Genomic DNA, 72,089 nt, shown 5'->3' on the forward strand with positions numbered 1-72,089 from the left:
ACGAGGGTTGGTAATGTTAAGGTGATTGGATGAATCTATAACAGCGAGGGTTGTCTTAAGTTATGTTTTACTCACAGAAAATGGATGGAAGTCGCAGCCAAGGATACAGTTAGAAGCAGATACATTGGAGACATTTCGGAGACTTGCATTGGGGCATGAACCTTTTAAATGATGATCTTCTGTGGGAGATTATTATGAAAACCGTCATCTCCAAGTAAGAAGATGAATGAATACAAATTTAGAAAAAAGGTATTTACAGCAGAATTGGGTAGGATCAATAGAGAGTAGTCTGTGAACAGATGTTATTGGTTAAGTCGATGTATGACATGTGAGTCACATAAAGTCCAGCTGATGAGAATTCAGGATTTCCCTGTCCTTTGAGCAAGGTAGAGAAGGAAGGGGACATTCAGGAACATAGCGTGATGACAGAAAATGTATTCTGTTAAGAGTAAGAGGTGTGATACTTAAGATTTAGGAAGATGAAATCGGAAAGGGCATTGGAGGGATATGGGAAGCAAGTGACAAATCACACTGTGAATCAGGAGATTGAACTTTGATCAGAAAATGTCTTCAGTGAGGTATCAATGAGAATCACAAGTGATATTTTACAGATACTAAAAAACAACTGTATACTTACTAGGCAGAGGACAGGGCCACTCGAGGACAAAGAAAGGAGTTTCGGCATGCGGCCAACGTTGGCATGTGAAGTAGAAATTGAAAAGTCTGAATTCATTGGTGTTCATTCAGAGAAGGACATGGAGAAAGTGAGATCAGGAAGCGATTATGATGATATATCCAGATGTGTTGATTGTAAGGTGGAGGTGGTGGGGTCTCTCAAAGCACAATAGGTGTGTAAATCCTCTGGGGGATTTAGTCTGTTGGGTGAGACACATCACAAGCTGGGTTATTTAAACTGCCGGCACCGTTCTGTAAGCACACACATCTTATCAACATGTAGCGCCGAGCTGCAAGGTGAAGGGGGATGTCTACCTCCATTATAAACGCGGACGGCCTATGTAAATGTAGAGGAACAGTCAGTAGTTGACTACATGGACGGTGAAATTTACAATATCTAGAGTTTTGCCACTAGGACTCAGACCCATAAAACTCTCAACTGTACAGTGAGCACATTGACCTGTACACAAACAGCATTGTTCAACCCCAGCAGGTCAAGGACAGAGATCTGTACAAAAATGACACTGGATGTACAAGTGGGTATTGGGTGTTTTGCTTGGCAGGTCATTTAGAGTGTGGGAGGTTAAAGAACGGTCATCATAATTTGCGGTTGATAATAGGACCGCTCGCATCCACGATAGGGTTATTAAGGTAATATTGTTTATTCTGAAGATTAATAATATTTTGATAATTTTGCGCTCCATTTGCATTGTTTTGCCGATGTTGGGCCTCTGTGGAAATAGGGATGTAATACAGCCTGTGTTGTAACGCTTGTACAAAAGGTGTTATAGGTAATGGAAGATTTTATTTTAACTTGTGTTTTAAATTTTCGTTTTATAACTCAAAATGTGAGGTTCTATCTCTAAAACATAGTGTGGATTAAAATCATCGTACTCTGTAAATATGTTCACTCTCTATGTTTCCTGTGTTTAAGTACATGGCTGGACGTAACAGCGACTTGGAAAGCATATATCAAGTTTTTGCTGGTGAATGCAAGTGTTGTGCGGCTGGTTATGACTGGGGCGCTTCCAGGGGTGTTCTATTGACAATGTATTGTGCTTTAAAAAACTCTTATTTGTAATATGGTTGTGTCATTTATGGAGAGACAGCTCGTTCGGTTAAATATTGGTTGGTCGTTCTGCAGGCCAGTTTCCTGGAAGCTGTTGTGGAACACTCTGGAATTACTAAATCACCACCATTGTTGGTTTTATAAAGGGAGATCGATAAATGACTGGGAAACGATTTTCAGAAAGGTTTTCACAGTGAAAGAATCAGCAGTTTTTAAACGTTGAAAAACTTTATCATATCTGAAAGAGGGAGGGGAATTTTATTGAATTCAGTAAACATTGTATTGGTGGTATGCTTTACAACTGGGTATTGAGTTATTTTGATTGGCCGATCATTTAGAGTGAGGGAGGGTAAAGAAGTGCCATCAGAGTGTGCAGTGGATAATGGAACCCCTCACAGCCAAGATAGCATTATTAGACCAATGATGTTCAATCTGAAGATTAATGATATTTTGATAATGTTTGTGTGGATTCCGTTTGTCTTACAGCCTTCCTGGTAAAGTGGGTGCAAACACTGTTATCAGCAAAGGAAGAATAGTCTTTTGACTTGGGTTTGACATTATCTGTTTCTAAATCAAAATGTGTGGTTTATACTCTGAAACATTGTGTGGTTGAATTTGCCCTTACACTGCCTGGGTGTTAATTGTCTATGGCTCCTGTGTTTAAGTATTCGGAGTTATGGCTAGATCCAAGGCTAACTTGGAGAACACGTAGAAAGTTTTCGTAGCAAAAATGTACGCAGGTCAACACATTTCTTCATTGTGTGGCTGGGTATGACTGGGGCACTTCAAGGGGTATTCTATTGACATTCATTGTGCTTTAATACACTCTTCTCTGGAATATGGTTGCATAATTTATCGAGAAGCAGCTCGTTCAGTTTCATATCGGTTAGATTTTCCACAGGCCAGAGCACTTCGAATCTGCAGTGGAACACTCCGCGCCACAGCTAGAGACACACTGGAGTTTAATCAAGGTGAGATTCTGCCTGACCTGCGGAGAGAAAAACTGAGCCTTGTAAACTTTACTGTTTAAAGGGGTGATGGTGTCACTTTTGATGTATTTGTTGTAAAGGATTTTGGAATATGCTTGCAGATTTGACAAATGGATAATTTGAGAATATGTGTGGGAGTATGGTCTTGGAGGTTTGTGGACAATTGACCTGGCCAGGAGTTTCATTGTGGAAATTTCCAGATGTGCGAATGGATTTGAGATTGCCGGAGGATAGAGAAATTATTGTAGGTAGTGAAAGGGTGTTTGGTGATTTACCGCAGCAGTATTTACCCTTTTTGCCTATCTTTACAGATGGTTCTAAGAACCAGTTTAGTAACTGCCGTGGGCTCAGGGGTACTTATCACTAGGTTTAACCCTGAGGTTGGAAACGGCTGACTAATGGTTTATCTGTCTATGCAGCAGAAATTATGGCTCTTATCAGTAGTCTGCAATTGGTTGAACCGGTTATGCCAAACAGAGAAGTGATCTGCTCAGACTCTGCCTCGGTACTGCAGATACTGGAATGAAAGAGTTCAAGGAGACCTGATCTATAGTTGCAAGGTATTATAATCTATATGTTCTGGAGTGTGTGGGAATAGCTATAGAGATTTCCAGGGCACCTGCACTGGTAGATATTATTGAGGTATATATTGAGGTAGATATTATAGTTTATATGCGAATGTACGGTGCCAAATGTTGCGTTTGCTTGCCTGGAATGAGGAAATGTCAGATTGTGAATAAGTATTGAACAGGGAGTTGGCATTGCAATTTGTTTCCATCAGTCCAGGGTTTGCACCTTTTGGGAGGGAAGATGTATGGTTTATGAGAGCCAGGTATTATTTGGAATGTGGGAAGCTGTTTCCGTAATTAATGGGCAGATTTGGGTCCCTAGCTTGCAGAACACTCTGGCGCCTGAGGCACGGACGGTTACGTCGTGTAGGGCCCCAGTGAGCTTTTTAATTGAAATACATATTTATCTAATATCTGAAGCCTGTCAAGCGTCCCTTAATAATCCATTACGGTAGGTTGTGGCAATGCACCTTCCTGAGAGGTACGAGCCAACTTTAGCACAAATGAAGAAGAGCTGATTCGATTGTAGAGTAAGGAATAACTTCAAAAAGGGGTGGAAATGAGGTTTCCCATCCGGGAAGGGCAGAAATGACTGAACTGAAGTGGGGTCAGTCTGTACTTGCTGTACTATTGAAGAATGAGAGGTGATGTAATGGCCTGCTTCTGTGATTTGAAGGCTGATGTGAAGGGGTGAAGAAGCGGCCGAGTGGATCAATGAGCTGCTCCTTAGTCTCCATTATTACCATGCTTCTGTGGAGTGGTCTGGTGAAGTCTGCTCAGCCGGACTGCTCCCCCACTGTTGGGATCTGCCTCTTCTCTTCCAGCCTGCCACCCCGGTAACAGGGAGTGTCTGAATCTGCTATGTTCCAGAGAATAAAGTCCTCGTCTACGCAACCTCTCCTTGTAACCCAGACACCCAAGTCCAGGTATCATCCTGGTACATCTTTTCTACACGTTTTCTAGTTTAAGAAGAAGTTTGCTAAACTAGGTCAATCAAAACTCTATACAATACTCCAAATCAGCCCTCTCCAAGGACTTGTATTGTCATGGTCCGGTCCGAAGTCCACATTCCTGTTCAATGTCCAGTCCGCGAAATCCGGAATGCGGGTCCTCGGTCTGCCCTTTGTTTCTGTTGGAATTAACCATAAGCTCCTAATGCTCTACTAGTCGCCTGGGAATATAAGTGGCCCTGGGATTGATTGTGGCCGGGGGGTGGGGTCGTCTTGTCAAGTTTCCCTTGGAGCAAACGGCTGGTGCAATGTTAGAACAGGCACTTGCCATCTTTAGGCCGCGTTGGAGAACCACTGCTTCTTGGAACTTTGCTGTCAGTAGTCGGGGCTGTCATTGCTGTATGGATTCGGCCTTTTCCAGGGCCAGCTGGGTGGCCGTCGGCGGCTCCGAGCTAGGTAGGGATGCGGTTGTTTCCGTAGCCAGCCAAAGTTGCTGGCCGTAACTGCGACTCGGAACAGCCCCGATGCAGAGATGTAACAGTCTGTTGTTCTTTTGTGTTTGCCTCTTCCTGTCCTCGCCCCGTGGTGTAAGTCAAGTGGATCTGCCGTTGCCCTGCGGGATGATCTGTCTTGTCAAGTCCTCGCCTCCGTGGAGTAAGTCAGGCCGTTCAGCCGTTGTCCTGCCTTGGGAATCTGTGTTGTCTTGTCTATGCCTCCGTCGAGTAAGTCAGGCCGTTCTGCTTTTATCCGACGATTGGTCCTGCCCCACCTTGGTGTGGAGTGAAAGTTGAGTCCCGGCTAGTCGAAGGGTAAGTCCCAGCTCTATGTCTATGTTCTGTCCAGTCTCATGTTCGTGTCTTGTTAAAGAGGAGTCCCGGCTTGTCGACTGATTCTCCCGGCTCGATGTTGATGTCAGCTCCTAGTCTGCCTCAAAGCACCAGCCTCCGAGTTATGCTAGCCTCGAGCTCCAAGAAACCAAGGAAACCTCCAGCCTCGAGCTCCAAGACCCCAACGAAGCCTACAGACTCTAGCTCCAAGAACCCAAGCCTCCAGCCTCGAGCTCCCAAGGCCCCAAGACTCATGCCTCGAGTTCAAAATACCCAGCCCTCGTCACGTCTTCGGCTGGTTTGGGGTCCGTGCCCGAGTCTAGTCCTAGGTTCTGGGTTCTGGCTCGGAGTCAACCCCAGGCTCCTTGTTCCCAGTAGCTCGTCCTGGTTCTGTTTCCCTAGCCTGGTCTGCGACCTGTCCCGTCTTTTAGTTTTGTTCCGTACTGTTCCTGGTAGTTCAGCGTCTGTGCCTGCATTTCGATGCATTCCCAGCACCCCCCTTATGACATGTATGTCTGCAACATATCTTCTCAACTCTTATACTCTGTAACACGAATGATGAAGTCCCCAGGTCAAACTGCACTTTCACCAGTGGATCTGCCTGAGATGTCTCTGTCAGTGAACCATGCATTAATAGTCCCCAGTCCCCCAAAGGCCCGACCCGTCACTGGATCATTCCTATTCTGGTGTGATCTCCCAAACTGTATTGAATGACATTTTCCAATCTTTAGGCCTATCTGATGAAGTTCTCGCAAGTTTCTCTTGACTCTCTACACTATCCACAGCAAATCTGTTTTAGTATCTTTTGTACTCTTACTAACTATGCTTTCTGCACTCACAAACAAATTGTTTAAATAAATTGCAGATACCCCACATTGAAGCGCCAACTCCAGTGGGGCACCGCTTGACACAGACGCCCATTCTGGGACAGAACCCTCAACATTCACCCTCTGTTCCTGTCACTGTAACAAATATGAAACCAAGCAGCTATCTCCCCTGGCTAACATCTTCCCGATCTAACATTCCAGACGAGTGTCAAAGACCTTTCTAATGCCCATAGACAACTTCGACAATCCCAGCCTCATCTGCGCTCTTGTGAACCTCCTCGAAGAGCTACAAGACATCACTTCCCTTACATGACGCTGCGCTGACTGTCCTGAATCGGATCAAATGTTGGTATATGTTTGTATATGTTGGTCCGTCAGAGACCCCTCGAGCAATTTACCCAACGACGATATCAGACTATCCGGGCTATAGTTACATGACTAGTTTTCACGACCTTTGTTAAACAATTGTACTGCAATAGAGAACAAGACAGAAGAGCAGAATGAAACCATCGTCCAAATGAGTATACTCTACTGTGCCATCGCGGTTGATTCATTAACACTGTCAAACGCATTTTCTTATCTTACTCTTCCTCTGTTACCAATAAAAAAATCTTTTACCCTCCGATTTAAAAATACCCAATGAGTTAACACCCACAGCCATATATGGCAATGAATTCCAAAGATTCACCACACTCTCGCTAAAGAAATTCCTCACCTGATCTCAAGGGATATCCCCTTATATTCTGAGGCTAAGCTCTCTGCTCCTGAACTCCCTCAGTATAGGAAATAACGTCTCATGTTCACTCTATCTGGGCCTTTCAATATTCATAGGTTTCAGTTAGATCGCCACCCCGCCCCGCCTGCCCACCCCACTTATTACTATAGACTTCAGCGATTAAAGGCCAAGGCCAAGGTCCTAAAATATTAACCCTTTCAGTCATGTGATAACTCTTTTGAACCTATTCTGGACTCTCTTCAAATCCAACATGTCCCTTCATAGGAAAGGGCTCCACACTGTTCACAATACTCCAAATAAGGAATGACCAATGCCTTTTAAATCCAGAGCATTATATCCTTGCTTTGATACTATGTTCTCTTGAAAAGAATGCTAACTTTGAATTTGTCTTCCTTACGGCCAACTCATCCTGCTGATTACCGTTTAGGGAATGTTGAATTAGGACACAAAGTGTCCTTGAACCTCTGAGTTCTCTTTAGGCTCATTGCTTACAAATATAGTCCCTATGAGAAGTATTTCTTCCCCTCATTTTTCAGGTTTTCATGTTTTATTGTTTTACAGCATTGAATCATAGTGGATTTAAGTTGTCTTGTTTGACACTGATCAAAAGAAAAGGAATAATTTGTGTCAAAGTGAACAACAGAGAGACAAGGGCCTGAAATATTTAGGAATCTTGGCAAAATGTTCAGAAGTTAGAAAACCGATTTGGTGCTCTCAGGATTTCTTCCACTATCACGTGCTTCTGGGATAAGAGATCGTAAGGTAGTAGAGTTAAATGTGTGGCTAGCAATCTGATGCAGAAGGGAGGGCATCAGGTACATAGATCATTGGGCCGTCCTCCAGGATAGATGGGACTGTTCCAACGAGGTTGGGTTACGCCTGCGTTGAAGGCAAACGTGCATTTTCAAGGGTAAGGAGGGATTGGTATAAGGAGGGTGAGGGAACAAATATTTTCACAGCGAGGTTTGCGGGAGCTACTCAGGTAGAGGTTTAACATGTGGCAAGCCTGGTGGACTGCTGGGCAGCAGAGCTACGGGTCAGTAGGTATCTTTGAGCAGTAGGATGAAACGAGGTTGAAGAACGCCAAACGAAAGTCAGATGCAACCATGTTAATAAGCCCAGTGACACCGAAGGGCAGAAGTGAATTTCTTTCAGTACAGTGTGTAGAACAGTTAAGGCAGTCGCACGTAGAAGCTGGATGAGAACATGAGAACTCTGTTCGGCCACTGACGTCCAGCACCAGCCTTTTTTCTATACAGATAAAGACATTTCACTGTGAAAACAAGGGCGAACACAGACCATACTCAGCCCGCTGTGTACCCCGGGCACTTGCAACATTGGAAGAGGACAGACCTATGCAAAAGCAGCTCGGGACTGCATGCACATTGTGCAGTATAGGTCAAACATTACACAGTAGCGAGTCGACCAATTACAAACCAAACACAGTAATGCAGACAGACAAACTTCCACAACATAGCATGGTGAGGAAGCAGAGCGTTATCTTTAATACAAACATGCCCTGCACGTGAGACTGCACAGGAACCGTCAGTAGTTGACTACAGGTACAATGAAATTTACAATATCTAGATCTTGACTACCAGGACAAAGACCTACGAAACTCTCGGTAGTATTAAATTGCACATGGATCTGAACACACCTTACGTTTTACCCACGGTTGCCAATAGCACTACCCGAGTGCTTCAACGACTGAGACTTGTACAACTCTGTCATTGGTCTGCAATTCATGGGCACCACAAATCACCTCCTTCCAACTGTGAAGATAAAAGTAACTGAGAGATAATAAAGGGAAACAAGAGTGAATCTGTAGATGCTGGAAATAAATAAAAAAACAGAAAATGCTGGCAGAGCTCAGCAGGCCAGACAGCATCTATGGGAGGAGGTAGTGACGAGGTTTCGGTCCGAAACCCTTCATCAGGAGTGAAGTAGCACTCGTGGGGGGATAAGAAGTGGGCGGAGGGATGAAGTAGAGTGCTGGGAAGTGATAGGCTGTAGGGAAATAGGCTGGAAGAAGGTGGAGAATTATGGGAAATAAAAGAGAAAGAAAGAAAGGTAGGGCTGGCTTGGGAGATTATAGTGAGGGGGGAAAAGGGAAAAACACCAGCGCTCAGTCCTCCAGCAGTGGCGGGATCTCCCTATGGCCACACACTTCAATTCCACAGACCACTCCCACTCCGATATGTCTGCCCATGGCCTCCTCTACCATTAAGATGAGGCCACACGCAGGTCGATGGATCAATACCTTATCTCCAGCCTAGGTAGCCTCCTACCTTCCGGCATGAACATTAAACTTATAGAACTCCGTTGATATCGCTGCCACCCCCCCCCCCCCCCCACTTATCCAATCCCTATCTATAATTTTAGTCTGGTTCTCTCTCTCTCTTTTTTCCCCCTCACTATAATCTTCCCCCAGTCCTACCTTTTTTATTTCCCATAATTCTACACCTTTCCACTTGCCCATTTCCCTCCAGCCTATCACTTCCCAGCTCTCTACTTCAACCCTCACCGACTTGTCATCCCCACTCGACCATTCAATGTTACTTCACTCCTGATGAAGGATTACGGTCCGAAACGTCGTCACTACCTCCTCCCATAGATGCTGTCTGGGCTGCAGACTTCTGCCAGCATTTTGTGTTTTTAACAAAGGGAAATCTGGAGATGTTGTGCTTTTCAATTTGCAAAGAGTTGTGAAGTTCCAGCAGGAGGAAAGGAAACGGAAACGTAGGCAGGTCATAGAAATTGTTGGCATCCTGGAAAGGTCTCTCAGTTTTTAGGCCTATACTATACAAGTTTGTGCAGATAAAGCACGTTGTCCAAAACGTTGAGAAACTGCTACACGGAGCGACTGGCGGCGAAACCAAGTGCTGGACAGGCACAAGGCTATAGGGTTGAGAGGTATTTGCACAGTCGCGAACGTGGAAAAATAACCAGGAGGAATCTTGACACAGAGCTCTGATATAGAATCTTGACAGTGAGACGGGGTTTTCATGAAATAACTTGAAACTAGAGCTGAACTTAGAACTGACAGTTTCAAGCGGCCCTGAAACGAAGTTATCGCAGGGGAATAGACCAATAAACTGCCGACCAGTAGTTGTGACGCCAGGGCTCTTATACTGCAGTCTTTGATGGAAACCGGGTGATCTGTATGAAGTGAACAAACAGCAATCGGGAATCTAACGACTGGATTTCAAACATAATCAAGGATATGGGAGCGAGATGGGATACAACCATGCGTGACCATGTCAGAAACTGGTCTAGATGTACAGTGGAGAATATCCTGACTGGTTCCATCATGATCTTGCATAGCAACACCAATGCCCTTGAATGAAATAGCCAATGAAAAGATATAGATGCAGCCAGTCCATCACAGTTCTTGCCCCACTCAACACTGACCACATCTACAAGGAGCGCTATCACAGAAAAGCAGCATCCATCATTAAGGATCCCCATCCAGGCGATGCTAGCTTCTCAATGCTGCCATCCGGAAGGAGTATGGGACCTCTCCAGTTCCACAGCCCTAGGCTGAGGAATACCTATTAACGTCAACGAGCAGACATTTGACACAGGGTGAATAATTTCACTCGCACTGACAAAGAAGGCAGAATACAACTATGAAATTCGTCTTCTTCTGATTGCCATTAAATGCGGAGAAACGACAATATGAAATTGCTTGAATGAAAATACCTTATCGCCACTCAGTTGTACGAAACAATAAGAAATATAACTCGGAAACCCCAAAACAAGAACGCCACCCTCGCATAAAACTAAAGATCGCCCGCCCAAACACAGCATCTAAAAACCAAACCGCTAATGCCAAACTCCTCCTACACAGAAAACATGAAAAATAACATCAATCCCCCAAACTCATCTCTTGTACATAAAAATCTAACAGATCATTCACACGGGGATACGGCAACAAATATATTAGACCCCAAATCCTAAATCCCCCGGCCAAAAGAAAAATAACATATCACATCAAAGCTAACACAAATAAAAACCTGAAGGAGACCAATATTAACTACAGTCCACACCAATTAACTTGTATTTCTTCGAATTTCGATTTTATCCTCTGTCAGCATCGCGGAGAACGACAGATCGTACTCAGTCCTTCCGTCAGGCCCTCATACGCGGCATTATGACCTTTCCTCGTGGCGGCCTCCCAATTTCCGTTCCAATGCCTCCTCCCATAGGGAGTAACCAAAATTGTCACATGCTTTCCAGTGCATACTTTCATAAACGGACAGCTCACTAACAGAATAAACAACGAGGTTCCACCGAGACTTGAACTCGGATTGCTGGATTCAGAGTCCAGAGTGCTCACCATTACACCATGGAACCAAATGTGTTTACTGCGAACGGCCATAAGAAAATGAATCCCAGGGTAGTATGTGGTGAGATGTGTGAACTTTAGCAAATAATTTATTTTAAACTTTGCACTTCGTAGGGAAAGTCTCACGAGGATAGATTATATAACACAATGCTTTTCTCTTTGGAGAGACGAATGATCGGCAACGAAAAATACAACATCTAAAATAAAACAACTGAAAGAGCCCAATATTTTCTACAGTCGACTCCAGCAATCACGTAGTCTCGGAATTTCAAAAATATCCTCTGTCAGCGTCAAGGAGAGCGACAGCGCCAACTCAGTCCTTCCGTGGTTCCTCCCTCCACCGAGACCCGGCCTCCCGACATTATGCCAATGCGGTGTATTGACTTTCGCCTGCCTTGGGGAGTGATTAAAATTATCACTTACAATGCAGTGCGTGTGTTTACAAATGGACGGCCCAACTGACGGAATAAAGAATGAGGTCTCACCGAGACTCGAACTCGGATTGCTGGATTCAAAGTCCAGAGTGCTCACCTTTACACCATGGGACCACATGCACTCACGGTAAACGATCACCAGAAGAGGAATATTAGGGTAATATTTGGTGACACGTGTAAACTTTGATTGTAAATTTACGTTGAACTTTGAACTTAATAGCGGATGTGTTGTGAGGACAGGTTGAGGAACGGAGCAGTTTTCTCTTTCGAGGGAACCAATATGAGAGGTGATTTGAAAGAGGTATACAAGATGATAGTGGGCATATATCGAGTAGACAGCTAAAACATTTTACCTGGTGTGTAAGTGGCAAAGACGAGGGGCGATAATGTTAAGGTGATTGGTTGAATCTATAACAGTGGGGGTTGTCTTAAGTTATTTTTTACTCACAGAAAATGGATGGAATTCGCAGCCAAGGATACAGTTAGAAGCAGATACAGTGGAGACATTTCGGAGACTTGCATTGGGGCATGAACCTTTTAACTGATGATCTTCTGTGGGAGATTATTTTGAGAACCGTCATCTCCAAGCAAGAAGATAAATGAATAGAAATTTAGAAAAAAAGTATTTACAGCAGAATTGGGTAGGAACAATAGAGAGTAGTCTGTGAACAGATGTTATTGGTTAAGTCGATGTATGATATGTGAGAGTCACCAAAAGTCCAGCTGATGAGAATTCAGGACCTCCCTGTCCTTTGAGCAAGGTAGAGAAGGATGGGGACATTCAGGAACATAACGTGATGACAGGAAATGTATTCAGTTAAGAGTAAGAGGAGTGATAATTAAGATTTAGGAAGATGAAATCGGACAGGGCATTGGAGGAACATGGGAAGCAAGTGACAAATCACATTGCGAATCAGGAGATTGCACTGTGATCAGGAAATGTCTTCAGTGAGGGATCAATGAGAATCACAAGCGATATTATACAGATACTAAAAAAACAGCTGTATACTTACTAGGGAGAGGACAGGGCCACTCGAGGACAAAGAAAGGAGTTTCGGCATGCGGCCAACGTTGGCATGTGAAGTACAAATTGAAACGTCTGGATTCATTGGTGTTCATTCAGAGAAGGACATGGAGAAAGTGAGATCAGGGTGCGATTAGTATGATATATCCAGATGTGTTGATTGTAAGGAGGAGGTGGTTGGGTCTCTTAAAGCACAATAGGTGAGTAAATCCTAAGGGGGATTTAGTCTGTTGGGTGAGACACATCACAAGCTGGGTTATTTAAACTGCCGGCACCATTCTGTAAGCACACACATCTTATCAACATCTGGCGCCGAGCTGCAAGGTGAAGGGGGATGTCTATCTCCATTATAAACGCGGCCGACCTATGGAAATGTAGAGGAACAGTCAGTAGTTGACTACATGGACGGTGAAATTTACAATATCTGGAGTTTTGCCACCACGACTCAGACCCATAAAACTCTCAACACTGTGCAGTGAGCACATTGACCTGTACACAAACAGCATTGCTCTACCCCAGCAGGTCAAGGACAGAGATCTGTACAACAATAACACTGGATGTACAAGTGGGTATTGGGTGTTTTGCTTGGCAGGTCATTTAGAGTGGGGGAGGTTAACGAACAGTCATCATAATTTGCGGTTGATAATAGGACCGCTCGCATCCACGATAGTGTTATTAAGGTAATATAGTTTATTCTGAAGTTTTATAATATTTTGATAATTCTGCATTGTTCCACATGCATTGTTCTGCCGATGTTGGGTCTCTGTGGAAATAGGGTTGTAATACAGCCTGTGTTGTAACGCTTGTGCAAAAGGTGTTATAAGCAATGGAAGATTTTATTTTAACTTGTGTTTTAAATTTTCTGTTTATAACTCAAAATGTGAGGTTCTATCTCTAAAACATAGTGTGGATTAATATCATCGTACTTTGTTATTGTGTTCACTCTCTATGTTTCCTGTGTATAAGTACATGGATGGACGTAAGAGCGACTTTGTGAGCATATATCAAGTTTTTGGTGGTTACTGCAAGCGTTGTGCGGCTGGTTATGACTGGGGCGCTTCCAGGGGTGTTCTATTGACAATGTATTGTGCTTTAAAAAACTCTTATTTGTAATATGGTTGTGTCATTTATGGAGAGACAGCTCGTTCGGTTTAATATTGGTTGGTCGTTCTGCAGGCCAGTTCCCTGGAATCTGTTGTGGAACACTCTGGAATTACCAAATCACTACTACTGTAGGTTTTATAAAGGGAGATCGATATACGACTGGGAAACGATTTTCAGAAAGGTTTTCACAGTGAAAGAATCAGCAGTTTTTGAACGTTGAAAAACGTTATCATATCTGAAAGAGGGAGGGGCATTTTATTAAATTCAGTAAACTTGGTATTGGTGGTATGTTTTACAACTGGGTATTGAGTTATTTTGATTGGCCGATCATTTAGAGTGAGGGAGGGTAAAGACGTGCCATCAAAGTGTGCAGTGGATAAGAGAACCCCTCACAACCAACATAGCATTATTAGTCCAATGATGTTCAATCTGAAGATTAATGATATTTTGATAATGTTTGTGTGGATTCCGTTTGTCTTACAGCCTGCATGGTAAAGTGGGTGCAAACACTGTTATCTGCAAAGGAAGAATAGTCTTTTGACTTGGGTTTGACATTATCTGTTTCTAAATCAAAATGTGTGGTTTATACTCTGAAACATTGTGTGGTTGAATTTGTCCTTACACTGTCTGGGTGTTCATTGACTATGGCTCCTGTGTTTAAGTATTCGGAGTTATGGCTGGATCCAAGGCTAACTTGCAGAACACGTAGAAAGTTTTCGTAGCAAAAATGTACGCAGGTCAACACATTTCTTCATTGTGTGGCTGGGTATGACTTCGGCATTTCAAGGGGTATTCTATTGACAATTCATTGTTCTTTAATACACTCGTCTCTGGAATATGGTTGCATAATTTATCGAGAAGCAGCTCGTTCAGTTTCATATCGGTTAGATTTTCCACAGGCCAGAGCACTTCGAATCTGCAGTGGAACACTCCGCGCCACAGCTAGAGACACACTGGAGTTTAATCAAGGTGAGATTCTGCCTGACCTGCGGAGAGAAAAACTGAGCCTTGTAAACTTTACTGTTTAAAGGGGTGAGGGTGTCACTTTTGATGTATTTGTTGTAAAGGATTTTGGAATATGCTTGCAGATTTGACAAATGGATAATTTGAGAATATGTGTGGGAGTATGGTCTTGGAGGTTTGTGGACAATTGACCTGGCCAGGAGTTTCATTGTGGAAATTTCCAGATGTGCGAATGGATTTGAGATTGCCGGAGGATAGAGAAATTATTGGAGGTAGTGAAAGGGTGTTTGGTGATTTACCGCAGCAGTATTTACCCTTTTTGCCTATCTTTACAGATGGTTCTAAGAACCTGTTTAGTAACTGCGTGGGCTCAGGGGTACTTATCACCAGGTTTAACCCTGAGGTTGGAAACGGCTGACTAATGGTTTATCTTTCTATGCAGCAGAAATTATGGCTCTTATCAGTAGTCTGCAATTGGTTGAACCGGCTAAGCCAAACAGAGAAGTGATCTGCTCAGACTCTGCCTCGGCACTGCAGATACTGGAATGAAATAGTTCAAGGAGACCTGATCTATTGTTGCAAGTTATTATATTCTATATGTTCTGGAGTGTGTGGGAATAGCTATAGAGATTTCCAGGGCACCTGCACTAAGCCTGAGGTAGATATTATAGTTTATATGAGAATGTATGGTGCCAAATGTTGCGTTTGGTTGCCTGGAATGAGGAAATGTCAGATTGTGAATAAGTATTGAACAGGGAGTTGGTAATGCAATTTGTTTCCATCAGTCCAGGGTTTGCACCTTTTGGGAGGGAAGATATATGGTTTATGAGAGCCAGGTATTATTTGGAATGTGGGAAGCTATTTCCGTAATTAGTGGGTAGATCTTGCGTGCCTAGCTTGCAGAACACTCTGGCGCCTGAGGCAGGGACGGTTAAGTCGTGTACGGCCCTGGTGAGCTTTTTAATTGAAATACATATTTATGTAGTATCTGAAGCCTGTCAAGCGTCCCTTCATAATCCATTTCGGTAGGTTGTGGCAATGCACCTTCCTGATAGGTACGAGCCAACTTTAGCACAAATGAAGAAGAGCTGATTCGATTGTAGAGTAAGGAATAACTCTCCGGGAAGGGCAGAAATGACTGAACTGAAGTGAGGTCAGTCTGTACTTGCTGTACTATTGAAGAATGAGAGGTGATGTAATGGGATACTTCTGTGATTTGAAGGCTGATGTGAAGGGATGAAGAAGCTGCCGACTGGATCAATGAGCTGCTCCTTTGTCTCCATTATTACCATGCTTCTGTGGGAGTGGTCCGGTGAAGTCTGGTCAGCCGGACTGCTCCCCCACTGTTGGGATCTGCCTCTTCTCTTCCAGCCTGCCACCCCGGTAACAGGGAGTGTCTGAATCTGCTATGTTCCAGAGTATAAAGTCCTCGTCTGCGCAACCTCTCCTTGTAACCCAGACACCCAAGTCCAGGCGACATCCTGGTACATCTTTCCTACACGTTTTCTAGTTTAAGAATGTTTGCTAAACTAGGTCAATCAAAAGTCTATACAATACTCCAAATCAGCCCTCTCCAAGGACTTGTATTGTCATGGTCCGGTCCGAAGTCCACATTCCTGTTCAAGGTCCAGTCCGCGAAATCCGGAATGCGGGACCTCTGGCTGCGCTTTGTTTCTGTTGGAATTAACCATAAGCACCTGATGCTCTATTTGTCGCCTGGGAATATAAGTGGCCCTGGGATTCAATGTGGCCGGCGGGTGGGGTCGTCTTGTCAAGTTTCCCTGGGAGCAAACGGCTGGTGGAACGTTAGCACAGCCACTTGCCATCTTTAGGCCGCGTTGGAGAACCACTGCTTCTTGGAACTTTGCTGTCAGTAGTCGGGGTTGTCATTGCTGTATGGATTCGGTCGTTTCCAGGGCCAGCTGGGTGGCCGTCAGCCGCTTCGAGCTAGGTAGGGATGCGGTTGTGTCCGTAGCCAGCCAAAGTTGCTGGCCGTAACTGCGACTCGGATCAAACCCGATGCAGAGGTGTAACAGTCTGTTGTTCTTTGGTGTTTGCCTCTTCCTGTCCTCGCTCCGTGGTGTAAGCCAAGTGGATCTGCCGTTGCCCTGCGGGATGATCTGTCTTGACAAGTCCTCGCCTCCCTGGAGTAAGTCAGGCCGTTCAGCCGTTGTCCTGCCTTGGGAATCTGTGTTGTCTTGTCTATGCCTCCGTCGGGTAAGTCAGGCCGTTCTGCCGTTATCCGACGATTGGTCCTTGGTGTGGAGTGAAAGTTGAGTCCCGGCTTGTAGAAGGGTAAGTCCCGCCTCTCTGTCTATGTTCTGTCCAGTCTCATGTTCGTGTCTTCTTAAAGAGGAGTCCCGGCTTGTTGAAGGATAAGTTCCGGCTCTATGTTGATGTACAGCTCCTAGTCTCCCTTAAAGCACCAGCCTCCGAGTTATGCAAGCCTCGACCTCCAAGACCCCAAGCCTCATGCCTCGACCTCCAAGACCCTAGCCTCAATCCTCGAGCTCCAAATACCCAGGCCTCGTCTTGTCTTCGCCTATTTTGGGGTCTGAGCCCGAGTCATGACTCAGGTTCTAAGTCCTTGTCCAGTCTCGGGCTCGGAGTCCACCACGGGATCCTTGTTTCCAGTACCTCGTCCTGGTCCTGCTTTCCTTGACTAGTCTGCGACCTGTCCCGACATTAAGTTATGTCCCGTCCTGTTCCTAGTACTCAGCGTCTGTGTCCTGCATTTAGATGCATTCCCAACGCCCCCCTTATGACATGAATCTCTGCAACTAATCTTCTCAACTCTTATACTCTGTGCCATGAATGATGAAGGCCAGCAGGTCAGACTGCATCTTCAACAACGGATCTGCCTGAGATGTCACTGTTAGTGAACCATGCATTTATAGTCCCCAGTCCCCCCAAAGCCCGACCGGTCACTGGATCATTCCTATTCTGGTGTGATATACCAAACGGGTTTGAATGACATTTTCCAATCTTTAGGCCTACCTGATGAGGATTTCGCAAGTTTCTCTTGACCCTCTACAGCAAATCAGTTTTAGTATCTTTTACACTCTTACTAACTATGCTTTGTATACTCACAACCAAATTGTTTAAATAAATTACAAACACCTCACATCCCAGAGCCAACTAGAGTGGGGAATCACTAGACACAGACGCTCATTCTAAGACAGAACCCTCAACTTTCACGCTCTCATCCTGTCACTGTAACAAATATGAAACCAAGCAGCTATCTCCCCTGGATTACATCTTCCTGATCTAACACTCCAGACGAGTGTCAAAGTCCTTTCTAATGCCCATAGACAACATCGACAATCCCAGCCTCATCTACGCTCTTGTGAACCACCTCGAAGAGCTACAATACATCGTTTCCCTTTCATGACGCTGCGCTGACTGTCCTGAATCGGATCAAATGTTGGTTATATGTTGGTGCGTCAGAGACCCCTCGAGAAATTTACCCAACAACGATATCAGACTATCCGAGCTTATTTTCATGGCTAGTTTTCACGACCCTTGTTTAACAATGGTACTGCAATAGTGAAGAAGACAGTGAAATAGAATGAAACCATCCTCCCAATGAGTATACCCTACTGTGCCATCACAGTTGATTCATGAACACTGTCAAAAACATGTTCTTACCTTACTTTTCCTCTGCTACCAATAAAAAATCTTTTGCCCTCCGTTTTAAATATGCCCAATGACTTAACCCCCACAGCCATATGTGGCAATGATTTCCAGAGATTCACCACGCTGTCGCTAAAGAAAATCCTTCCCTGATCTCAAGGGATATCCCTTTACATTCTGAGGCTAAGCTCTCTGCTCCTGAACTCCCTCAGTATAGGAAATAACGTCTCATGTTCACTCTATCCGGGCCTTTCAATATTCATAGGTTTCAGTTAGAGCGCCACCCCGCCCCGGCCACCCCCCTCCAGTTATTACTATAGCTTCCAGCGAGTAAAGGCCAAGGCCAAGGTCGTCAAATATTAACCCTTTCAGTCTTGAGGCAACTCTTTTGAACCTACTCCGAATTCTCTTCAATACCAACATGTCCCTTCATAGGAAAGGGTCCCACACAGTTCATAATACTCCAAATACGGAATGACCAATGCCTTTTAAATCCAGACCATTATATCCTTGCTTTGATATTATAGTCCTATTGAAATGTAGGCTAACATTGAATTTGCCTACCTTACGGCCAACTCAACCTGCAGACTCCCATTTAGGGAATGTTGAATTAGGACTCCATAGTCTCTTTGAACCTCTGATTTCTCAATAGGCTCATTGCTTAGAAATACAGTGCCGATGAGAAGTATTTCTCCCCCTGACTTGTAGGTTTTCATATTTTATTGTTTTACAGCATTGAATCATAGTGGATTTAATTTGTCTTTTTTGACACTGATCAAAAGAAAAGGAATAATTTGTGTCAAAGCGAACAACAGAGAGACAAGGTCTGCAAAATTTAGGAATCTGGGCAAAATTTTCAGAAGTTAGAACTTCGGTTTGGTGCTCTCAGGATTTCTTCCGGTATCACATGCTTCTGGGATAAGAGATCGCAAGGTAGCAGAGTTAAATGTGTGGCTAACAATCTGATGCAGGAGGGCGGGCATCAGGTACGTAGATCATTAGGCCCTCCTTCAGGATAGTTGGGACTGGTGTAAGCTGGATGGGTTACGCCTGCGCTGAAGGCAAACAGGCATTCTCAAGGGTAAGGAGGGATTGGTATAAGGAGGGTGAGGGAACAAATATTCACACAGCGAGGTTTTCTGAAGCTTCTCTGGTAGAGGTTTAACATGTGGCAAGCGTGGTGGACTTCTGGGAAGCAGAGCTACGGGTCAGTAGGTATCTTTGAGCAGTAGGATGAAACGAGGTTGAGGAACGCCAAACGAAAGTTAGATTCAACCAAGTTAATGAGCTCAGTGACACCGAAGGGCAGAAGTGAATTTCTTTCAGTACAGTGTGTAGAACAGTTAAGGCAGTCGTACTTAGAAGCTGGATGAGAACATGGAACGGTGATTCAGCCATTACAGGGATATGTCTGAGAGAAGAGCAGGACTGTGAAAAGATTACTCTGTGAACTTCCCTATAGCAAGTAAGAGAGAGAAACAGGTATGGCGGCAGTTCATAGGCTGACGTAAACACAATAGAGTCGTCGTGGACTTGAATACTCTCCCTAAAAACGACTGAAACCACCTTACCGTCTCAGGCGTGGTTGGACATTATTTTTTAGGTGTGTTCAGGAAGGCTTCCTGAATGAGTATGCAGATTATCACCAGGGAGAGGGACATACTTAATGAAATGATCGGAGTTTCTTTGAGAAAGATTTAATGATCACAATTCCAGAGTTTTCACATGGTTATTGACAAGACATATAGCTTCAGGTGGTTGAATGCAAATTTGGGGAAGGCTAATTACAGCAATATTACACAGTGTTGCTGGTTAAGTCATTGCCTGACATGCGAACGTCAACTACAGTCCAGCCTTTTAGAAATCAGGACTTCCGTCCTGTGAGGAATGTAGAGAAGTATGGCAATATTCATTAGCGCAAAATAATGAGAGAGATTGCATTTAGTTTTAAAAATTAAAGGCAATCATATACCAGGTTTAGCAATGGAGACTGGAAGGATCTTGGTGGACTAAAAAGGGAACAAAAAACAATTCATGCTGCAAGTCAGGAGAGTGAACAGTGACCGGGAAATATCCTCAGTGAGGTGATTTAAAGAGAAGCCAAGACGATTTACACCTACACTGCGAACAACAGAGTACGAGGGAGATGCCAAGAGCACTCAAGGTCAAGGAAGGAGTTTCTGCGTGGAGACAGTTAACAGCTGAGATACAAAAGTAATACTATTCTTCGATGTTCACCAAAAGAAAACGACATGGAGGAAAATTAGTTCAGCAATGTATATGGTGATATTCCCCGACGTGCTGATTCTAAAGAGGAGCTGTTGTTCGGTCTCTCAATTACTATTAAGTGGGTAAATCTTTTGGGGGATTTAGGGCATTGGTGTAGACAGACAACATGAATGCAAGCATGCTGTTTAAACTGACATTATATTCAACACACATAGACTGAACTGAGGACACTCATTCTATGCTATACATTTTACTGTTTATTCGTTCATTATCTCAGGCCTGTTAGGCAAATGATCAAAGGGACAAGTTATATTTTGTTTACTTCTGCTCTGACAGTGGTTCTCATCTGGGACACTGAGACTGCAGGGCTGATGGGAACAGCCATTCGGAATGTTCAAAAAGGAGCTGTATGGTTCATTCGGGAAGGTAGCCTGCTGACCTGTGGGAAGATAGTGGGGAATAGGACAGTCGGAATGTTGTAACAGGAGCTTGTATTGACTTGACGAGTTGAATGGCTTACCCCATTCCACAGCGATCCTGTGCCCAATAATGGTCTGTAAGCTCATTTTGGTTTCCAGAAGGCTTCCAATCTACCTGAGTATATATGGAGAGGTGGTGTGATAGGGACACACTTCTGTTAGGGCACTGGCACAGCATTCCAAGCACACTGAGCAGGTAGGCAATACAAATCAACGAGGACACAGACCTGCTAAGACTCTGATAAAAGAACAAAGATTTATCATAACATAACACTATTAACACAGCTGGACAATCCAAGCATTGCACTGTAACTATGACATAAACGGCATCATCACCTTACTGTAAGGGTACAAGGCTTCACAACACAAGGCACCACATCTTCAGAAGCTAGATCTTTACAATAACCAGCACTGTAATGCAAGGGCACAGACTTTCACAATATCTCACACCACACTATAATGGTTCAGACCTTTAGAACTGTTGGTCGCATATTGTTAAGAAACGGGCCAGTGTAACAGTTGGACATGCAAAGACATTCACTGCCACGGAACAGTCCTGTAAGCGCAGATATTCTTATTATATACTGACGGTTAAGTGGCACTGTGCTGTGTAATCAGAGACCCTTGCAATCGGGCAATAAACTGAAATTTAGCAATAATACCAACCTCACTTTGTTCTTCCCTCGATGACCAGCCCACCAAGCTGACTTAACACAGAACCCGAATGGATGGAAAGAAAGCACAATAACACCAGCACAACTCTGCGGGTCCACTGATGTCCAGCACAAAACCATTTTTTCCATACAGATAAAGACATGTCACTGTGAAAACAAGGATGAGCACAGACTATACTCAGCTCACTGTGTACTCCCGCCATTTGCAAAACTGGAGGAACACAGACCTATGCAAAAGCAGCTCTGGACTACATGCTCATTGTGCAGTGTAGCTCAAACACTACACAGTAGTGAGTCGAACAATTAGAAACCAAACACAGTAATGCAGACAGACAAACTACCACAACATAGCATGGTGAGGAAGCAGAGTGTTATCTTTGATACAAACATGCCCTGCACGTGAGACTGCACAAGAACAGTCAGCAGTTGACTACAGGTACAATGAAATTTACAATCTCTAGATCTTGACTACCAGGACAAAGACCTATGAATGTCACGGCACTGTTAAAGTTCACATGGATCTGAACACATCTTACATTCCACCCACGGTTGAGCAATAGAACAACCCGAGTGCTTCAAGGACTGAGACTTGTACAACTCTGTCATTGGACTGCAATTCATGAGCACCATCGATCACCTCCCACCAACTGTGAAGAAAAAAAAGTAACGGAGAATGAATAAATGGAATCCTGGAGATGTTGTGCTCTTCACTTTGCAAAGAGTTTTGAAGTTCCAGCAGCAGAAAAGGAAACGGAAATGTAGGCAGGTTATAGATTTTGCTGGCATCCTAGAAAGGTTTATCAGTTTTTAGGCCTATACTATACAAGCTTGTGCAGATAAAACACACTGTCTAAAACGTTGAGAAACTGCTACACGGAGCGACTGGGGGCGAACCCAAGTGCTGGGCACGGACTCGGAGATAGTGTTGAGAGGTACTTGCACAGTGGCGAACGTGGAAGAAATAACCAGGAGGAATCTTGACACCGAGCTCTGATATAGAATCTTGACACTGAAACGGGGTTTTCATGGAATAACTTGAAACTAGAGCTGAACTTCGAACTGACAGTTCCAAGCGGCCCTAAAACGACGATATCGCTGGAATAGACCAATAAACTGCCGACCAGTAGTTGTGACGTCAAGGTCCTTATACTGCAGTCTCTGACGGAAGCCGGGTGTGCTGTATGAAGTGAACAAGCAGCAATCGGGAATCTAACGACTGGAATTCAAGCATAGTCAAGGATATGGGAGCGAGATGGGATACAGCCATGCGTGACCATGTCAGAAACTTGTCTAGATGTACAGTGGAGAATATCCTGACTGGTTCCATCATGAATTGGTATAGAAGCACCAATGCCCTTGAATGAAATAGCCAATGAAAAGATGTAGATGCAGCCAGTCCATCACAGTTCTTGCCCCACTCAACACTGACCACATCTACAAGGAGCGCTGTCACAGAAAAGCAGCAACCGTCATCAAGGATCCCCATCCAGGAGATGCTCGTTTCTCAATACTGTCATCCGGAAGGAGTATGGGACCTCTCGGGTTCCGTAACCTCAGGTTGAGGAATAACTATTAACGTCAACGAGCAGACATTTGACACGGAGTGAATAATTTCATTCGCACTGACAATAATTTCACAATACAACTATAAGAATCGTCTTCTGCAGATTGCCATTAAATACGGAAAAAAGACAATATTAAATTTCTTGAATGAAAATACATTATCGCCACATTCTTGCAAGAAAGAATAAGTAATATAACTCGCAAACCCCATAACTCCAACGCCACCCTCTCATAAAACTGAAGATCGCACGCCCAAACACAGCATCTAAAATATCAAACCCCAAATGCCAAACTCCTCCTACACAGAAAACAGCAAAAATAACATAAACCCCCAAACTCATCCCTTGCACATAAAAACCTAACAGATCATTCACACGGCAGCAGATATATTGGATACCAAATCCTAAATCCCCCGGCCAAAAAATAATAATAACATATCAAATCAAGAAAGCAAACAAAAAAAAACCCTGAAGGAGACCAATATACACTACAGTCCAGACCAATTAATATGTATCTCATCGAATTTCGATAATATCCAGCGTCAGCATAACGAGGAACGATATATCGTACTCAGTCATTCTGTCGGGCCTTCATACTCAAATACGCAGCCTTATGACCTTTCCTCGTGGTGTCCTCACAATTTCCGTTCCAATACGTTCTCCTATGGCGAGTAACCAAAATTGTCACATGCTTTCCAGTGCATAATTTCATAAACGGACACCTCACTAACAGAATAAACAACGAGGTTCCACCGAGACTCGAACTCGGATCGCTGGATTCAGAGTCCAGAGTGCTCACCATTACACCATGGAACCACATGTATTTACTGTAAACTACGATAAGAAGATTAATCCCAGTGTAGTATGTGGTAAGATCTATGAACTTGTGCAATGAATTTATTTTAAACTTTGCACTTCATAGAGAAAGTCTGACGAGGATGGATTATATAACACAATGATTTTCTCTTTGGAGAGAAGCATGATCGGCAGCGAAAATAAACACAAAAATAAATCAACTGAAAGAGTCCAATATTATCTACAGTCATCACCAACAATCACGTAGGTCTCGGAATTTCAAAACCATCCTCTGTCAGCGTCAAGGGGAGCGACAGCGCCAACTCAGTCCTTCCGTGGTGCCTCCCTCCACCGAGACCAGGCCTCCCGACCTTCTGCCAATGCGGTGTATTGACTTTCGCCTGCCTTGGGGAGTGATTAGAATTATCACTTCCAATCCAGTGCGTGTGTTTACAAATGGACGGCACAACTGACGGAATAAAGAATGAGGTCTCACCGAGACTCGAACTCGGATTGCTGGATTCAAAGTCCAGAGTGCTCACCATTACACCATGGGACCACATGCACTCACGGTAAACGATCACCAGAAGCTAAATTTTAGGGTAATATTTGGTGACACGTGTAAACTTTGATAGTAAATTTACGTTGAACTTTGAACTTCATAGCGAATGTGTTGTGAGGACAGGTTAAGGAACGGAGCAGCTTTCTCTTTCGAGGGAACCAGTATGAGAGGTGATTTGAAAGAGGTATACAAGATGATAGAGGGCATATATCGAGTAGACAGCTAAAACATTTTACTTAGGGTGGAAGTGGCAAAGACGAGGGGCGATAATGTTACGGTGATTGAATGAACCTATAACAGTGGGGCTGTCTTAAGTTATTTTTTACTCTCAGAAAATGGATGGAATTCGTAGCCAAGGATACAGATAGAAGCAGATACAGTGGAGACATTTCGGATACCTTGCATTTGGGCATGAACCTTGCAACTGATGATCTTCTGTGGGAGATTATTTTGAGAACCGTCACCTCCAAGTAAGAAGATGAATTAATAGAAGTTTAGAAAAAAGGTATTTACAGCAGAATTGGGTAGGAATAATCGAGAGTAGTCTGTGAACAAATGTTATTGGTTAAGTCATTGTATGACATGTGAGAGTGACTTACAGTCCAGCTGATGAGAATTCAGGACTTTCCTGCCCTTTGATCAGGGTAGAGAAGGATGGAGACATTCAGGAACATAGCGTGATGACAAGAAATGTATTCAGTTAAGAGTAAGAGGAGTGATATTTAAAATTTAGGAAGATGAAATCGGAAAGGGCATTGGAGGGACATGAGAAGCAAGTGACAAATCACACTGTGAATCAGGAGATTGAACTGTGATCAGTAAATGTCTTCAGTGAGGGATCAATGAGGATCACAAGCGATATTATACAGACACTAAAAAACAACTGTATACTTACTAGGGAGAGGACAGGGCCACTCGAGGACAAAGAAAGGAGTTTCGGCATGCTGCCGACGTTGGCATGTGAAGTGCAAATTGAAAGTCTGCATTCATTGGTGTTCATTCAGAGAAGGACATGGAGAAAGTGAGATCAGGAAGCGATTAGTATGATATATCCAGATGTGTTGATTGTAAGGAGGAGGTGGTTGGGTCTCTCAAAGCACAGTAGGTGTGTAAATCCTCTGGGGGATTTAGTCCGTTGAGTGAGACACATCAAAAGCAGGTTTATTTAAACTGCCGGCACGATACTGTAAACACACACACCTTATCAACATCTGGCGCCGAGCTGCAAGGTTAAGGGGAATGTCTATCTCTATTATAAACGCGGCGGACATATGAAAATGTACAAGAATAGTCAGTAGTTGACAACATGGACAGTGAAATTTACAATATCTAGCGTTTTGCCACCAGGACTCAGACCCATAAAACTCTCAACTGTACAGTGAGCACATTGACCTGTACACAAGCAACATTGTACAACCCCAGCACGTAGGCAGAAATCTGTACAACAATGACACTGGATTTACAACTGGATATTGGGTGTTTTGCTTGACAGGTCATTTAGAATGGGGGAGGTTAAAGAATGGTCATCACACTTTGCGGTGGATAATAGGACCGCTTGCATACACAATACTGTTATTAGGGTAATATTGTTTAATCTGAAAATCAATAATATTTCGGTAATTCTGGGTTCCGTTTGGCTTCATATGCCGCTGTTGTGGCTCAGTGGTACTGGGATTGTAATACAGCCTGTGTTGTAAAGTTTGTGCAAACTGTGTTATAAGCAATGGAATAATGTTTTTCTTATTTAACTTGGGTTTTAAATTTTCTGTTTATAAATCAAAATGTGAAGTTCTATCTCGAATACATAGTGTCGATTACAATCACCGTACTCTGTAAGTATGTTCACTGTCTATGATTCCTGTGTTGAAGTATATGGCTGGACGTAAGAGTGACTTAGAGAGCATATATTAAGTTTTGGAGGATAAATGTAAGCGCTGTGCGGCTGGTTATGTCTGGGGCGCCTAGAGGGGTTTTCTATTGACAATATATTGTGCTTTAAAAGACTCTTGTCTGTAATATAATTGCATCATTTATGGAGAGACAGCTCGTTCGGTTTTAAATTGTTTGGTCGTTCTGCAGGCCAGTTCCTTCGAATCTGTTGTGGAACACTCTGGAATTACTAAATCACTACTATTTTTAAAGGGAGATCGATATGCGTCTGGGAAATGATGTTCAGAAAGGTTTTTACAGTCAAAGAATCTGCATTTTTTAAACGTTGAAAAACTTTATCATATCTGAAAGAGGGAGGGGCATTTTATTAAATTCAGTATGCTTGGAATTGGTTGTATGTTTTACAACTGGGTATTGAGTTATTTTGATTGGCCGATCATTTAGAGTGAGGGAGGGTAAAGACGTGCCATCAAAGTGTGCAGTGGATAAGAGAACCCCTCACAACCAACATAGCATTATTAGTCCAATGATGTTCAATCTGAAGATTAATAATATTTTGAGAATGTTTGTGTGGATTCCGTTTGTCTTACAACCTGCGTGGTAAACTGGGTGGAAACACTGTTATCAGCAAAGGAAGAATAGTCTTTTGACTTGGGTTTGACATTATCTGTTTCTAAATCACAATGTGTGCTTTATACTCTGAAGCATTGTGTGGTTGAATTTGCCCTTACACTCTCTGGGTGTTCATTGTCTATGGCTCCTGTGTTTAAGTATTCGGAGTTATGGCTGGATCCAAGGCGAACTTGGAGAACACATAGAAAGTTTTCGGAGGAAAAATGTAAGCAGGTCAATACATTTCTGCATTGTGTGGCTGGGTATGACTGGGGCAATTCAAGGGGTGTTCTATTGACAATTCAATGCGCTTTAATAAACTCTTCTCTGGAATATGGTTGCATGATTTATCGAGGGGCAGCTCGTTCAGTTTCATATCGGTGGGTTCTTCCACAGGCCAGAGCACTTCGAATCTGTAGTGGAACATTCCGGACCACAGCTAGAGACAGATTGGAGTTTAATCAAGGTGAGATGCTGCTTGACCTGAGGAGAGAAAAACTGAGCCTTGTAAACGTTACTGTTTAATAGGACGAGGGTGTCATATTTGATGTATTTGTTGTAATGGATTTTAGAATATACTTGCAGATTTGATAAATGGATAATTTGAGAATATGTGTGGGAGTATGGTCTTGGAGGTTTGTGGACAATTGACCTGGCCAGGAGTTTCATTGTGGGAAGTTCCAGATGTGCGAATGGATTTGAGATTACCGGAGGATAGGGAAATTATTGTAGGTTGTGAAAGGGTGTTTGGTGATTTGCAACAGCAGTATTTACCCGTTTTGTCTATCTTTACAGATGGTTCTAAGGACCAATTTAGTAACTGTGAGGGCTCAGGTGTACTTGTCACCAGGTTTTACCCTGAGATGGGAAACGGCTGACTAATGGTTTATCTATCTATGCAGCAGAATTTATAGCTCTTATCAGTAGTCTGCAATTGGTTGAACCGGTTAAGCCAAACAGAGAAGTGATCTGCTCAGACTCTGCCTCGGTACTGCAGAGACTGGAATGAAAGGGTTCAAGGAGACCTGATCTATTGTTGCAAGTTATTTTAATCTGTATGTTCTGGAGTGTGTGGGAATAGCTGTAGAAATTCTCGGGCACCTGCACATACGGATTAATTGGATAATGAAAGGACACTTGATGAACATGCACGCACTTAGCCTGAGGTAGATATTATAGTTTATATGCGAATGTACAGTGCCAAATGTTGTGTTTGGTTGCCTGGAATGAGGAAATGTCAGATTGGGAATAAGTATTGAACAGGGAGTTGGTATTGCAATTTGTTTCCATCAGTCCAGGGTTTGCACCGTTTGGGAGGGAAGATGTATGGGTTATGCGAGTAAGGTATTATTTGGAATGTGCGAAGCTGTTTCCGTAATTAATGGGTAGATCTTGGGTGCCGAGCTTGCAGAACACTCTGGCGCCTGAGGCACGGACGGTTAAGTCGTGTAGGGCCCTGGTGAGCTTTTTAATTGAAATACATATTTATGTAGTATCTGAAGCCTGTCAAGCGTCCCTTCATAATCCATTTCGGTAGTTTGTGGCAATGCACCTTCCTGATAGGTACGAGCCAACTTTAGCACAAATGAAGAAGAGCTGATTCGATTGCAGAGTAAGGAATAGTTTCAGGGAGGGGTGGAAATGAGGTTTCCCATCTGGGAAGGGCAGAAATGACTAAACTGAAGTGGGGTCAGTCTGTACTTGCTGTACTATTGAAGAATGAGAGGTGATGTAATGGGTTACTTCTGTGATTTGAAGGCTGATGTGAAGGGATGAAGAACCTGCCGACTGGATCAATGAGCTGCTCCTTTGTCTCCATTATTACCATGCTTCTGTGGGAGTGGTCCGGTGAACTCTGGTCAACCGGACTGCTCCCCCACTGTTGGGATCTGCCTCTTCTCTTCCAGCCTGCCACCCCGGTAACAGAGAGTGTCTGAATCTGCTATGTTCCAGCGAATAAAGTCCTCGTCTACGCAACCTCTCCTTGTAACCCAGACACCCAAGTCCAGGCAACATCCTAGTATTTTTTTTTTTTGCTATAATCTTTCCAGTTTAAGATCAAGTTTGCTAAACTAGGTCAATCAAATCTCTATACAATACACCAAATCTGTCCTCTCCAAAGACTTGCATTGTCGTGGTCCGGTCCAAGTCCGCATTCCGGTTCACGGTCTGGTCCGCGTACTCCAGACTCCGGGTCCTCCGGCTGCCCTTTGTTTCAGTTGTACTTACCATAAGAACCTGATGCTCATCTTGTTGGTTGGGAATCTAAGTGGCCCTGGGATTGAGTGTAGTTTGTGGAGTCGTGTTGTCAAGTTTCCCTGGGGAAAAAAAAACCCGCTGGTGGAAGGCTAGAACGGTCACTTGCCATCTTTAGGCCGCGTTGGAGAACGATTGCTTCTTGGAGCTTTGATGTCAGTAGTCGGGGCTGCATTGCGGTATGGATTCAGCCGTTTCCCGGGCCAGCTGGGTGGCCGTCAGCCGCTCCGAGCTAGGTAGGGATGCGGTTGTTTCCATAGCCAGCCAAGGTTGCTGTCCGTGACTGCGTCTCGGAGCAACCCCGATGCAGAGATGGAACTGTTTGTCGTTGTTTGGTGTTCCTCTCTTCCTGACCTCGCCCCGTGGTGTACATCAGGCCGTTCTGCTGTTGTCCTGCGGGATGAACAGTCTTGTTTTGTCTTTGCCTCCGTCGGGTAAGTCAGACCGTTCTGCCGTTACACGACGGATGGTTCTGCCCCACCTTGATGTGGAGTGAAAGTTGAGCCCCGGCTTGTCGAAGGATAAGTCCCGATTCTATGTTGATGTACAGTTCCTAGTCTGTCTCCAAGCTCCAGGATCCGAGTTATGCAAACCGCGAGCTCCAAGAAACAAGGAATTCTCCAGCCTCGAGCTCCAAGAACCCAAGGAAGCCTCCAGATTCGAGTTACAAGAACCCAAGGAAGCCTGCAGCCTTGAGCTCCAAGACCCCAATCTCAAGCCTCGAGCTCGAAGACCCCAGTCTCAAGCCTCGTGTCTCAGGACCTCGAGACGGAAGCTCCAAGTACCCAGGCCTCGTCATGTCTTCGCCTGGTTTGGGGTCCGAACCAAAGTCATGTCCCAGATTCTGGCTCCTTTTCCAGTCTCCGGCTCGGTGTCGACCCCAGTCTCCTTGTTGCCAGTACCTCTTCCTGGTCCTGCTTCCCCAGCCTAGTCTGCGACCTGTCCCGTCCTGTTCCTCGTACTTCTGTGTCTGTGTCCTGCATTTGGGTCCATTCCCAACGCCCCCCTTATGACATTTATGTCTAAACATATGTTCTCAACTCTTATACTCTGTGTCATGAATGATGAAGGCCAGCAGGTCAAACTCCATCTTCACCAGCGGATCTGCCGGAGATGTAACTGTCAGTGAACCATGCAATTATAGTGCCCGGTCCCTCCAGAGCCCGACCGTTGACTGGATCATTCCTAATCCGGTGTGATCTCCCAAACTGGATTGAATGACATTTTCCAGTCTTTAGGCCTGTCTGATGAAGATCTCGCAAGTTCTCTTGACCTTCTACACTATCTACAACATAACCTGTTTTAGTGACTTTTAACCTCTTACTAACCATGCTTTCTACACTCACAAACAAATTGTTTAAATAAATTGCAAATACCTCACATCGTAGCGCCAACTCCAGTGGGGAATCACTAGACACAGACGCCTATTCTGGAATAGAACCCTCAACCTTCACCCTCTGTTCCTGTCACTGTAACAAATGTGAAACCAAGCAGCTATCTCCCCTGGATAACATCTTCCTGATCTAACATTCCAGACGAGTGTCAAAGACATTTCTAATGCCCATAGACAACATCGACAATCCCAGCCTCATCTACGCTCTTGTGAACCTCCTCGAAGAACTAAAATACATCATTTGTCTTGCATGAAGCTGTGCTGACTGGACTGAATCGGATCAAATGTTGGTATATGTTGGTCCCTCAGAAACCCCTCGAGCAATTTACCCAACAGCGATATCAGACTATCCGGACTATAGTTACATGACTAGTTTTCAGGACCCTTGTAAAACAATTGTACTGCAATAGAGAACAAGACAGAAGAGCAGAATGAAACCATCGTCCAAATGAGTATACTCTACTGTGCCATCGCGGTTGATTCATTAACACTGTCAAACGCATTTTCTTATCTTACTCTTCCTCTGTTACCAATAAAAAATCCTTTACCCTCCGATTTAAATATACCCAATGACTTAACACCCACAGCCTTATGTGGCAATGAATTCCAGAGATTCACCACCCTCTCGCTAAAGAAATTGCTCCTCTGATCTCAAGGGATATCCCCTTATTGCTCCTGAACTCTCTCAGTAGCGGAAATATCGTCTCATGTTCACTCTATCTGGGCCTTTCAATATTCATAGGTTTCAGTTAGATCGCCACCCCGCCCCGCCCGCCCACCCCACTTATTACTATAGACTTCAGCGATTAAAGGCCAAGGCCAAGGTCGCAAAATATTAACCCTTTCAGTCATGTGATTACTCTTTTGAACCTATTCTGGACTCTCTTCAAATCCAACATGTCCCTTCATAGGAAAGGGCTCCACACTGTTCACAATACTCCAAATAAGGAATGACCAATGCCTTTTAAATCCAGAGCATTATATCCTTGCTTTGATACTATGTTCTCTTGAAATGAATGCTAACATTGAATTTGTCTTCCTTACGGCCAACTCAACCTGAAGACTACCCTTTAGGGAATGTTGAATTAGGACTCCAAAGTCTCTTTGAACCTCTGATTTCACAATAGGCTCATTGCCTAGAAATACAGTGCCTATGAGAAGTACTTCTCCCCCTCACTTGTAGGTTTTCATGTTTTCATGCACGGACACGGAGATAGTGTTGAGAGGTACTTGCACAGTGGCGAACGTGGAACAAATAACCAGGAGGAATCTTGACACCGAGCTCTGATATAGGATCTTGACACGAAAACGGGGTTTTCATGGAATAACTTGAAACTAGAGCTGAACGTAGAACTGACAGTTCCAAGCGGCCCTAAAACGAAGTTATCGCAAGGGAATAGACCAATAAACTGCCGACCAGTAGTTGTGACGTCAAGGTCCTTATACTGCAGTCTCTGATGGAAACAGGGTGAGCTGTATGAAGTGAACAAGCAGCAATCGGGAATCTAACGACTGGAATTCAAACATAATCAAGGATATGGGAGCGAGATGGGATACAGCCATGCGTGACCATGTCAGAAACTTGTCTAGATGTACAGTGGAGAATATCCTGACTGGTTCCATCATGATCTGGTATAGAAGCACCAATGCCCTTGAATGAAATAGCCAATGAAAAGATATAGGTGCAGCCAGTCCATCACAGTTATTGCCCCACTCAACACTGACCACATCTACAAGGAGCGCTGTCACAGAAAACCAGCATCCATCATCAAGGATTCCCATCCAGGCGATGCTCACTTTTCAATGCTGCCATCCGGAAGGAGTATGGGACCTCTCCGGTTCCACAGCCCTAGGCTGAGGAATACCTATTAACGTCAACGAGCAGACTTTTGAAACAGAGTGAATAATTTCACTCGCACTGGCAATGAATGCACAATACAACTAAGAGATTCGTCTTCTGCAGATTGTCATTAAATGCGGAAAAAAATATGAAATTCCTTGAATGAAAATAATTATCGCTACTCTCTTGCAAGAAAAAAAATAAGAAGTATAACTCGCAAACCCCACAACAGCAACGCCACGCTCGCATAATACTAAAGATCGCCGGCCCGACACAGCATCAAAAATATCAAAGCCCTGATGCCAAACTCCTTCTACACAGAAAACAGCAAAAAAACATCAACCCCCAAACTCATCCCTTGTCCATAAGAATCTAACAGATCATTCACACCTGAAAACGGCAAAAAATATATTAGACCCCAAATCCTAAATCCCCCAGCTAAAAAATAATAATAACATATCACATCCAGAAAGCAAACACAAAAACAAACCTGAAGGAGAACAATATAAACTACAGTCCAAACCAATTAACTTGAATTTCTTCGAATTTCGATAATATCCACCGTCAGCATCGCGAAGAACGACAGATCGTACTCAGTCCTTCCGTCAGGCCCTCATACGCGGCATTTTGACCTTTCCTCGAGGCGGCCTCCCAATTTCCGTTCCAATGCGTCCTCCCATGGGGAGTAACCAAAATTGTCACATGCTTTCCAGTGCATACTTTCATAAACGGACAGCTCACTAACAGAATAAACAACGAGGTTCCACCGAGACTCGAACTCGGATTGCTGGATTCAGAGTCCAGAGTGCTCACCATTACACCATGGAACCACATGTGTTTACTGCGAACGGCCATAAGAAAATGAATCCCAGGGTAGTATGTGGTGAGATGTGTGAACTTGTGCAATGAATTTATTTTAAACTTTGCACTTCGTAGAGAAAGTCTCACAAGGATAGATTATAGAACACAATGCTTTTCTCTTTGGAGAGAAGCATGATCGGCAACGAAAAACACAACATAAAAATAAAACAACTGAAAGATCCCAATATTATCTACAGTCGACACCAGCAATCACATAGGTCTCGGAATTTCAAAAACATCCTCTGTCAGCGTCAAGGAGAGCGACAGCGCCAACTCAGTCCTTCCGTGGTGCCTCCCTCCACCGAGACCCGGCCTCCCGACATTATGCCAATGCGGTGTATTGACTTTCGCCTGCCTTGGGGAGTGCTTAAAATTATCACTTACAATCCAGTGCGCGTGTTTACAAATGGACGGCACAACTGACGGAATAAAGAATGAGGTCTCACCGAGACTCGAACTCGGATCGCTGGATTCAAAGTCCAGAGTGCTCACCATTACACCATGGGACCACATGTGATCATTGTAAACGATCACCGGAAGATGAATATTAGGGTAATATGTGGTACACGTGTAAACTTTGATAGTAAATTAATGTTGAACTTTGAACTTCATAACGGATGTCTTGTGAGTACAGGTTGAGGAAGGGATCAGTTTTCTCTTTGGAGAGAACCGGTATGAGAGGTGATTTGAAAGAGGTATACAAGATGATAGAGGGCATATACGAGTAGACCTTCAAAACATTTTAGCTGGGATCGAAGTGGCAAAGACGCTGGGTGATAATGTTACGGTGATTGGATGAATCTATAACAGTGGGGGTTGTCTTAAGTTATTTTTTTACTCACAGGAAATGGATGGAATTCGAAGACAAAAAAAAACAACGGTTATAAGCAGATACATTGGAGACATTTCGGAGACCTTGTATTGGGGCATGAACCTTGCGACTGATGATCCTCTGTGGGAGATTTTTTTGAGAACAATTATCTTCAAGTAAGGACATAATCCTGAGGGAATTTATTAGGCTTAGGGCAAGCTAATGAGAACTGTTTTTGGCAGGAGATGGGGAGAGTAGAGTCTGGGAGCTGCAGTAATTGAGTAAACTCACATCTGACCTGTGGGATATATTTGAAGTCGAGAGGTTCATCAAAGTTGTAAATTCAGTGAAAAAGGGAAATGAACCATAAGGAAAGTTTCGGAAGTGGAAATTGGACAAAGCCCTTGATAATTATACAGCAATATTCAAATTAAACACGGAATCAATGATGCAGAATGAAAGTGGGAGAGTGGAAATGATGTTACTGATCAAGACTGGGGAGGGTACCAAGGCACTTTGTGCAGACATTAAAAAACAAGAGGGACATCACAGAGAAGGTAGGAAAATAGAACAACTCAGAGGCAGAAAACAGTACGTATGTCTGGAGACATAACAAGTGAGCAAAACACTAAATGATTAGTTCATGTCAATATTCCTCAAACAGAAATTGATGAAGTAAAGATGTTCAGTAAGGATACGCTGATATATTACTGCACGCTGAAAATAAGTTGGTGGGAACGTTGGGACCTTCACCAGTACTGGATGGGATACATCACAGTTTATTGAGTGAATGAGGCAAGATAGCAGATTTCTGAGTCCTTCTCAGAGATCTTTGTATTTTATTTTTAACTGCACATGCTGTTGCAGAGAACTAGAGATCAGCCAATCGTGATTCCTTGTTTAAAAATGGCAATAGGGCCAATCCACGAAACGGTTGACTCGAACATTAATCTTGTGGAAATGACTGGCGATATTTCTTACTCATAGAATCAACTCCCATCAGTAAAAGCATCATTTTTTTCTGGGTACACAACATGGCCTTGCGTGGGTGAGATTATAATTTACAAACCAGATTACATATGTTCATGTAAAACAGTTGATTGTTGAGGGCCGGGCAGTGGATATTGTTTCCATAGACTTTGAAAAGCTTTCAACAAGGCCTCTCATGGTAGGCTCAAACAGAGCATTTCGGCTCCATGGAGACTTACTAGAGACTCTGTGGAGATTCCATGCAGAAAGCAATGGTTGAAGGGTATTATTCTAACTGGAAAATCTGTGAACACAGCTGCTCAACGAGGATCAGCGCTGGGAACTGAATTTGAATTGAATTAACTTTATTTCTTACATCCTTCACGTTACATCACCATTTAAATGTGCAATGCCCGATCATAGTAATTTATATTAAATAGAACAGTCCATGTAATATAGAGTATACTCAAATAATCGTGAGTTCATCAGTCTTTCTGACTGGTGGAAGAAGCTGTCACGGAGCCTTTTTAACCTGGCTTTTATGCTGCGGTACCATTTCCCGGATTGTTGCTGCTAGGATCGATTGAGGTTGGGATGCCTTGGGTCGCCAATGATACGCTGGGCTGTCCACATCACTCTCTGCAGAGTCCTGAGATTAAGGTAGGTACAATTACCATAACAGGCAGTGATGCAGCCAGTCATAATGCTCCAAATTCTTGTAGAAAATGTAGAAAGTTCTTATGATTTGGGGGTCCATAGCAAACTTCTTTGGCCGTCTGCGTGAAAGTGGCGATGTTGTGCCTTTTTGGCCACACAGCTGGTGTCTACAGACCGTGTGAGGTCCTCGGTGATGAAGATGTTGAGGAATTTGAAGCTGTGCACCCTCTCAACCTCATCTCCAGATCCATTGATGTCAATAGTGGCCAGCCCATCTGCATTCCTTCTGTAATCCAAAACCAACTTCTCTGTTTTTGCGACATTGAAGGAGAGGTTGTTTTTTTGACATCACTGTGTCAGAGAGATGACTTCTTCCCTGTAGGCCACCTCGTCATTGTTTGAGATAAAGGCGATCAATGTACTGTCGTCGGCGAATTTCATTAGCAGGTTGGAGCTGTGGGTGGCGATACTCTCATTGGTGTACAGGGAGTAAAGTATGGAACTTAGTAAGCAGTTCTGAAGGGCTCCTCTATTGAGATTCAAAGGATTTGTGTTAACGGAGGCCACTCTTATAACCTGCTGAGGATCTGACAGGAAGTCCAGAATCCAGCTGCACAAGGCAGGGTCAAGGCCGATGTTTCTAAGCTTCTTGTCGAGTCTGGATAGACCTATGGTGTTGAATGCTGAACTGTAGTCCAAGAACAGCATTCTCAATAAGCATCCCTTTTCTACAGATGTGTAAGGACGGTGTGCAGAACTGTAGCTATTGCGTCATCTGCCGATCGGTTTTGTCGGTAGGCAAATTGTAGGAGGTGCAGTCTGGGTAATAGAACGTTACAAATGTAATCCTTGACCACCCTCTCGAAGCAATTGCTTATTATTGAGGTGAGTGCGACAGGACGCCAGGAGCTCAGGTATATTACCTTGGTATTTTTTGGTACAGAGACAACGGTGGATGATTTGAAGCAGGACAGCACTCTATTCTGTGACAGGGAAATAGTGAGAGCGAATGAGACATCATGACACATTCATCCACTTCGGTTTTAATGAAGCCGGTAACAACTGCAGCATATCCATCCAGGTTCGAATATGAATCCCTGAATACAGGGATCTCTCCCTCTCCCTGTGTACAGTGCCCTCTTGTTTGGGGTTTCGTAAGCTGAAAATCGTCTCCATTGCTTTGTAGACATTGAGGGAGAGGTTATCTTCATGGTACCAAGCCTCGAGCTCCTCCACCTCCTCTCTGTAGGCCGTCTCATCGTTGTTCTCATGAGCTCCGCCACGGTTCTGTCAACGGCGATCTTGACAATGTAATTGCTCTGGTGTTTGGCGGTGCAGTCGTGTCTGAGCAGGGTCTACAGTTACTTGTTTTTCAGTTTGTACGTGCAGATTACGATATTCAGTACTCTTTCAGAAGCTCCACCTGCAGGACACGGGCGGTGGTTAATCTCTGAGTCAATTTCTGCTTTTGAGGAGAGAATTCTGTCAAGTTAGTTAAAGTGGTCGACAAAGTCGAAAGTGATATAGTTGACTTATACCGAGGGCTGTAGTGATGTTTGTCTGGTACTGACAGGTATCGAACCCGTTACATTGCCAAATTTGCCAATGAAGGGATTTTGGTGGGGCTCCTCTTTAATCACAATGAGATGCCGACAGAGAGGAGATGGAAGAGCTTAAGGAGTGGTGTCCAGCAAGTAACCTCTTCCTCGATGTACCCAAAAAATGGAGATGATTTTCAACTTCATAAAAACCTTCAGTACTAGCATCTCTCATTCACATTGGCAGCACAGCAGCGGAATTTGCAAACAGTTTCAAACTCCTGGGAGAACACACCTAGCACAAGTTCTCATGGTCCCAGAACCCATCCTTGCAAAATCAGGAAATCTCATTAACATATCTTACTTCTGAAGAGGCTGAAGTGAGCTGGTGTTTGAACACCAATACTAAATTACGTCTACAGTTGTGCAATTGAGAGCGTCCTAACCTGCTGTCTCATTGGGTACTACAGCAAATACACTGATGTGGAAAAGAAGGCTTTAAGCAGGCAGTTAAAACTGCCCAGCGCATCCCCTGCACCAGCCTACACACCATGAAGGGCATATGTAAAGAATGGTGCCAGAAAAATGCCGCCAATATCATGAACAATCCGATCTCACCTGCTTATGGATTTTTCCCAATAATTTTATTGATTACTTGCATAGATTAATATAAATACATTATGATACTATGAAAACAGAAACAAAGTTGAAATACCACATATCTGTATATAGTAAATTAAACGTAATATTGAAAAGGCATATTTTATTCTTATTTAAAACAAAATCAAAACCCCATAACAAAAAAGAGAAAAAAATAAACAGCTGTTTATGTTAAAAGAAAAGAAAATCCTGAACATAGCCATAAATTCAAACATATAATAGTCATTATAATTGCTGAATAAGTCAAAGGTTATGAAAGTAGTTCCAAAAAGGTCCCAACAATGTGAAAAATCTTGCCTGGGTCCAGAAATAGAACACCTAATTTTCTCTAAATTTAAACATGACATAAAATCAATCAATCAATGGACATGTGTAGGTGGAGCGTCATCTTTCCATTTAAGCAACAAAACTCTTCTGACTAAAAGTGAAGAGTAGTCAGAGACTAAAGATAAACTCTCTCGTTTTTACTCAGATTTTTCTCCATACTTGTCGAAGAGGCCTCTCTAATCAATATGCTTTGGTCCTGCCCGCGGGTTGATAAATTTTGGAAAGAAGTATTTCAATCTTTATCGGAAATTTTTGAAGTAAACTTTAAACTCAAACTTCTTACTGCCCTGTTTGGCATTGTTGGACGAAATGATTTTACTCTTAAGCCGAATGATTTGCATATTTTGTCTTTTATTTCGCACGTGCTTATGGACTTTTGGTCCACTCAGATCAGGGAATAGGCTACAAAGCATCCACTCCAGGACCATGAAACTCAAGAACAATTCCTTCCCCCAAGTCGTCAGATTGAGTAATACCTCCAGCCATTAACCACCCACCTCCATTACATACACATTACCTCGTATCTCTTTACGTACATAGAGTCAGTCAGTGTATGTATCATTTACTTGTACATCCTACATCAATGGATTGCTTATATATTTATGTTTATTTTTTAAGTTGTGTTCCTTTTGCTTATTGTGTGTTTATGCTGCATTGGATCTGCAATAACAATCATTCCTTCTTTATGAAGAATAAGAATAACCAATCTAGAATCTTGTATCTTGAATATTGAATGAAGTTTTTCGGCAATTGTTCCGTTAGCTTTGATGTATTGGCGTGCAAGTCTCTGTTGAGATATATTCTGGAAAGTGTGAGAGAACCTGCCTTCACTAATCACACAGACAATGCATTACAAAATGCAACCATAAAGCATATCCTCATTCCCACCTCACCCTCTGAATCGTCGCCTGAAACCTCTGCCTATTGATTTTCAAACATGTCCTTCATGTGGCAAAGTTTCTCAATGTTGATGCTCCTTTCAATCCTCTACATCGGAAAAATAAGGAAAACACCCATAGCTTTTCTGTCTGGATAAATGAAACTACCCATCCCATGCAAAAATCCGAGTCAGTCTCCTCTGCACCTCACGCCCATGCATTTAGCCCTTTCTATTGTGTGGTGACCAGAACACCAGGCGTAGCTCACACGTTTTATCCTTTATTTTCCCTTCATTAACCCTTCAAATTCACTTTGCAGAACTCACTTTACTTTTTCTCCCAAAGGGATTTACAATGGAAACTCTCATGTTGTTTTTTTTTTGTTCAGGTTTCTAACCAGTTGATCCCTCCATTCTCATTTTCGGTATTCTTCTCGGATACTTTTATATAAAGTCAAAGCAATTACTATTGTCATATGCACATCTGTACACAAACGCAGTTTACAGCTGACTGGCACCAGGATAAATTAAACATAACTAAAGTAACACCATACAAGAAAACAATTAGGAATATTTGGTTACCTTCTCCTCAATCTATATCAGCTGGTGGATCTTGCTGACATTATGGGAGGTTGTTGTGATGGTACCACTCGGCCAGATTTTCATTCTCCCTCCTATATGCCGATTCATCACTACCTTTGATTTGGCGAGCAACTGTGGTGCCTTCAGCAAACTTGAGTATGGCATTTGAGCCGTACTTAGCCACACAGACATACGTGTAAAGGAAGTGGAGCAGGAGACAAACACACACTCTTGAAGTGCACTTGTATTGACGGTATAGTCGAGGGAATGAGTTTGCCAATCTGAACTGACTAGTCTCTGCATGTGACGGATCCCAGGGTCCAATTGCACAAGGAGGTATTGAGGCCAATGTCTTGGAAATTATTGGTGTCTTGCATTAACTTTAGGTTAAATGTGCTGTATGGCTCAGTTCCAATGGTTGTTTTTAATGGCAGAGGTTTGGTTACATAGAAACTGTATGTATGGGATGGAATCTGATGAAGAACGTGATTATGGCAATTGTGGAGCGGCATTTGGCTAAAATGTCATTGTGGTGGAGAACATCGCTCTGTGTGTTCAGGAATAGAGAGATTTGGACATTCGGTATGTATTGTGGAAATTGTCATTTCACATGCAGAGGCTCCTTGGAAAGTACAAAAGATGGTTCCAATGGACATATTAGTATCCACTCCAGCAAAGAGAGAAGATTTCAGTCAGTGCTTGAAGTGCACGTTTTTATAACTAATGATTTGTTGATTGTTGATAATTAATTGCTTTCATGGCAGATGTGGTAAATTGTACAGCACAGTCTAAATGAGGGACAAACATATTTTAAATGCTGCAAAGAATCATCCAGAGTAAAATATGAAATTCTAAAAGATATTAATGCAGATTTTCAAGGGAGTAACTAATATATTGACTTTAAAAAGGGTTGTTATTTTAAAAAGAGTTTAATCCTACAAAGTAATGCTGAAAGCTTGCTAGGTAATGGTACAGAAATTAAGAAACTTAATGTCTTGGAATTGAAGATTTACTGAATATACCTGATGTTACTGTATATGCGTGCAAGAAACATGGCCGAAATGTGGTTTACATGATAACATACAAAATGATGTTCATGGAGGACATTATTGGAAAATGCCTAAAGGACGAGGAGTGGCTACCTTTGTTAAAAATTGGATAGCACAGAGAGTTATGGAAATTGAAGTTGTTTCTCATACCTTGTTGATTCAAGTGCTCATTGAGATGCTCTGTAAAAGCTGCCTATGTCACCTCCTCAGGGGGTGTGTTTCAGATTAGAACGTTCTCTGGATGAAGAACAAATTCTTCTTCACATTCTCTCAAACCCTCATTCTGAATTCCTAAAACCAGTCAGCTCTTGTCTGACATGTCACTTCCAACAGACAGTTGTTAAGTACAGAAACAAACTATTTAGCCCAGGTCATCCATGCCTATCTGAGTTGGACCCATGTGCCTGAATTTGACCCATATCCTTCTAGTCCGTTTCCTGTCCTGTACCCACATACAGTAAGTGACTTTATAATGTTCCATTTCCCCCCTTTCTCCTACTTCTTAGTAGCCCGTTCCACATGTTTGTCATTCGTCTCTCGGATGTCCTTTAAGTGATTCCTGTCTCACATTATTCCCCCCACTCAGTGGTGAACAAAAGTCCTCGACTGTTCCCCGACCTTTACCCTCCATCCCTGTTACATCCTATGTCTCTCTCCAGTGCAGTCACATCTATCCTGATGTGAGCCATTAGAAGTCTGCACACTATTCTTGCCATGGTTGTGCTAATGTTTTAAAAAGTTCCTCCAAGTGCCCCAGTTAGCGAGGTCAACAGCGGGCAACGGAACAAGCTTGGATGAGTTAGTCCAAAGGGCCTGTTGCCATGTTCTATGACATAATGACTGTCTCTGGTTACCAAACCAGTTTTACATCTGGTTGCTCTTCCATATGGGACCGTGTCAAAGGCCGATCTGAAATTCATGCAAACCATATTGTCCACACCACCCTCATCGATATGTTTTGTTTTATCTGGATAACAAAAAAGAATTGGAGGCAGAGTGTTTGCACACGGAGGTTGACAGATTGGACGAAGGGAACAAAAAGCAGCAGATAAAATATAGTATATGGAAGCATCTGGTCATGCCTTTGATAGAGGGAATGAAGGCATAGACCACTTCTTAAACGTAGAGACAACTTAGAACTCAGAGATGCACAGGGTCGTGGGTCCTTGTGCAGGATTCCATTAGATAGATAGATAGATAGATAGATAGATAGATAGATAGATAGATAGATAGATAGATAGATAGATAGATAGATAGATAGATAGATAGATAGATAGATAGATAGATACTTTATTCATCCCCATGGGGAAATTCAACTTTTTTTCCAATGTCCCATACACTTGTTGTAGCAAAACTAATTACATACAATACTTAACTCAGTAAAAAATATGATATGCATCTAAATCACTATCTCAAAAAGCATTAATAATAGCTTGAATAATAATAATAATAATAATAATAATAATAATAATAATAATAATAATAATAATAGATTTACTTGAAGTTTCAGCTTGTGGTGACGAAGGTAAATGCAATACTTAAGTTAGCTCTGTGTTTAGGAAACTGTCTATGTATTCACTCCCTCTATCAAAGAACATTTGCATGTAAAAGGAATGATGGAATGCAAAAGGCTTTCTGGGGCATCGTACAGACCGCACGGAATATTGTGAGCAATGTTGTGCCCTCTATCGAAGCGACATTGTACTGGCACTGGAAAGGGTCCAGCGAAGATCACAAGATTTATTGTGCCAATGAAAACGTTAATATATAAGGACTGTTTGATGGCTTTGGTCCTGTACTCAGTGGAGTTCAGAAGAATGAGGAGGATCTAATTGAAACATTTCGAATACTGAAATTCTGTTTAGAATGTAAGTGAAGAGAACGTTTCCTAAAGTGGGGGATTCTGTGGCCTGCCTCTGAGTAGAAGGGTGTCTATTTGGAACAGCGATAAAGAGGAATTTCTTCACCAAGTGGGTGTTGAAAGTGTGGAATTCATAGCCAAAGATGGCTGCGGAGATCGAATCACTGGGTATATTTAAAGCAGAGGGTTGATAGTTTTCTTATTAATAGTGGTGTCAAAGCTTGTGGGGAGATGGCAAGAGAATGGGGTTAAATAGAATAATAAACAAATCCTGATAAAGTAGTGAAGCAGTCTCGATGTGACAAATGGCCAAATTCTGCTTGGATGCATAATTTAAACGCATTTTTCCTTTAGTACACCCTGAGCCACAATTCATGCTGCGCCCTATTCTTATTTAACTTTCTGTGACATATTGTCTAACAGATATCAACACTATATTCCATGTCACCATTGACGATTTAACCATATCGGGGCCTTTACAATATCCTTCGTTGTCTCCCTGAGATACATTTTATCATTCACTGCGATTAATCCACTTTTATCCCAGCTGAGATATTTAGCACGTTCTTGTTAATCCTCATGAGCTGTGGAATTTGATTACATAAACTGAAATCTCTAATCACAATGCCTTTCTTCTCGGTGAGTACAGATGAGGGACTACACACCTCACCCGGCCCCATACATAGATTATCACTTAGATAACACACATTCTCGGATGTGGCCCACTCATTCCCTGGTTACCCAATTGCTCCTCAGATATATAAAGCACTTATTCATACACTTATATTATTATCATTATTCCCTTAATCTTATTTGCGACAGATAAATTTTGATTTGTGCTGGGATTCAGATTTCTTCTTCCAAACTCTCTGTACACTCTTAATGCTATTGGGTGACCACTCCAGTCTTTAGTAGTGCTCTTTAACTGATATTTATTTCTTATTATTTCAGTCAATCTCTCAACAACCTTTGACATCCTGGCTTCTCTGGGCCTGCAGTCATTGCCCTCCCTACCCCCCTCCCTCCAGGAATACGATGACCCAGAACTCTCACTACTTCACTCTTAAATGTCTCTCATTTCCCCAGTGTAGATGTACATTGAGGGGTTGTCTTTGAAAAGGTATTTCGATTGCACAGCTACTTGACATTTTACTGTCTCATTGTCTCAATATATAGAAGAATGATGAGCGAATCTACAATGAAAATGTTCAGCATTTCCGAAACCAGTCAACAAGTCACAAAAAAAAGCAAAATTGTGTAGCTGTAAAAGTATTCATGTCCGATACAATTATAACACTAACTTTCCTTAGTTGCAATGTAATGTAATATCTCACCAACGCACCTGATGTGCAGATGTAGAAAATTGAAAGGTCACATCTTTTCAAAGAAGTCAGAGGAATCAATTACCCCTTACTCTGTAAGGCCCAAGAGTATGGTAGATTTTCAACCGACCATTCCAGAATGTAGATAGAAGCACAATCAAGCCAAGTCAAACAAATGATGTTAGAGAAGCACAAATCTGTGGAAGAGAACAAGACTATATCAAAGGAACTGAACATACCTCAGAGCTCAGAGCAGTCCATTGTGAAAAAGTGGGGAAACTATGAAACCTCAGCCACACTATCGAGGTCTGGATGTCCCTCTAAAATTAATCACTGCATTACATTCTTGATGAAGGAAGCTTTGTTGGACACATTTCTCAAATTCTTCTCCATGCCTCTTAAAATATTTCAAAGTTTAAACCTCTTAATAATACCTTATTATGTTTGCAATTGCAGTCTCTGCATATTTGTGATTGCAATTCCTGCTGCCTGTTGCGCTTTTCACAACACCGTCTCTTTATATCTAAGTGGTATCCAGAAGGCCTCATAAGAAGCTTCAGCTAAGAATGATATCCTCTCTACGGATCATTAATACGTCAGTGTTCTCCGGAGGGCAAATATCCGTCTCCTCTAACCTAAGGATTCCATCTTACGTTCGTATACTTCTCCTCTCTAACTACATTCTAACATTGGATGTGTAATCCTTACCACCCACTCAAACTTCAAGTTAACCTTTAGAGATCCTGCAGAAGGACTCCCAAGTTCCTTTACATCTCTTTTGTTTTTAATTTTCACCCCGCTTAGAAAATAGCCTATATCTTTGCAACTGTTATGCATAACCATAGACAGCTCTGCTCTAAATTGCATTTGCCACTTCAAAACCCAATATCCCAATCTGTATATGTCCTTCTGCCATCTCCTTGCTTCCTCATACTACCGGACCCACCAGCTATCTTTGAATTGTCTGCAAACTTGACTGCCATCCCACAAATTTGTCACACAATTTATTGACCTATACCGTGAAAAGTTCTGATCCAGTAGCCCTCAGAGGAGGCCACAATTGAGTTCTTAGACCTCACCTGTCGAGCCTCTTGCATTGAAGTAAATGCAACTGAAACCAATTGTCTTTCCTCTGCTTTGGTTGTGCTCCTGTCTATCCTGTAGACTAAATTTGCTCTGGTTGACAACGGTATTGTCCTCGGCTCAGGGTCACAGTGCCTGACACTCTCGTTCATATCCTTCTTCGCATCACTAGCAGACCTCCAGTATATTCGTCCACTTGCAGTTTAGGGGCATTTCATCCCTTGCGTACACGCCCCCATTCCAGAAAAAAAGTAGTGCTTTAAGAACTTCGTCATTGCTCCTGCGTCAGCCACTCAGTCACATATTCATCCGAGTCAGCATTCTCAAAGGTTCAAAGGTACACTTTAAAGTCGGAGAAATGGATACAATATGCAACCTAAAATGCGTTTTCTTCGCAAACATCCACGAAAACAGATGTATGTCCCAAAGAAGGTCGACAGTCAAACTTTAGAGCCCCAAAGCACACCCAGCTCCCACGCCCCGCACGAAAGCAACAATTCACAGCATGTAACTCCAGGTCAGGGTCTTGGAAATAACCCTTAAAGGCAAAAATAGTAATATTAAAGATGGCAATAGAGCGGTTTCCGAAGAAGAAAGAAGGGAGTCGCCGTTTAGTGCCATCATCACTCCGCTTCGCCTTGTCAAACCTTAGCATTACACCTTGCTTTTGTATACCTGTCCTCTTGAATTGAATGCTAGCATTTGAATTGTCTTCTTTCCCACTGACTCAACCGCCGAGTTACTCTTTCTAAATCCTGCAGGAGGATTTCCAAGTCCCTTTGCACCTCTGCTGTAAAGGGACAACCTGAATGATATTCCATCTGCCAATTTTTTGTCTATTCTCCAATATGTCTGTCTTACTGCAGATTTCCTGCTTCCTCAACACTATCTGCTCCTCTGCTTGTCCTCGAAGAGGTGTTCAGAGAAGTTCGGGCTCAGACGTAGTCAGTTGTTTGTAGCGCTGTTCATCACAATAGTGCCACCTACAGGTAAGTGGTGTGGACGTTGTGCGGAGGATATGCGCAGCTGGGTTGCAATATTTGGCAGATATCATTTCTAACGTTTAATATTTCAAAATCTGATTAGTTGGCATTTCAACACACTCTTTAATTCCTCTCTGAATTTGCTCTGAGTCAGGGTATAAATACAAGTGCTCGTGCAGGAACTGAGGACCTGCAGCATCCTCTTAGCCGTACAATGATATAACTGTGATCAGTAACAAAATATTCATACCTCATTGAAATCCGTTGTTAAATATATAATAACACCTGTGTTCCCCACAACAGTATGAAACTATCGGTTATGCTGAAGAGCAAAACGATGGATTTGCGTCTGTTCTCCATCTCCCGGTCCCTGTCATTTTCAGCAAAATCAGAAAGAAAGGACAAAAGTGGTTAAAATAATTTCAAACATGTCAAATGCCGCCCATGAAGGAGATGTATTGCAGCTGTTGTAAGAACACAATCCCAGGGAACACCATCAATTATTACTGCAGGCCCGCATACGAAGCCCCAGGGGACAGTCTGCAAACAGACCAGTACACTCACTGTCCCGATAACCACAGCCGCCGTTCTCTTGGTGCAATATTTTGTTTTCAGCTTCTCACAGCAAATAGACACAAATTGATCGACGGTGAAAGCGACAGTCAGCCAGACTGAGGACACAGTGCTCCCAAAAATCAACCAGAAACTGAATCTGAACACTGGAGTGACTCGCGGAAGCGATCTAGGAAAGAAAATCCTAGCAGTTCCCCTCAGCAGCGGATCGGAGATAACGACCAGGAGATCGGCCGCTGCCATTCCCACCAGGTAGCGAGTGATACATTTGGAGAGACCGCACCTTCCCCGGGACAGGGTCTCAATGGCCACCAAGTTCTCTGGAAGACAGAGACAAGAAACAATTTGAGAAAATACTGAGCAGAAGCCATTGCAGTTATACCAGCAGATTGGGTAATATTTCCAATTTATGGATGCTTTTTAGCGGTGGAAGGATCGACAGAGGGCACTGCCCTGGTATAGAGAGAAAACTTGTTTCCAGAGTCAAATAAATTGATTAAGATCTGAATACGGATTGCTTACGGATGACCGAATTATGAAGGGAGTGGAAAGCGGAAACTGGATAATAACCTCTTCAGAGTCGATACTGGATGGAACAATTTCAGCTGGCACCAACATTAAATGATGGATGCACTGTGCAGGCCCTTGGGAACCTCTATGGAATATAGAACAGCCCACGTTTCGGGCCGAGACGCTTCGGCCGGACTGGAGAAAAAAAAAAGCTGAGGAGTATAATTAGAAGGCAGTTGTAGGGCAGATAGAAACACAAGTTAATAGGTGAAATCTGAAATGGAAGGGACAAAGTAAAGGGCTGGCGAGTTGACTGGTGAAACGTTTGTATGCGAGACCGACAGTTGCTCAAGCTGCAAGCCTTCTCCTCTCCTCGCCACCGATGCCATCCAAGGGAAGGGCATTAGGACCCAAGCAGCTTGGCACCCGGTGTCGTCGCAGAGCAATGTGTTGTTAAGTGCTCTGCTCAAGGGCAAAACCCGCTGCTTCAGCTGTGGCACCCCAGTGGCCTTCAGACCCAACGACATAGGCAGGATGAGGGATGAGGTCCTGAAGTGTGAGTTTCGGGAACTAGGCAGATGGCTGTAGAACAGGACCTCAAGGGTGGCGTTCTCAGGATTGCTGCCAAAACTACGTGATAGTGATGTTAGGAATTGCAGGAGATGACAGTTGAATGCGTGGCTGAGGAGTTGGTACCGTGGGCAGGGTTTTAGATTTTTGGACTGATTGGGATCTCTTCTGGGGAAGGTGGGACCTGTACAGATTGGATGGGTTGCACCTGAACTCGAGGGGGAGCAATATCCTTGCTGGTAGGTTTGCTAGCATGGTTCGGGAGGGTTTAAACTAATTTGAAATGGGGATGGGATGCGGAGCGATAGAGCAGTGAAAGAAGTGCATGGAGTAAAGCCAAATCCAATAAATAGACAGGCTTTGCGGAAAGAGAAGCAGAATAAAGGGTGTAAAGGTAGGAAGGTAGAAGGGCTAAAGTGTGTGTACTTCAATGCAAGACGCATCAGGAACAAAGGTGATGAACTGAGAGCTTGGATACATACATGGAATTATGATGTAATGACATTTACGAAGACTTGACTGGCACCAGGGCAGGAATGGATTCTCAATATTCCTGGATTTCAGTGCTTTGAAAGGGATAGAGAGGGGGGAAAAGGGAGGAGTGGTGGCATTACTGGTCAGGGTACTATTACAGCTGCAGAAAGGGTGGGTAATGCAGCAGGATCCTCTTTTGAGTCCGTATGGGTAGCAGTCAGGAACAGGAAGGGAGCAGTTACTCTACTGGGGGTATTCTATAGTCCCCCGGTAGCAGCAGAGATACCCAGGAACAGATTGGTAGGTATATTTTGGGAAGTTGCAAAAATAACAGGGTTGTTATCATGGGTGACATTAACTTTCCTAATATTGATTGGCACTTGATTAGTTCCAAGGGTTTCGATGGGGCAGAGTTTGTTAAGTGTCCAGGATGGATTCCTGTCACAGTATGTTGACAGGCCGACTAGGGAGAATGCCATACTAGATCTAGTAAAAGGTAACGAACAGAGTCAGGTCACAGATCTCTCAGTGGGTGAGCATCTGGGGTTCAGTGATCTTTAATCTTATTTGCCACTCATAACCTGTGACTTGTGTTACCCTTCTGATTTCCTCTTTCAAATTCTCTGTACACTCTTGATGTTATTTAATTCAGTGCTCTTTACCTGACACATGTTTCCTGTTACATGTCAATCTCCCAACATCCCTTGCCATCCAGGTAGATTTTCTGGAATTGCCGTCTGTGCCCTTCCTTCCTACAGGTATTCAGTGACCCTGAACTCTCACTGCTGCACTCTGAAATGCCACTCATTTCCCCAGTGTAGATGTATTTGCAGATGCCTTGAAAACGCATTCAGACTTCACAGCTATATTCACACTCTACTGTCTCATTTTCTCAATATTGAAGTAGGGTTTTTGAGCTAATCTACAATACATTGTCCATCATGTCGAATCAATAGAAAAATCCCAAAATCTCACAACAATTCCTGAAATGTTAAAAACAAATATGTGAGGCTGCGAAAGTATCCACACCCTTTGTAATTGCTACACTAATATTCCATTGGTGCAAAATACTGCATAAACTTACCAACTCACCCTATCTGCTGATATAGAATTTGGCAGAATCACCTGTTCTAAAGTGAATTCTAAAGTAATCAATGTCCCCTCTCTCTCGAAAGACCAATACCATGGCAGATTTTCAACTGATCAACCAAAAATGAAGTTAAAGAACATTCAAGACAAGTCAGTAAAATGATAATAGAGAAACACAAATCTGAGGAAGGATACGAGACCATCTCAAAGGCATTGAACATACATTAGAGCTCAGTGCAGTCCATTCTAAAAAATGGGGAAATTATCAAACCGCAGCCATAATACAAAGTGCAGACGGAGCCCTCTAAACCTAGTCACTGGAGAAGAAAGGCCTTGTAATTAAGGCTACCGTTAACTTCCTGGCTCTTCAATCCCTTTCCTTTACAAATCTTGTTAATGAAGAATGCAAAAGTAGAACGTCACATTTATATATAAAAAAAGCATATCGCTTATGTGTAAAGACTTTGTAAAGAATCATTTAGAAGGTGTTGTAAAGATGTGGAATAACGTATGCTGGTCAGATGAGACTGAAGTGGAAATCTTTGGCATCAACACTATGCGGTATGTATGGTATAAATCAGATATTGTACATCAGCAAGGTAATACGATTCCTACTGTAAGGTGGAGGTAGCATCGTTGTATTGTATACATTTCTACTGCAGGGCAAGCAAATCTAGTCAGAATCGACGGGAAGATGAATATTGATAAATACAGTGTTGCCGCATAATAATCTGCATGGAAGTTTACACTGGAGAGGAAGTTTGAGATTCATCAGGAGAACGGCCCAATGGCTGGAGTAGCCATTGAGTGGTTTGAAATGAAGAAAATTGATATCCGTGAATGGCCCAGTCAGAGTCATGACATTAAACCAATCGAACGTCACTGACAAGACCACAGGGTTGCTGTCAATCTAACCTTGCACAGCCTATGCAATTTAGCAAGACTGAGTGGGCCAGTCTTGATTCATCACGCCGTGCAAAGCTGACAGACACTTATACAAAATAACTATTGGTTGTAATGACTGTAAAAGATGATTCACTTAGGACTGACTAAGGGATATGAATACCTATGAACTGCCAGCATTTCAGTTTTCAGTTTTTAGTTCCTTATGCTTTACCTTTGTCCATGCGTTTGTGCTCTTCTGTGGAAAACAAGAGCATAAGTTTTACAAAAAATAAGATTCCCAGTTAAATTGGTCAAAGCACCTCACTGTAATTCTCATTTATATAAACAAACAGTTGAGGATGAATATTTTTCAAGGCACTGTAACTACTTGTCACCCACATTATTCAGATGTGGTTTATGATGATGAATGGGCCTAAGTTTCCAACTATCCATCTCTCTATCCCCAGAAGTGATTTGAAACTTTCTGTGTTCTGTGCTGATTAGTCCAAATGTTCTCATCCACGACATTTTGACCACCTCCATGCACAATACTCAGTAGACTATCTATGTACTGGTAAGGAAAACTCTTTTGGATGCATTTTAAGAAGCCCACCTCCAATCCTTATGCACAAAGGCAATCCAATTAAATCTCTCAAATTTTAACATAAAAAAATTCTCACCTCTGTTGTGAAACCATTCTCCATTACTTTTAATCACCACCTTTCTGGGAAAACAACTATGCTTTCACCTTGATCTGTTCCATAAGGCTCCTCAGTATTCCTGCCTTTGCTGTATCTAAATACAATTCTGCATATTGATCTGATTTGAAAGCCATTTGCCAAACCTCAGCCCAAGTTGCTAGATGATCCACTCTGAACTATCTGCAGCACCACCTATTTTAGTGTCATTTGTGATGTATACATTCACATCGAAATCATTCATAAACATTTCAAAGCAGCTGATGCCACAGAAGGGACACCAGTGACATATCACAAAACATAACACTCTAGCCTGAGAAACAAAGTATCATCCTCTGCTTCCTACCACGGAGGAAATTGTGAATCCGATCTGCTCACTCCCTCGGGATCCCATGGAATCTAACCTGTTAGACTAATCTGCTATGAGGGACATTGTCAAAGGCCTTGCTAAAATCCTTACAGAGCACATATACTATTCTAAATTTGTATACAATCTCTGTTACCTCCTTAAACCTGACCACAAAGCCACAATTGTGTCACCGAAGACAATGACCTATAACATGAAAAGCAGTGATCTATCAGTCCCCAGAGTCAGTCTCACCTGAGATCATCCAGCAGACTGTCAAGCATCTTGCATTGAAATAAAAGCCGTTTAAATTAATTGACTTTCCTCTCCTTTCTCTGTGCTCCTGTCTATCCCGTTTCACAATTTTCTCTCAATGGCGACAGTATTATCCCCTGCTCGGGGTCACACTGACGGCCACACTATTTCGAGCATCACTTGCAAATCTGCAGGATATTGGTGTCCCTTCAGTTCAGGAGCAATCCTTCTCGGGTACAGGTCTCTCGACTTCAGAAGATAATGCAGTGATGCAAGTGTTACGTATTCAGGCAACAATAAATATATGTGGGTTAGGCAAGAGTTTTTATAACAAATAACACGTTTATTAAACACTGAAAACAAACCCCCCAAAAGTTAACAAACACTAACGTAACCGGAAATCAGCTGCTGTGCGGCAGCTAAACAGTTCTTAAAGCAATGTTGCAAAAACAGTTCTTTAAAATGATAATGCCAAAAGTTCGAAATGCTCACAGTCCATTTAAAATGAGAGACTTTTTAAGGTGATTTAAATTCTCTTCCACGTCGTTTTTGTTCAGTTTCCAAAGTCGAACTCTTCCCACGAAGAATTTTATGAAACGTAACGGCTTAAAGGCACTGACCTTCTCTTCCACACTATTCTCAATCTTTTCTGGTATTTCCCAGAGATTTACACGAGAATAGTCAACGAAATCCGTCCGAATAATGATCAAACAAGGTCGAACCTCTTTCACCGTCGAAATTCGATTCCTCTCGATCTTTAACTCCCGAACTCCGATCATCACATTCCACTAGCATTATTGTAAAGAAACTGCTGGCAATGACCTTTTAAACTTTCGGCATTAGATAAAACTTCATCTTTCAACTAAACTGCGTCATAACATTAAATCACGCAGTGGCATGAAGTCAACATTGCAAATCCAGCCACGAACTGCCTCACCTCACAGGGTGGGGTCTTCCTTTTATACCTGTAACAAAAACCTGTCACATGACATCTACTGGCGGGAAAATGACGTCACTCCACCATCACAAGACCATTACCTCAAGTCCAGTAAAGCTTCTACCCCATTCACGTGACAAAGGTACCACTGTCACGTGTCACGGGTACGTAACACAAGTTACTTCAATCCTGCTTCCCTCTATCAAGCTCTGAGCTCCATATTCATTCCATATTCCCCAGTGGACCATCTGCATACCGCTTCTAGAAACAATCCTAAAGACACATACAAAGGAATGCACCATCCAAGACACCGGTGGTATGGGAGCACCAGTCATCCAGGGGAGATTATTCACCCACCACAGCTCTCCATTGTTTTCTGTTGGAAGGGGGCGTTGGGAGCGGACCCAAATGCAAGGCACAGGCACTGAAGTACTAGGAGCTGGACAAAGATTATCAAGAATGCAAGGAAAGCCGAGAAGCAAGGATGCACAAGAGGGTAATCCAGAATGTGCAAAGCAGAAGCCGACAGAATCAAAGCTGGACACGGACACAGGAACAGGACTAGAAATGTTCACAGGGTCTGGACTATGACTTGGACTTGGAGTACGGTGACGTGGACGAGGAACTCCGAACTAGGAGACAGGACAGGGACTCTGAACCCGGGTCTTGAATCGGATTCGGAACCCAGGTTTAGGCTAGGACTCAGGACCAGGATCTTGGGTAGGCCTCAAGATTAGCATCTTGACTCAGACTCGACGGGAACATGAAGCCTTGACTCGGACTGGACTGGAACATGAAGCCTGGACTCGGACTGAAATGGAACAAGAACCCTTGACTTGGACTGGACTGGAACACGAAACCTTGACTCGGACTGAACTTGAACACGAAACCTTGACTCTGATTGGACTGAAACACAAAACCCGGACATAAACTAGACTGTAACAAAAAGCCCGCACATAGACTTGACTGGAACACAAAGCCTTGACTCGGACTGGACTGGAACACGAAGTATTAAATCGGGCTGGACTGGAACACGAAGCCCGGATATAGACTGGACTGGAACACGAAGCCTTGAATGGGACTGGACTGGAGCACAAAGCCTTGAATGGGACTGGACTGGAGCACAAAGCCTTGAATGGGACAGGACTGGAGCACAAAGCCCGTACATAGACTGGACTGGAACACGAAGCCTTGAATGGGACAGGACTGGAGCACAAAGACCGTACATAGACTGGACTGGAGCACAAAACCTTGGAGGGGACAGGACTGGAGCACAAAGACTGTACATAGACTGGACTGGAACACGAAGCCTTGAATGGGACTGGACTGGAACACAAAGCCCGGACATAGACTGGACTGGAACACGAAGCCTTGAATGGGACAGGACTGGAACACAAAGCCCGTACATAGACTGGACTGGAACACGAAGTCTTGAAGGGGACAGGACTGGAACACGAAGCCTTGAATGGGACAGGACTGGAGCACAAAGCCCGTACATAGACTGGACTGGAACACGAAGCCTTGAATGGGACAGGACTGGAGCACAAAGCCCGTACATAGACTGGACTGGAGCATGAAGCCCGTACATAGACAGGACTGGAGCACAAAGCCCGTACATAGACTGGACTGGAACATGAAGCCCGTACATAGACAGGACTGGAGCACAAAGCCCGTACATAGACTGGACTGGAGCATGAAGCCCGTACATAGACAGGACTGGAGCACAAAGCCCGTACATAGACTGGACTGGAACATGAAGCCCGTACATAGACAGGACTGGAGCACAAAGCCTTGAATGGGACTGGACTGGAGCACAAAGCCCGGACATAGACTGGACTGGAGCACAAAGCCTTGAATGGGACTGGACTGGAGCACAAAGCCTTGAATGGGACAGGACTGGAGCACAAAGCCCGGACATAGACTGGACTGGAACACGAAGCCTTGAATGGGACAGGACTGGAACACAAAGCCCGTACATAGACTGGACTGGAACATGAAGCCCGTACATAGACAGGACTGGAGCACAAAGCCCGTACATAGACTGGACTGGAACATGAAGCCCGTACATAGACAGGACTGGAGCACAAAGCCCGTACATAGACTGGACTGGAACATGAAGCCCGTACATAGAGAGGACTGGAGCACAAAGCCTTGAATGGGACTGGACTGGAGCACAAAGCCCGGACATAGACTGGACTGGAGCACAAAGCCTTGAATGGGACTGGACTGGAGCACAAAGCCTTGAATGGGACAGGACTGGAGCACAAAGCCCGGACATAGACTGGACTGGAACACGAAGCCTTGAATGGGACAGGACTGGAACACAAAGCCCGTACATAGACTGGACTGGAACACGAAACCTTGAATGGGACAGAACTGCAGCACAAAGCCCGGACATAGACTGGACTGGAACATGAAGCTTTGAATGGGACAGGACTGGAACACAAAGCCTTGAATGGGACAGGACTGTAACACAAAGCCCGTACATAGACTGGACTGGAACATGAAGCTTTGAATGGGACAGGACTGGAACACAAAGCCTTGAATGGGACAGGACTGTAACACAAAGCCCGTACATAGACTGGACTGGAGCACAAAGCGTTGAATGGGACCGGACTGGAGCACAAAGCCCGGACATAGACTGGAATGGAACACGAAGCCTTGAATGGGACAGGACTGGAACACAAAGCCCGTACATAGACTGGACTGGAACACGAAGCCTTGAATGGGACAGGACTGGAGAACAAAGCCCGGACATAGACTGGACTGGAACACGAAGCCTTGAAGGGGACAGGACTGGAGCACAAAGCCCGGATATAGACTGGACTGGAACACGAAGCCTTGAATGGGACTGGACTGGAGCACAAAGCCCGTACATAGACTGGACTGGAACACGAAGCCTTGAATGGGACAGGACTGGAGAACAAAGCCCGGACATAGACTGGACTGGAACACGAAGCCTTGAAGGGGACAGGACTGGAGCACAAAGCTCGGATATAGACTGGACTGGAACACGAAGCCTTGAATGGGACTGGACTGGAACACAAAGCCTTGACTCGGAATGGACTGGAACACGAAGCCCGGACAAAGACTGGACTGGAACAGCAAACCTTGACATGGACTGAACTGGAACACGAAGCCTTGACTTGGATTGAACGGGAAATCGAAACCTTGACTTGGACTCGTCTGGAACATGACTGGGAATGGACTGGAACACGAAGCCCAGACATAGACTCGACTGGAACACAAAGCCCGGACATAGACTGGACTGGAACACGAAGCCCGAATATAGACTGGACGGGAACACGAAGCCTTGAATGGGACTGGACTGGAACACAAAGCCCGTACATAGACTGGACTGGAACACAAAGCCTTGAATGGGACAGGACTGGAGCACAAAGCCCGTACATAGACTGGACTGGAACACGAATCCTTGAACGGGATTGGACTGGAACACGAAGCCCGGACATAGACTGGACTGGAACACAAAGCCTTGAACGGGATTGGACTGGAACACGAAGTCTTGAAGGGGACAGGACTGGAACACGAAGCCTTGAAGGGGACAGGACTGGAACACGAAGCCTTGAATGGGACAGGACTGGAGCACAAAGCCCGTGCACAGACTGGACTGGAACATGAAGCCCGTACATAGACAGGACTGGAGCACAAAGCCATGAATGGGACAGGACTGGAGCACAAAGCCCGTACATAGACTGGACTGGAACACAAAGCCTTGAATGGGACAGGACTGGAGCACAAAGACTGTACATAGACAGGACTGGAACACAAAGCCTTGAATGGGACTGGACTGGAGCACAAAGCCCGTACATAGACTGGACTGGAACACGAAGCCTTGACTCGGTCTGGACTGGAACAAGAAGCCCGGACAAAGACTGGACTGGAACACGAAGCCCGGACAAAGACTGGACTGGAACAGCAAACCTTGACATGGACTGAACTGGAACACGAAGCCTTGACTTGGATTGAACGGGAAATCGAAACCTTGACTTGGACTCGTCTGGAACATGACTGGGAATGGACTGGAACACGAAGCCCAGACATAGACTCGAATGGAACACAAAGCCCGGACATAGACTGGACTGGAACACGAAGCCTTGAATGGGACAGGACTGGAGCACAAAGCCCGTACATAGACTGGACTGGAACACGAATCCTAGAACGGGATTGGACTGGAAAACGAAGCCCGGACATAGACTGGACTGGAACACAAAGCCTTGAACGGGATTGGACTGGAACACGAAGTCTTGAAGGGGACAGGACTGGAACACGAAGCCTTGAATGGGACAGGACTGGAGCACAAAGCCCGTACATAGACAGGACTGGAACATGAAGCCCGTACATAGACTGGACTTGAGCACAAAGCCTTGAATGGGACAGGACTGGAGCACAAAGCCTTGAATGGGACAGGACTGGAGCACAAAGCCTTGAATGGGACAGGACTGGAGCACAAAGCCCGTACATAGACTGGACTGGAGCACAAAGCCTTGAATGGGACAGGACTGGAGCACAAAGACTGTACATAGACTGGACTGGAACACGAAGCCTTGAATGGGACAGGACTGGAGCACAAAGCCCGTACATAGACAGGACTGGAGCACAAAGCCTTGAATGGGACTGGACTGGAGCACAAAGCCTTGAATGGGACAGGACTGGAGCACAAAGCCCGGACATAGACTGGACTGGAACACGAAGCCTTGAATGGGACAGGACTGGAACACGAAGCCTTGAATGGGACAGGACTGTAACACAAAGCCCGTACATAGACTGGACTGGAACACGAAGCCTTGAATGGGACAGGACTGGAACACAAAGCCCGGATATAGACTGGACTGAAACACAAAGCCTTGAATGGGACAGGACTGGAACACAAAGCCCGTACATAGACTGGACTGGAGCACAAAGCCTTGAATGGGACAGGACTGGAGAACAAAGCCCGGACATAGACTGGACTGGAACACGAAGCCTTGAAGGGGACAGGACTGGAGCACAAAGCCCGGATATAGACTGGACTGAAACACGAAGCCTTGAATGGGACTGGACTGGAACACAAAGCCCGTACATAGACTGGACTGGAGCACAAAGCCTTGAATGGGACAGGACTGGAGAACAAAGCCCGGACATAGACTGGACTGGAACACGAAGCCTTGAAGGGGACAGGACTGGAGCACAAAGCCCGGATATAGACTGGACTGGAACACGAAGCCTTGAATGGGACTGGACTGGAGCACAAAGCCCGTACATAGACTGGACTGGAACACGAAGCCTTGAAGGGGACAGGACTGGAGCACAAAGCCCGTACATAGACTGGACTGGAACACGAAGCCTTGAATGGGACAGGACTGGAGCACAAAGCCTTGACTCGGAATGGACTGGAACATGAAGCCCGGACAAAGACTGGACTGGAACAGCAAACCTTGACATGGACTGAACTGGAACACGAAGCCTTGACTTGGATTGAACGGGAAATCGAAACCTTGACTTGGACTCGTCTGGAACATGACTGGGAATGGACTGGAACACGAAGCCTTGACTCGGACTGGAGTGGAACACGAAGCCCGAATATAGACTGGACGGGAACACGAAGCCTTGAATGGGACTGGACTGGAACACAAAGCCCGTACATAGACTGGACTGGAACACAAAGCCTTGAATGGGACAGGACTGGAGCACAAAGCCCGTACATAGACTGGACTGGAACACAAAGCCTTGAACGGGATTGGACTGGAACACGAAGTCTTGAAGGGGACAGGACTGGAACACGAAGCCTTGAATGGGACAGGACTGGAGCACAAAGCCCGTGCATTGACTGGACTGGAACATGAAGTCCGTACATAGACTGGACTGGAACACGAAGCCTTGAATGGGACAGGACTGGAGCACAAAGCCCGTACATAGACTGGACTGGAGCACAAAGCCTTGAATGGGACAGGACTGGAGCACAAAGCCCGTACATAGACTGGACTGGAGCACAAAGCCTTGAATGGGACAGGACTGGAGCACAAAGACTGTACATAGACAGGACTGGAACACAAAGCCTTGAATGGGACTGGACTGGAGCACAAAGCGCGGATATCGACTGGACTGGAACACGAAGCCTTGAAGGGGACAGGACTGGAGCACAAAGCCCGTACATAGACTGGACTGGAACACGAAGCCTTGAATGGGACAGGACTGGAGCACAAAGCCCGGATATCGACTGGACTGGAAAACGAAGCCTTGAAGGGGACAGGACTGGAGCACAAAGCCCGGATATAGACTGGACTGGAACACGAAGCCTTGAATGGGACTGGACTGGAACACGAAGCCCGGACAAAGACTGGACTGGAACAGCAAACCTTGACATGGACTGAACTGGAACACGAAGCCTTGACTTGGATTGAACGGGAAATCGAAACCTTGACTTGGACTCGTCTGGAACTCGAAGCCCGGACAAAGACTGGACTTTAATAGCAAACCTTGACATGGACTGAACTGGAACACGAAGCCTTGACTTGGATTGAACGGGAAATCGAAACCTTGACTTGGACTCGTCTGGAACATGACTGGGAATGGACTGGAACACGAAGCCCAGACATAGACTCGACTGGAACACAAAGCCCGGACATAGACTGGACTGGAACACGAAGCCTTGACTTGGACTGGACTGGAACACGAAGCCTTGACTTGGACTGGACAGGAGCACGAAGCCCGGATATAGACTGGACTGGAACACGAAGCCTTGACTTGGACTGGACTGGAACACGAAGCCTTGACTTGGACTGAACTGGAACACGAAGCCTTGACTTGGACTGGACTGGAACACGAAGCCTTGACTCGGACTGGACTGGAACACGAAGCCTTGACTTGGACTGGACTGGAACACGAAGCCCGGTTGTAGACTGGTCAGGAACACGAAATCCTGACTCGGACTGAACTGGAACAAGAAGCCTTGACTCGGACTGGACTGGATCGGAAAGCCCGGAAATAGACTGGACTGGAACACAAAGCCTTGACTCGGACTGGACTGGAACACGAAGCCCGGACATAGACAAGACTGGAGCACAAAGCCTTGTCTCGGACTGGACTGGAAGAAGAAGCCTTGACTTGGACTGAACTGGAACACGAAGCCTTGACTTGGACTGGACTGGAACACGAAGCCTTGACTTGGACTGAACTGGAACACGAAGCCTTGACTTGGACTGGACTGGAACACGAAGCCTTGACTCGGACTGGACTGGAACACGAAGCCTTGACTTGGACTGGACTGGAACACGAAGCCCGGTTGTAGACTGGTCAGGAACACGAAATCCTGACTCGGACTGAACTGGAACAAGAAGCCTTGACTCGGACTGGACTGGATCGGAAAGCCCGGAAATAGACTGGACTGGAACACAAAGCCTTGACTCGGACTGGACTGGAACACGAAGCCCGGACATAGACAAGACTGGAGCACAAAGCCTTGTCTCGGACTGGACTGGAAGAAGAAGCCTTGACTCGGGCTGGTCTGGAACACGAAGCCCGGACATAGACAAGACTGGAGCACAAAGCCTTGTCTCGGACTGGACTGGAAGAAGAAGCCTTGACTCGGGCTGGTCTGGAACACGAAGCCCGGACATAGACTGGACTGGAACACAAAGCCCGGACATAGACTAGACAGGAACACAAAGCCTTGACTTGGACTGAACTGGAACACGAAATCCTGACTCGGACTGGACTGGAACAAAAAGCCCGGAAATAGACTCGGCTGGAACACAAAGCCTTGACTTGGATTGGACTGAAACACGAAGCCCGGACATAGACTGAACTGGAATACGAAGCCTTGGTGCGGACTGGAACGAAACACAAATCCGGACATTGACTAGACTGGAACACAAATCCTTGACTTGGACTGAACTGGAACACGAAGCCCGGACATAGACTGGACTGGAATACGAAGCCTTGACTCGGGCTGGACTTGTACACGAAACCTTGACTCGGGCTGAACTGGAACACGAAGCCCGGACATAGACTGGACTGGAATACAAAGCCTTGACTCGGACTGGACTGGAACACGAAGCCCGGACATAGACTAGACTGGAACGTAAAGCTCGGAAATTGACTAAACTGGAACACGAAGCCTTGACTTGGACTGGACTGGAACACGAAGCCCGGACATAGACTGGACTGGAACACGAAGCCCGGACATAGACTGGACTTGTACACGAAACCTTGACTGGGGCTGAACTGGAACACGAAGCCCGGACATAGACTGGACTGGAATACGAAGCCTTGACTCGGGCTGGACTTGTACACGAAACCTTGACTCGGGCTGAACTGGAACACGAAGCCCGGACATAGACTGGACTGGAACACGAAGCCCGGACATAGACTGGACTGGAACACGAAGCCCGGACATAGACTGGACTGGAACACGAAGCCCGGACATAGACTGGACTTGTACACGAAACCTTGACTCGGGCTGAACTGGAACACGAAGCCCGGACATAGACTAGACTGGAACGTAAAGCTCGGAAATTGACTAAACTGGAACACAAAGCCTTGACTCGGACTGGACTGCAACACGAAACCCGGACATAGACTGGGCTGGAACACGAAGCCTTAACACGGACTCGACAGGAATATGAAGCCTTGGCTTGGACTCGACTCGAACATGAAGCGTTGACTCGGACAGGACTGGAACACGAAGCCCGGACATAGACTAGACTGGAAAACGAAGCCTTGACTTGGACTGGAGTGAACCATGAAGCCCGGACATAGACTAGACTAGAACACAAAACCCGGACATAGACTACACTGGAACACGAAGCCTTGACTTGGACTGGACTGGAACATGACACGGCCATAGTGGGGTGTGTCAGGAATGGATAGGAGGAAGAGTATAGGAAACTGATACAGGACTTGGTGATCTGGTGCAACTCAAACTACCTGCGTCTCAATATCACCAAGACCAAGGAGATGGTGGTGGACTTTAGGAGATCTAGGCCTCATATGGAGCCAGTGATAACTAATGGAGAATGTGTGGAGCAGGTTAAGACCTACAAGTATCTGGGAGTACAGTTAGACGAGAAGCTAGACTGGACTGCCAACACAGATGCCTTGTGCAGGAAGGCACAGAGTCGACTGTACTTCCTTAGAAGGTTGGCATCATTCAATGTTTGTAGTGAGATGCTGAAGATGTTCTATAGGCCAGTTGTGGAGAGCGCCCTCTTCTTTGTGGTGGTGTGCTGGGGAGGCAGCATTAAGAAGAGGGACGCCTCACGTCTTAATAAGCTGGTACGGAAGGCGGGCTCTGTCGTGGGCAAAGTACTGGAGAGTATAACACCGGTAGCAGAGCGAAGGGAGCTGAGTAGGTTACGGTCAATAATGGAAAACCCTGAACATCCTCTGCATAGCACCATCCAGAGACAGAGAAGCAGTTTCAGCGACAGGTTGCTATCGATGCAATGCTCCTCAGACAGGATGAAGAGATCAATACTCCCCAATGCCATTCGGCTTTACAATTCAACCGCCAGGAATAAGATATGTTAAAGTGCCGGGGTTAGGACTAGATGTATTTAAGTAAACTACTTAAGAACTTTTTAAAAGCTATTATTAATGCTTTTTGAGAGGGTGATTTTAGATGCATATCATATTTTTACTGAGTTAAGTATTGTATGTAATTAGTTTTGCTACAATAAGTGTATGGGACATTGGAAAAAATGTTGAATTTCCCCATGGGGATGAATAAAGTATCTATCTATCTATATAGACTGGACTGGAACACGAAGCCTTGTCTTGTACTGAACTGGAACACGAAGCCCGGACATAGACTAGACTGGAACACAAACCCTTGACTTGGACTGGAGTGAACCATGAAGCCCGGACATAGACTGGGCTGGAACACCAAGCCTCGACGCGGACTCGACTGGAACACGAAGCCCGGACATAGACTGGAGTGGAACACGAAGCCTTGACTCGGACTGGACTGGAACACGAAACACAGAGCAGGGACTCCTCCTTGGAAACAGGACATGGGGCCGGTACTCCTCTTAGACACGGAACACGAGAAGACAAATTTCCACTCAAGGTACCGGCCAACGGCCGGACCTACCCAGCGGTGCGAGTGCACAAAGACAATTCTGTCCCGAGCTTTATAGGCTCATCAGTCCGGTGCTTATTTCGGTTTCCGTGGCGTAGGATACAAAGAGACATCTCCCAACTCAAGCTGGTGGTAATCGTCCACACCTGCCTAGCGAAGGCGAGGACACAAAGAGACAAGACCACACTGCGATAGACGGTTCCTTATCTTGACGCGTAAATGCCCCAGTCTCACTCCAGCGGGTTAACTTGACGGCGATACTGACGAAATCACAGACGAGGCTGCAGACGAGGTTGCAGACCAGGTTCTGACGGGGACGGTCCAGCAAGGAATCGCTGGTTCCCAGTGCTATTTATGTTGCCTGCCCGACACTCGGATCAGGTGCTTCAAGTAAGGCACCCAACTGAACCAGGGTCTGGACTGTAATCGGTAATGTGACTTATTGGACCGGACCGTGACCTTTACACATTGACCCATAACCTGATGACGCATCTGTTCCTCTCTTTTACGGTGTATTGGCCTACAGTGTAATCCCGTCAGAGAGATTGCACTTTTTTTACACCCTGGGTTCTACCCCTGGGGTCTTATTGGGTAAGCCTCCGGAATGAACTCGACCTTGTTACATTCTGCCTTGAGTTGTACAGCAACCAACTTCATTTATCTCCCTCTGGACTGACTGAATCATATGAATACTGGAATATTTAAATACCAGTCCTGCCCTTCTCTCAAACAGATCTCTGTAATGGATGAATCACTGTGCCATGTCCTAATCCAGGCTCTGAGTACGGCTGCTTTAACTGTTCTACACCCGGCACTGATATAAACTCACTTCAGCCCTTCGGTGCTTCTGTGCTCATTAACGTGGCCTCATTTTGACTTCCTATTGGCGTTCCTCGTCCTCATGTCCACCTTCCGCTCAATGCTACTTACTGACCTGCAGCCCTGCATCCCAATACCCCCTCAACGTGACACATAATAAAAATCATCAAGGTGGCTCCAGCAAGAAAACCTGTGACAGTATTAGTTCCCTTTTGGTTTTACAGATCCTCCTTACATCAGTCCCACTTATTCTTGAAGAAAGTAAGTGAATAAGAGAATTCAGGAAGAGAATCTGTGATCCTGATGTCCAACCACCTGCAACGGATTGTAAGCCACATAATAAAGTGCTCAATTTATCATCTCTTACCTCGCAAGCATGCGGCAACTGGAGAAATCCTGAAATAACCACACCAGAGTTCCTACTATCTAACTTTCTGCCCAACTCCCTAAATTGTCATTGCAGGACTTTCCCTCTGTTGTTAGTTCAAATATGAACCATCACCTCTGTCTGCTTACCCTGCCCTATCAGAATGGCCTGTGCCTTCTCAGAGACATCCTTGGCCCTGTCATGATGGAGGTAACGCAGCATCCTGCAATCTCACTCATTTCCATAGAAGCGCCTGTCTGTGTCCCCTCAGCTAGAATGTTTGTTGTATGTGCTTCATATCCTTCTATTCATGTGCTTTCTCATAGACTGCTGGCAATGAAAATGGCTTTCAAATTAATTCACTGTGGTCTTTTTTTATTCATCAAATGAGGCTGCACACGTGTTGAAACAAACACTTTGTTAAAACTCGTAAGATATTAATACAGAAGGAAAAAAAAACCAAATGTCAACATTAGTAGCGGTACCTAATTCAAGAGAATACTTATCACCCACTAAACCAGCCGATCTTAGTGATGGATGGGAAAATAATCCGACAATATCATGCAGGCTGCTCTCTCTCTCTCTCTCTCTCTCTCTCTCTCTCTCTCTCTCTCTCTCTCTCTCTCTCTCTCTCTCTCTCTCTCTCTCCCTCCTGTCTCCCTCACGATATCTCATTCGCTTCACGATCACCCTCTCCTTCTCTCTTTCTGTCGTTCCCATACACCCTCTCCCTCGTGCTCACTATCGCGACATCTCCGTCGCCCTCATACCTTCACCTACCATTCTCTCTCTATATATCTCTGTCACACCACCCCTCTCTCTCTCTGTCCCTCCCTCGTCATGCCTCCTTATGTCGCTTTCCCCCCGTTCACCATCGCTCATACCCTCTGCCTCACGTCCTCCCTCACGCACTTAGCCCTCGCGCAGTCTCCTGCCCTAACTCAATTTCTCTATCTGTATATACAGAGTTACAAGTGAACGTAACGGTACTTCGTGTCAATTGTAGAAAAAAACGTTACAATCCCCTTACAGGAACGTAGTTCATTGGAAGTGAGAAGGAGAACCTACAGGTAGAGAAAGAGTAGCAAAACAGAGTGATGAAAAGAACGGCTTGTGACGGGATCAAGAGTGGTTCATACAGACGAAAATATACTCCAACATCAGTCAGTTATGCCAGAACCGGGAAGCAGGGATAACAGGTTCGCCACAAGCTTCAGTTTAACAGGGCGAGACGTGATTTGCAAAGGGGATTTCTCTGGGATGCCGAGCTCAGTGATGCCGTCGGGATCAGCTGTAAACAGTTGATTCGTGACTTTAAGGCAGCACACAAAATGGAAAAGTGTAAACAATTGACAGGAATCTGATGAAGGGCCTCGGCCGGAAGTGTCGACAGTTTCCTCTTTTCCATAGTTGCTGCCTGGCCTGCTGAGTTCTTCCAGAGTTTTGTGTGAGGGAAAGAGTAAACAACCAAGTTTTCCCGCCGAGAGCCTTCATCAGCTTCTCATTTTGTGTGTTTTCTCGAGTATTTGCATATTTTCTCGTGTTTGTTTTGTACCTCTGTTCATCACATTGTTTCCATTTACCCACAAGTAGGCGGATAGAATAGGGTGCAGGAAGGCGAAGGAATCTGATTTGCAATACATTACACTATATATTTCTAAAGTTTAATGAGTTTCAAAATACCATACATTGGGTATTTCACAGCATTCTTTAATTCCTCTCGGAATTTGCTCTGAGTCAGGGCGTAAAAACACGTGTTGGTGCAGGAACTGAGAATTTGCAGCATTTCAGACGTGTGTTCTGTAATGTAACGGGGATCCGTCACAGAATAGGCAAAACTATCTGAAATCCGTTGATAGATAAAAAATACCACGTACGTTCCCCACAACAATATGAAACTACCGGTTATGCTGAAGAGCAAAACGATGGATTTGCGCCGGTTCTCCATCTCCCGGTCCTTGTCATTCTCACCACTCTTTTGTCCCCGGAGCCCCCTGCGGACTCGACTGGCCTCTAGAATTCGCCTGACAGTCAGAACATTGAACAGCAAGATCAGGAAAAATGGGACACAAGGGGTTAAAATCAGGTCAAACATGTCAAATGCCGCCCATGAGGGAGAGATTTTGAAGCTCGGTGTAAGAACACAACCCCAGGGAACGCCATCAATTATTTCTCCAGGCATGTATATAAAGCCCCAGGGGACAGTCTCCAAACACGCCAGTACACTCACTGTCCCGATAATCACAACTGCCGTTCTCTCGGTGCAATATTTTGTTTTCAACTTATCACAACAAATAGCCACAAATCGATCGATGGTGAAAGCGACAGTCAACCAGACTGAGGCCGCAGTGCTCGCAAACATGAACCATTGACTGAGTTTGCACACAGGAGTGATCCGCAGGAATGATGCAGGAAAATAAATCAGTACAGTCCACCACAGTAGCGCATCCGAGATAACGACCAGGAGATCGGCCGCTGCCATTCCCACCAGGTAGCGAGTGACACATTTAGAGAGACGGCACTTTCCCCGGGACAGAATCACAATCGCCACCAGGTTCGCTGCAAAAGAGAGACAGGGAATAGCAAGTTAAGTAAATACTGGGAAGAATCCAATGCAGCAAGGTGAGGAGATCCTGTAATATTTCCATGTTATTGTTGCATTTAGCGGAGAGAGGGTTGAGAGAAGGCGCCGAGCCGGCAGAGACAGAGAAGAGGTTTCCACGTTAAAATAAAGTCAATTTGATTTGAATACGGATTCCTTACTGATGAGAGAAATGTGAAGTGGCAGTGGGAATCTAAAACTGGATAACTACCTCCTCAGAGTCAATACTGGTTGGAACATTTTCTATTGGCGCCTTCCGCGTCTTGTCTGAATGTAATGAACAAACCCGGACTCTGATTACGGGATTCTGTCATTAGACAAACTTCAACTTCTATGTCGATCCCTGTCTGCGAAAAAACAGCCGAATGTCGGAACAAAAACGGGAAATGCTGGAAACGCTCATTCATGCAAACCGGAATACGCCGAAAAACAGTAAAGTATCTCTCCTCAGAACTGTTTTCAGAGAGATCCCTGACACGAGTTTTAAAAGTTGTATGTCTCCACACAAGCCGCTTGGAGTTTAGAGTTTCCAGCATTCACCCAGTCAGCTTCCTATTCCAGCATTTGCCAACTTCACAACAGAACATTGATTGATTCCAACAGACACAGCGCAGACTGACACAACCTCACGGACAGACTTGACGCCTCCCACTGAACCCATTACAGGGAAGCAAGTTAGAGGAATTGAACGTCCAGCAGCAAATTCGGTACCACAGTCAGATGTCTGCACCGGTATGACATGGAGTTATAAGTGAATACAGTTCACTGTTTCGATATCTATGTAGCACCACGTCGTTTGTGTTCAGCAACTGGCTCAGCAACGCGTCATTGTGTTGTCCATCAACTGCTTTATATTCAGACATAACGCAAACGTTTATTAAAAATCCGCAACAGATTCGTCTTACAACACGGAACTCATTTTCTGAAGTGTTACTGCCAGTCAAGGGTTTGATTGTTGCACGCAACTTAGAAAAGCGCTCACATACAAAGCCGACAATCAATTGTTATGATCTCCGTGGGCTAAATCAACACAATATCTGCAAATACAGTGCAGCTGCTAGAAGGCCAAAAGCACAGAAACATGAACATCCCGCAAGTGATCACAAACAGCAGGAAGAACGCTGCCTGACCCACTCAGTCCCACAGAAATTGTTCGATTCGCTGAATTCCTGCGGCGCTTTTTTTTTAGAAGCAAATTCCTACATCTTTAGTCGCGGTGTTTCCATTCCATTCCTGAAATGTGGAATACTTGGACTGGAATGTGAGAGTTTAAATCAGCGGCAGAATCTATCACAACACTCGGATTAAACTTCAATATCTACCCACGGCAGCTGACAACGCGGCTTACCGGGAATCCCAAAGGCTGAAATAAAAGGATAGTAAACTTCTCGAATCCGCCAGATGACCGGATTCACCATTTTAGTGAGAATCTGTGATTACTGTTGCTCCTGTATTCACAGCTCCGGCAGTCAGCTGATGCATTCAAAGCGGCCCTGATTTATACAGAGGATACGTCTCCGGAGATACGGTTACACACCTCAGTAACTTTTCTTCGATACAGTTGCTTGAACATACACTTTCAGTGAAAACTATTGTCTCCAATGTAAATATTGGGGCGGTTGGAGACAAATATATGATTTTTTTGGCATTACCTCAGCAGTGTCCGTGGTGGCAATTTGCCAATAGATTTAATTACAAAGACTGAGCTTTATCACGAAGCAGCTACATTTACAGATTTCTTCTTTTTTTGGCTAATTATTCATATCTGAACGGAGACCAGCGACACTGACCGATCCCTGCCTAGGTCCCTACAGCTTCCCATTTTGAACTGTCCTTCAGTCCTTCAGCTTCTTCCTGCTGACGCAATCTCTCTCTCTCTCTCTCTCTCTCTCTCTCTCTCTCTCTCTCTCTCTCTCTCTCTCTCTCTCTCTCTCTCTCTCTCTCTCTCACACACACACACACACACACACACACACACACACACACACACACACACACACACACACACACAGAGAAACCGTTGCAATTGTATACCAATGTCATAGTGAATGTCCTATTATATAAACGTACATACGATGTATAAATTACTTTCTCCTTACTTTCTCAATAAGCCTTGCATGGTGTACCTTATCAAATGCCTTGCTGAAATCCATATACACTACATCTACTACTCTTCCTTCATCAAAGTGTTTAGTCACTTCCTCAAAAAATTCAAACAATCTCGTAAGGTACGACCTGCCCTTGACAACGCAATGCAGAATACTTCTTTTCATATTATACCTCTCCAAATGTTCATGAATCCTTCCTCTCATAATCTTCTCCATCAACTTAACAACAATTGAGTTAAGAGTCACTGGTCTATAATTTCCTGGGCTATCTCTACTCCCTTTCTTGACTAAAAGAACAACATCAGTAACCATCCAATCCTCTGGAATCTCTCCCCATTGATGATGCCAAGTTCACCGCCAGATGCTCAGCAAGCTCCTCATTCGCCTCCCACAGTAGTCTGGGATACATTTCGTCGGGTCTCGGCAACTTATCTAACTTGATGCTTTCCAAAAGTTTCAGCACATCGTCTTTCTTAATATCTGCATGCTCAAGCTTTTCAGTCTGCTGCAAGCCATCACTGCACTCACTAAGGTCCTTTTCCAATGTGAATACTGAAGTAAAGTGTTCATTAAGTACCTCTGCTATTTTCTCCGGGTCCATACACGCTATCTCACTGTTACACTTGATGGTCATCTGCGAGTTGTCCTGGAACAACAGGTAGTGATGCTGAGGAGACATCAGGATCAGCTCGACTCCTTGTTCAGGGCAGTGGAGTCACTTTCTGCCAATGTAACCGACCTTGTGGCCCAGACTTAGTTACTCCAGCTGTCGCAGAGCGCCCATCAATATTCTGCGACTGCATCCTTCGCTCCGCCCTCCATGTTCTCGCTGACTCCTCTCATCCAAGATCCCCGTCTGCCTTCTCCAGGAATTTACTCAGGTGAGCCCGGTACCTGCCGCTCTTTTCTTTCCCAGTGCACCCACATTTTGAATTGCAGTCAGCAAACTTTCCGACTGATCGAGCCAAGGTAGCCTACGTTATCAAATTGTGCCAGTGAATTTTCCTCCCAGCATTCGCATCTGTAATCTGTCGGTCTGAATATCAACTCTGCCAGTTTCTCAATTCTGTTTTTTGGATTTGTCTGGATGTTTCGATCTCTCGCTGAACTTTGACGCCGACTTTGTTTGCACCCCGGCATTTGTTACTCAATTAATATCACTGTTTGCACAGTACTGGGTCTGCGATTGGATCCCTGCTCCAGCGCTCTGACATTACTGCAGAATGATCATTGTGACTTTATTTGTGTTAGAGTAATAGTCGAACGGGCCATTGTTTTGAGTCCGGATAACAGGTCCAGTTGTGCTGAACGAGATGGGATACGGAGGGCCCGTTCAAGCTGTATATCATAATGCAAAGTTTAGATCACGCTAGTTTTATATCGAGAAGTTAACAATCACAAGGAAAATCAGAGGCTGCCAGCAGAGCGCCCACAGGCGGCTCCTTTAAGTAGCTAGCGAAGGCCCGGATTCCAGTTCCGGAGGACGAGGATATTTAGTGCTGTCGTGAATAGGATGTCATCTGACGAGAAACAGCACAGGTAGTGGATAGGTTTGCTTTAACATTCGACAATATGTCGTAATTACACTTCTTTAAAATAATTTATTTTATTGCTTTACATTTAGAATAAGATTACTTTGCAATAACATCGACAAGGAGGTCATGAATTCATTTCTTTGAAGCTCGGGAAATATATTTGGAAACTGGTTGGGAAGCTTTCTACACTCACAAGGTGTGAAACAGCTCTCAGGGCTACCTGGTCACAGACTGACAGCCGTCAATATTAAAGTCAGGCGTCACACTCCATGCGCTTCGTCAAGAAGAATGGAGACATCTGATAGGCGTCCTCAGCGTTAGCTGCCCCACGAAGAGGGAGACGCAAACCTTGCGAATGTGTACCACGTGAGAGCTAAGACAAGCTTTGCCAGCACTGTCGTAATCAGTGAAACAATCGCGGGAAATGAACATGGTCACAGAAAATCAATTTGTATTTGAAAGCAATGCGCGGGCATCATGTTCCACACGTTCAATAGTTAGTTGGTTTGGTCGTTCAAAGAAAACGAGGAAGGCAGCAATGAATGAACGGGAGGTTCATTACAATAGGATACAAATTGTACACCTTCGTGCAGCAAACTGTAGCGCTGTAAAGGACAGGGTAATGTGGTACTGGCCGCAGCCTTCTGGTATGAGGGCAAACCTATTATTGTTTGGAGTAAGAGTCAAATAATTGACAGACAGACTGCTCTTAAAAATCATATTTCATGTTCATGACTGCGTTTTCTCCGCTATCGAGGATGACCCACGAGAAAGAGTCATGTTTGTTGATTGAACAACAAATCGCAGATACCAGATAATTCCTCTTCAACATTAAGGATCGAGATACCTCGGAACTTTTGCCACATTTCGTGTGACTTAAATACAATTATAAAACGGTGTGAAACCATATTGCAATTAACTTCTTTCACTGAATAACATTGCACAGCTTATGTTTTACTTCGCACTTTAAACCTAAACCACGTTAACCGTGTAGAGACGTTATAGTTTTATTTCCCTCAGTTTGTGATGACAGCAGAAAAGGACTCCATTTAACATTCGTGACACAGGGGTCTAATAACTGTGATACTTTGGCATTTAACCAATGCGTCCGAGATATCGGGTCTCCTCGTTCATGAAGTAAACCTGCACAATGCTATCGGCAGGATTAACAGTTGACCCGGGACTGCCCGACGTGAGTGAGAGAGAGAGAGAGAGAGAGAGAGAGAGAGAGAGAGAGAGAGAGAGAGAGAGAGAGAGAGAGAGAGAGAGAGAGAGAGAGAGAGAGAGAGAGAGAGAGAGAGAGAGAGAGAGAGAGAGAGAGAGAGAGAGAGAGAGAGAGAGAGTGATCACGGCGCAGAGCAATCTGAGCTCCGTCAGCATTGAGCATGCGGTAGTTTCTTGTCTACACGTTTAGTAAGCATATTTCAACATTATATATAAGTCGTCGTCCAGGGGAAGACAACTTTTGGCACCGCCCAACTGAGAAATGTCGTTTGCGTGGATGTCGCCTGATGTGTTGTCCGTTTACAAATCCGCGCTGCAAAATATCACAGTACACAATATGCAATTAAATGATTGAACTTTATAAATGTTACTCTGACAATAGGATTAGTAAAGAAAATAAAATTTTCAAAAAGCCCAATTTAAGGGAAATGTCAAAAGTGCAGGTTGGAGCTCACAAATACGGCCATTCATCAACCATCGACCTCCTCTGAGTGTCGCCGGCCTTCGGACTCTCGCTCCCAGTCCACTCCGTCTGGTGGTGACCTGGTCTCCCCACACGCGTCTTCCTTCTCTCGCCGACAGAAGACCGTTAAGATCTCTCTTAATGACTCACAAGAAAGAACAACATTTCTCTTATCGGATAGTTCCCATATTCCAAGTTTAGTTTTCTCAATTCATAACCCAAACATTGCTTTTACTGAGAAACTATTACATTAGCAGCGAAACCTTACAGCGCCCTACACTCTCACCCCACCAAACTTCGTCATGTCCAACCCTACTCGCAAACCCCAAAGCCCATTCCAGGTGTAAAAGGCAGTGAAGGGGTTACGCTCTGTTCGCCTGGTGCTACGTAGGTCAGCCTATTTGGTGGTCTCCTAATTGTCTGAGACCTTCGCAGCCTCTCGTCTAACTTTTCAGGTTTAGACGCTATTGGGGATACTTCCGGTCTATCACTGGTACCCACCTGCAACTCGGAGCCCTCTGTCCCGTGGCCAAACC

General features: G+C 44.4%; 6 non-coding genes across 6 annotated transcripts; all 6 read right to left on the minus strand.

Annotated features, from left to right (window-relative positions):
* Nucleotides 1-10,926: 10,926 nt before the first annotated feature.
* trnaq-cug (transfer RNA glutamine (anticodon CUG)) lies at nucleotides 10,927-10,998 on the minus strand. The gene has a single exon. It is a non-coding gene; the product is annotated as a tRNA-Gln (tRNA).
* A 468-nt stretch (nucleotides 10,999-11,466) lies between these two features.
* Nucleotides 11,467-11,538, minus strand: trnaq-uug (transfer RNA glutamine (anticodon UUG)). The gene has a single exon. It is a non-coding gene; the product is annotated as a tRNA-Gln (tRNA).
* A 12,298-nt stretch (nucleotides 11,539-23,836) lies between these two features.
* trnaq-cug (transfer RNA glutamine (anticodon CUG)) lies at nucleotides 23,837-23,908 on the minus strand. The gene has a single exon. It is a non-coding gene; the product is annotated as a tRNA-Gln (tRNA).
* Nucleotides 23,909-24,374: 466 nt separating this feature from the next.
* On the minus strand, nucleotides 24,375-24,446 carry trnaq-uug (transfer RNA glutamine (anticodon UUG)). The gene has a single exon. It is a non-coding gene; the product is annotated as a tRNA-Gln (tRNA).
* Nucleotides 24,447-33,198: 8,752 nt separating this feature from the next.
* trnaq-cug (transfer RNA glutamine (anticodon CUG)) lies at nucleotides 33,199-33,270 on the minus strand. Its single transcript has one exon. It is a non-coding gene; the product is annotated as a tRNA-Gln (tRNA).
* Nucleotides 33,271-33,738: 468 nt separating this feature from the next.
* trnaq-uug (transfer RNA glutamine (anticodon UUG)) lies at nucleotides 33,739-33,810 on the minus strand. The gene has a single exon. It is a non-coding gene; the product is annotated as a tRNA-Gln (tRNA).
* Nucleotides 33,811-72,089: the final 38,279 nt, after the last annotated feature.

The sequence above is a fragment of the Hemitrygon akajei genome, chromosome 28 (assembly GCF_048418815.1).
Source record: "Hemitrygon akajei chromosome 28, sHemAka1.3, whole genome shotgun sequence".
NCBI lineage: Eukaryota > Metazoa > Chordata > Chondrichthyes > Myliobatiformes > Dasyatidae > Hemitrygon > Hemitrygon akajei.